Below are 60,948 nucleotides of genomic sequence, written 5' to 3'. Positions count from 1 at the left end.
CATAATTTCATTTCTTCCTATTACACCAAAAAATCTACCCACTGCCACTTATAGCAATGTCATTCAAATACAAATAATTTTTTTGTCATTTACCCTTCATAGACTGAGCTACTAGCATATCATAAATCATAAATAATGCATAATTTAGTCTAATTTATTTGTATTGTGGTGCCTAAATGTTAATGTCTGATTTCATTGTGTGTAATATTTTTCATATTATGTGATCCCACATCTGCAGGCTCTTACTGCTTAATATTGGGAAGTGTTGACTCATATGGACATCTCATTGTTTCCATATTGGGTACTGATGGTAAAGGTACCATTGTTTTTTGTTCTTTTTTATATTTTTTCTATTGAATTGTTTAATTTCTATTTAAATCTTGAGATTGCCAATATTCATTTCCACCATCTTTTTCTTTTCTTTTTCAGTTCGAGTAAACATTAATTATTGGTCTTTCCAAATCAATAATCTATTGTATAATCAATATTCAAGTCAATAAATTTATCTAATTTTTCTTATACATTTTCACCTTAGGATTTTGGAGTTGGAGAAGGTGGGTGGGCAGGGCTTTGCTTTAGTCCAAGTCAATGGTCAACAGTACATGTTTAATCAGTCAAAGCTATTTTCATAGTCCAATCTTTTACTTGTTTATATAACGCGCTACATAGTATAGTAAAAAACATTAACTTTGTTACATTTAATGGTTGAATATTAAACTTGATAAATACTTTATATTTTAATGGAACCCGGAACACCACATGGATCAAATATCATATCTCAAGTGCGGTCCCACATTCTTTGAATGGAGAAAAGGGTAATTTCGTCTTTACAACTAACATTCCATGTTTGATTCTTCTAATAATTATATTAGCATATTAATTTTTTGACTATTATTTGATCAGGTCACAAGAGTTATCGGAGCAGGGGTTCATTAGTCTTAAAGAATTATGAAAGGAAAGATGCAACTCTACTTAGTTGGAATTTGATGTTTATCATCTTTGTGTATATCTTTTTAGTTTGTATAACATTACATTGCAGAAGGTGTCCCTTAATAGCAATGTAGTATTAGGTTTTATAGTTAGGGAAAACCTCTTAATAACAATGTACAATTAGATCTCCTTAATCTCAATGTATTACAATTTTTTGACATGATGTTATTGGATGAAATTGATTGTTTTGGTATATATTTGTTTACATATTTTTGTATTATGCGTAAATGAATATCATAAAGACGCGTCATAAAAGCATATCGAAAATGGTTACTGAAGTTTATGACACGCAAATGCGTGTCATCTTCACTTATGACAGGGGCTTCCTTGATACGCATTGCGTGTCATAAACACGCGCGTCGTAAGGTTATGACACGCAAATGCGCGTCGTCTTCCTTTATGACAGGGCCTTCCCTGATACGCATTGCGTGTCATAACTATGCGTCATAAATGTGTGTCATAAATGCACGACGCGCAAAAGCGTGTCGCCTCTTGTTATGACAGGGCCTTCCTTGACACGCATTTGCGCGTCGTAAAAGGCTGTTTTTCTAGTAGTGGGCCAAATATTTACCTCTTCTCTCTCTCTCTCTCTCTCTCTATATATATATATATATATATATATATATATATATATATATATATATATATATATATCAAATGATTCTCGTGTAGTATCTCAAAGCTCCGATTCTTCATAAAAACATGGTAGCTTCCTGCGTCCTACATCACCAAGTCGTGTAATTCCATGAGATAAACATTGGAAAACTATATTTTAAATAGAATTTAAATCAATCACAACAGACATCCATATATATTTTAAGGGTTTTGTCTACCTCTTTAAAATTGAACTCTGATATGAAAAAGTGAACAATCGTAAAAGAAGCTACCAACTCTAGCAAAAGCACCCTTGAAACAGAGAAAACCACAAACATAGAAGTAGAAGAAGGGGAAAGTGAGAGGGGGGGAATGGGAAACAGGGAGTGGAGACAGATGGAAATGTCGTTTTCCAAGACCTTTGTTCATAGAAACAAGATCATTTGATTATAATAACTCAAATGAGAACATCGAGAGCATGAACTACGAATCGCTAATACTCTACAGTATATGGGTGGGTATTGGGTTTGCTAGATGTTGCTGTCCTAAGGTTGCCATAATATCCGGATAAAAGAGTATAAATCATGTTGGATCGTAAATGCCTTTCGTGTGAGTTCATCATTCCAGTATTCTGAGGAATCTGTTGCAACTTTTGTTGTTTGCAGCGGATCATCTTCACTTATTCTAGGAACAAGCTCAGCAGCAAACGAAGTCCAATCATCCTTTATGGAAAATGAAATAATATTGTATGATGAATTCAATGATGTGGTCTGCCTCAATGAACTAAACGAAACATATCCCACATATTATGTGGACACACCATCATAATATTCAGGCTCCGCTGTTTCATTAGACTCCTTAAAAATATGAAATACAGAATCTTTTTCATATACCTCATGCATGAAGATTATATTTATATCTGGATGCTTTCTGATGGTAACAATGCGTATTAAGAACCCACAAAAGTCATTATACCAATCATCTGGAAGATGCAATGTAAAGGTGTGCCCACTGTCATCGGTATCATGGGGATGACATGGTGTAAATGAGAACCCCCTAGAGAACCTACCTACAAACCCCTTCGGAATCTGATGATGAAGAGCAACAGTGATAAAGTGATCTTCAATAGCATTTCCCTGCCATGGAAAATATATTCAGTTATGATTCTTATGTTTAGGCTCTTTATAATAAAGATTTGAAATTTAAACGGTACGAACAGCCAAACCTGCAGCACCGAGTCAAGTAATATATCACCACCACCAAGTTTGTCACACCAAAGAAGTGAGAGTTTCCACAACCATTTACAGTTTGAAATATCTCCAAAGCTTTCAAGTGACCAACAACCATCTGCTAAGACAACAGCTATACTTGATGGGAGCTCTGACAGTTCTACAAGTTCTATGCAGCTTGACACATTGAGCCATTTGAGCCGAGGAAGTCGAAAAACACTAAAATTTAATCGTGAGAACTTATTTCCTTTCAGATTGAGTTCTTGCAAATTGGGCAACTCCCAAACATCAGAACCTGTTGCTTCATCTGCCAAACCACACCAACTGAGATCCAACTTTCTTAAGACAAGCTGTTGCAAGTTGTGAGAAAGCCATAACCCTATGAGAGGTAAACAAGGATCATGTAAACAACCTTCTTCCACATCAATCAGGTCCACTCCTGGTATATTACCTTGTGTGTTATCCAAATCAAAGTGTCGTGAATGGTCTATGTTCTGTTGGATCTCTGAGAACTTCAAAAGTTGAGGGCACCATAATAATGAAAGGATCTTGAGGTTCTTTAGTTGGGTAATGGGTGGTAACACCTTAAGACCATAACAATATTCTATAGATAAGAAAACAAGTTTTTCCAAGCATCCAATCGATGCATGAATCTCTTCTAAATTCAGACAAAATTCAAGAATCAATCTTTAAAGATTCGGAAGTCCATCAAAATCTGGTGTCATGATTAGCTTTGATAAACAAGAAAGTTTCATTATCTTCAAATTTGGCAGCAACTGTTATATACACGTCAAAAATGTACAATGGTGTTAAACCTTTTATACAAAAATCAGGATATATCATATATATAAATAGTAAATACCAAGGACTACTGGATTACAACAACTAAGTTGCTTACTGACACCAACAACATGTTACATAACTATGTGTTCTTATCCATATAACTACTTAAAATTCTCTCTCTAGATTAGTCAGGTCTATAATTCATCATCAACATTGTTTTCATTTGATAACTAGATAAACAATAAGAATTACCTTACTACCCTCCCAAAGTTGTCTTTGAAGGTTGTAACCCAATAACAGACAACGAAGCTTCCTTAATGAAAAGTTAGTAGGCAATGGACTCGCAATATCACCTTTCCAATCAATCCACCTAAGGTTCTTCATCTTTGCAACAATCTGAGGAAGGTGACGTAATCCATCAGCCTAATTGTTTTCAATTCTTATTGCTTCAATTGGACCAAGTTCCTGTGATAGAGGAACAAGATGGTATATATATATATATATATATATATATATATATATATATATATAGAGAGAGAGAGAGAGAGAGAGTCAGGTTCTTTTGAGAAACAAAAGATTTGTAAGAACTTGCGAACTCATAATCAACTCATCATTTTTCCACACTAAAAACACCAATCTTCTCCGAACAGTGCGTCTAAGCCATATATATATATATATATATATATATATATATATATATATATATATATATATATATATATATATATATATATATAGAGAGAGAGAGAGAGAGAGAGAGAGAGCCAGGTTCTTTTGAGAAACAAAAGATTTGTAAGAACTTGCGAACTCATAATCAACTCATTATTTTTCCACACTAAAAACACCAATCTTCTCCGAACAGTGCGTCTAAGCCATATCTAGGCTCAAAAAAAGATTTGACGATTTTTTTTGTATGACTGCTGATGAGCACAATTAGCAGTCTGTACAACTGTTGATTGTGCATACATGCAAATTTCGAAAATAAATAAAATAAATTGTCATTTTTTTAGCCTAGATATGTCTTAGAAGCACCATTTGGAGAAGATTGGTGTTTTTGGTGTTGAAAAATGATGAGTTGATTATGAGTTCACAAGCTTACACATTTTTTTAGTTCTTACAATAACTCAACTCTATATATATATATATATATATATATATATATATATATATATATATATATATATATATATATATATATATATATATATATAGAGAGAGAGAGAGAGAGAGGTAAGTTATATTGAGAACACATAAAAGGTTGAGAACACGAGAACAGTCCATTTTTGTTAATTTTTCAAAATTATGTCCTTAAAGTGTAAAAGGTTAAAATACGTTTATTCCCTTAATTTATGCAATATTAAATTAGGGTATTTCTTATTTATGCAATATTAAATTAGGGTATCTGTTACTTTTAATTAGACTGATAACACATATCCCAATTAATGGTACCTACCTTCTTCATCCCCAAAATATCCGTCTTACCTCCTTCATCCGTATTATTCCCTTCTACTTTCATAAGTTACAGTACAGTTTCAAGGACATAATTTTCTTTGATTCTCCGATGATTTGCAAGAATCTTTAAGTTGGAATTGGGGGATCCATCTACATCAGTTTACTTCACATTACCTATCAATAATCCCGTGTTTTTTGCGATTCGATGATATGCGACACGATGTGAAGCTTGAACATTGGGATTCTTCAAGATTACTTGCGTATTGTCGTTGAAGATCGTCGATATAAAAGTTTATGGAGGTCGAATTTGAAGGAGTGTATGCAGTCGGGAATCGCACAAGAGGTAAGTTCCTTTCACGTTCAATGTTTACATTTTCTTTTTCTTTTTTAATCATGTAGCTCAATTTTGTATACTTTCTATACAATTTTTTATATGAGTTTGCAATGTATGCTTTTGATTTTGTCAAACGGTTCATGGAAGATTATGACCTATTTTCTCCTCTATATGTTCACTGTTAGCCTTTTTTTTTAATCAAATTAATCGATTTGCAAAAGCATGAATGATGTTACTGGCATGAAATTGTTGTTAAATTCAACTACAACTCATCAATTCAGATGAGTTTAGAATGCAGATGGTTTGATTAGGTAAATATTGCCACGGGTCTTATTAGCCCTTATCCCACACTTATGTGTTACCTGCTAAAGTGCTTGAATTATATTGATTAACCATAGATTCCATTTACATGTAGGTTATTTTTGTTTTATTAAAATGTTTCAATTTGCATTATGTTAATTTGTGTAGTTAACAGTAAGATTAGCCTTATGTCTTTGTTATCATGTATGCTATTATTTGCCCTAATATCATGCTTATGTGTTACATGTTAAATCGTTTTCCCTACATTTATTCACCCTAGATTCCATATAATTCTATGTTATTTCTGTTTTATTCATATGTGTCAATTTGCATTATGTTTGTTGGGGTAGTTAACAGTAAGATTAGACTTATAATTTTGTTATCATGTATGAACTACAATAGGACGCATGAAGAGTGAGCGTATCAAAAACACATACTCACTAATGAAATACAAGAATGATCCCTCAAACCCAATAATAATAGATATCGATGTAGATGCATCTGATTCTATCAGGATTACCCCCATACCAACCATTGCTAAAGCTGGAGTTATGACTCAAAGGTCAAAATCCAAACCTGTTTCAACTGTCAAACCAATTCACAAAGAAGGTTTTTTTTTAAAATTAGTTATCACACTAAAAAGCGTATTCTTCATGTTTTTTGATTATGCCTCACTATCAATACAAGGTCAACATTCCAGACGTAGTGTTTCTGTTCAAGTGCTTTATGAAAATCGTTCAAAGCAGAAATTTGATCCAGATTCCAATTCCCATTCACCCGTGCATGGTTACACAAAATCAGGTAGCTCATTAACTCTGTCTTTTTTAAATTGCTAGTATAATTCATTCATCTTATTTACTGTTGTTTGACTGTTGTATTGTATTTTCCACCAAAAAAGACACAGATATTAGAAAAATGTTGTTTACGTCTAAAGAGAAATAGCAGCCATCACATGATGAATCAGATTTTGAAGACCCAAACCCATTCATCAACCAAAATAAGAGGAAATCATCTCCACTTGTAACATACAAAGTTGTGCAACATCAGGAAAAGAAAGCTAGAGCAGATGTGGCCAACCCTCAAGCATTTAAGGCAAAAGTTAAAGTCAAGAAACTGGAGAACAGAAAATCAAAGAAGGGAGTTCCTGTGGGTATTCCAACACAACCAAGGCGAATACATATTCGTACGTCACCAAAAATATTATTCTCCACAATGCACGGTCTGACGAATGGACAGAAGGAGTATTTATCATCCATTGGATTTGGTCCCCTTTTAAATATAAAAGTAGATGGGTCGGCATCACGAATTGGGTACTATGCGGTCAACAACTTTGACCCTGAACGCATGGTACTGAATGTCGAGCGGGGTGAGATACCAATCACTAGGCAATTGATACATGACATGTTGGGTCTCCCTCTGGGAAATATCAATATCAATTCACTAAAGTTCAGACCCGCTGAAGACAAAACTGTTGATTTGTGGTCTGCACAGTTCAAGTCAGAAAATGATATTAGGCCCAAAGGCGTACAAACGGCGATTTAGAGATTAAAAGATGTTGGGTTATTGTTTAAAGTCAATTTTTTGGTTCTCATTTGTAACACCCTTGGACAATCCAAGAGCATGGGCACATGTGATGTATCAATGCTTTCAAGGGTTTCAGAGGATTTAGATTTAAGCGACATAGATTGGTGTTCATACGTGTTAGAGTGTTTGAAAAATACAAAACATGCATGGAATTCTATGAGCGATACATCTTACTATGTTGGACATATTGTCCTATTGACGGTACCTATCCTACAACCTAACTTACTACATTAATTCTACTTATTTATTATTGTCTTAGTCATTTATGATTACAATATTACATCCTTAATGACTTATTGACAACTCCTTGATCACTAACGATTTAATCATCTTTTTTTTAACATATAAGCTTATATACCTGGAGCATGTTTCATGTGATGCGGTTACGATTGATTGTGGAAGACCTGCTATATGTTTCTGCGATGTGGAGACCATGCACTTACATGAGGAGTATGAAATCAGAAATGGTGGAATTGGTTCTGGTGAACTTCAGGATCCTTACATACCACACGATGACAATGCCGAAAATGTCAACTCGGCGAATGGATCAGTTGAGGTTAGAAAATTTCCGCATCATTTTTTCATATTTACCACATATTACTAATCACTCATAATGTTTTCAGGAATACCTTTCCACCATTGAAAGTATGTTCAACAAGCTAGTTGAGGATAATCATTTGTTGCACTCAAAACTTGTAGACGCAATCGAAAGGCATCCTCCGGTTTGTGATTTCTACGAATGGCAAGTTAAGCTCAGAATTTTCCTTAATGAAGAATCCATGAAATATGGAGGTGGCAGTTCTACTCATGCAGACAGTGTCGGGCCTTTATCCCAATGGTGGTTAGACAACGCAGAACAAATTACCAGGTCCTGTCAAATGGCAGAAAATTCTGTTAAATCGTTCCACAATTCACCCTTTCCAAACTGGAGCATCGGGATGACACAGGAGTTTGCTGATATCATTAGCAATTCACCACTGAAAGATATCATGAAAACTCCAAAAGACCAATGTCCAAGTCCTCTTCCATTATCAATTGTTCCTATTCACAGTGATTACGGTGTTGTCCGTGCAAGAGAGTTAAGGCCAAGAAATAAGCCCCTTAAACTACGTTCCCCGTTCATTGTACGGGCAGTTGACATAACTAAACGTATATCACGTGCTCAGAAGGACCTATCTAAATGGGTTTTCTCAACACAAGGTCATCCAAGGTATATACAAATTTATACATAACGGATAGAACAAATTTTTTTTTTTACAAAGATTATTTAAGTTTTCACATGTTATTCTATGCAGTGACGAACTTTTCCGGACTTGTGCTGGTGTAGCTGCTGAACGCTTTCACATGGAAAGCTTTTTCCCCAAATGTGAACTTTTTGGACACGTACTAGATTGCTGGAGCCATCTGTTAAATTTCGATGAAGACTTGCGTTCCAATTTATTTCCTCATAGACTATTCGCCACTACCACGTTAACGGTACAATATTAATAATCATTAGCATTCATTAACAATGTCATAATATAATCTTCTAAGTTTTGCACATACATGACTTCCACATTCTCACATTACACCTTCAATTTCATCTTCATATTACACTACTCACAAACATTGTTAACTACCGCTGTAATTACATCATTTATTTTATTCACAGAGTTTGTATCTCGAAAATACTGTGTTGACAGAGGAAGATCGTCTGAAATTTTTTTATGAAAATTTGAGCCTATCCATTGACGATTTTGATGCAACACTCCGCGATGTGCAATTAGTATGCTTATATACCCACATTTCATATAAGCAGATTGTTTTTTATTATTTATTAGATCTTGATGTAAGCTTTAGTGAGTGCATTCACAATACCAACACTTAATTATTTTAAATCATATTCTTGGTATTTGTTTCAGCTATTCCTGCCAGTCGTCCGTGATTTTCATATTTTCCTTGTCGTACTCGACTTTCAACAACCAGCCTTTTGGATCATTGACAACATCAAAAGAGATGACGACACCCAACACACATATGGTCTTCTACCAGATATCATTGTAATATACTAATACAGATTGCCATTTTTTATATATATAAATCAATTATTTTTAACATACAATCCTATATCATTTCGAGCATTCATACATGACTCAATACTTGCGGTCTGTTCACCATCCAAACGCTAAAGCCTTTTCACATGTCCCACGACAAATACCCCAACTAACTTGGTCAACAGTAAACAATACCACTGACTGTGGTATTTTTACTATGCGTCACATGGAGACGTTCATGGGTGGAAACATTAGAGATTTCAAAACTGGATTCAAGTCAGAGTCGCTTGCACAGGACAATCAATTATCTAGACTACGGGTCATCTATCTTTGCAAAATATTAAATTCAGACTACAACCTGCTGAAGGATTCAATCCTTCATCAGGTAGCAGAATTCCAAAAGCTGACTGCATCTAATCGAAATCAACTATTGAAGGATGTTGCAACCAGGATACATGCCAGGCTGATCGAATTTGGTTAAAGAATGTTGGGTTAATAAGACTTTTTTGTTTACCTTCTGGAAAGAATAATATGCTATTTACTTTTACTCTATTATGTAGATGGCTCAATGCAGCAAACATGTCACTATTTTGTTTTTTGATTATGTACCTCCCTATTGTCTACATATTATATTAAAATGTAGTTTCTAAATCTTACATGAATGTCTCTTGTGGTTATTGTTAATCGAAACTGTTAATCTTACATGAATGTCTCTTATGGTTATTGTTAATCTTACATGAATGTCTCTTGTGGTTATTGTTAATCGAAATTGTTATTAATTTATATAATTTTACTTAATTACTAACAACCCCACTTAATTTTGTAATTATCAATCATAAATGATGTGCCTACCCAATTTACACATCAATACACATGTACCCTGCATAGCCTTTTCCTTTTTCATTTTACTCCAATAAACCATACAGACCTCCACCATTCTACAAACTAACATACAAAAAACAAAACAAATCTTACAAGCATCAAAACATATGATCATACATGATAGACGTACATAATCAACACACCCATCACCATCTACGTAAATACCATGGCTGTATACAATCATCACAAACATCATCATCATCATACTATCTCGAATACATTGCATCAAAAAATTATCTGATACAAAAAACAAAATCAACAAACAAAACAAAATGATGTTATTCAATTTAAAAAAACCCAAATGCAAATGTGCAAACATAAGTCAACAAATTATTAATGATAAACAAAACCATCAGTACACTAACAAATATTCTAACTACAATTGGATTTCTCACGCGCAATTCTTACTTTGCAAGTCCTCCAATTATGATTCACATATAAGTTGCATCCTGTGCACTTTCGTGAACCACTTTTTGAAGATGCAGCTGCCCTTTCCGCTGCACTAACCATCTGTTTCTTAGTCCCACTCCCTTTGTTATGTATCACTGGTGAGATATTAACTTCAATTTGTTCTGGAATACTAACCCCAAATAGCCTAAACACAACTTCATCACTATCATCAAAAGCAATAGTATTAACCGGATCTTGCTCAAACACCCTCCTCATCGCACGTGTTGTCTTCACAAAATCTTTTAATTTTTCCTTATCATTCTGAAGACGCTCCAGACAGTACTCCATGTTACTATATGCTTCGGTTAACAATTTAAAAGTTTCATCTTCCATTTCAGCAAGCCCATTCTTACTGACCCACAAATGGCTAGAAATAATATCCCTTCTCCACCTCCGTAGAATATATTGCTCGGGTATCTCCTCAATGTGATTATTCTTCAGAACTGCAAACACATGTCGACACAAAATACCCATTCGCTTGAAGAGTTCGCATGTATAATTTATTTCCTTTTCTGGCAACTTCAGTTCCACCTACATCAAAATTTTAATTCATACTTTAGACACATTTTTTTAAAAAACATATTTATTTGTTTAGATTCGTATAAACATTACTGATGCTTTTACAATCATTTGAATTTTAGGAACTAACCTTACACTTTGTTTGAAGGGTCCAGTTAATGGTTTGGTCTAGGCTTTCATTGTATTAGTTCAGTATGAGTCGTTAATGCATTTTTTGGGTTGTTTATGTGTTTACGGTCAGGAAGTGTGTTTACGGCCGTAAACACGTTTACGGCCGTAAACCCAGTTTGCGGTCCAGTCTTGTATATATAGTAGAGGTGTAGGTCTATGTGTCGGTTGTTGATGCCATAGTGTTTATAGATCATTCCATCGAGTTGTACCTGACGTTTTTCTGAATACAAACATGTGCAAGCTCGATTTCTTTTCTTCTTCTTCTTCTATTGTGATTGTTTGTTGCTTGATCATTGGTAAAGATCCTTTTCGGGACCTTACAATTGGTATCAGAGCAAGAACCGGTGTCAAAGCTTCATTCAATCGAGATTTGGGCTGCTTAACTTGACATTCTTATCATTTGAGATTGGTTTTAGTGTTTTCGTGGTTAAAGGAACTGAATCTACTGCAAAAAACCATGTTTTTGAAGACCTTCTGGGAGTTTACTGCCAACCGTAAACCATGTTTACGGTTGTAAACTCAAGAACTTGAACAACCGTAAACTGTGAATCTTCAACAACCGTAAACTAAGCTTCAATAACCGTAAACGCTTAAACCGTAAACATACAAACCGTAAACACATCAACCGTAAACCTAGTTTACGGTCGTAAACACCTCAACCGTAAACCCAGTTTACGGTCGTAAACAGCTCAACCGTAAACCAAGTTTACGGTCGTAAACTCTTCAACCGTAAACACAGTTTACGGTTGTAATCTTATCATCATCAACCGTAAACTCTTTTGTGACTTTAATTTGCTTTAATTTCAAATGGAATCTCAAAGTCAAAATCATTTTCATGAACTTGATACTGTCATGGGCACTACTACGCGTATTCCAAGATTAATGTCTGCTGATGGTTTTCCTGAGTGGAAGTACAGAATTGAAAAATATATTAAAATGAAGGATTTCAAAGTCTGGAGAAGCATTCTTAGAGGCCCTGTTAGAATCACTATGACAGTTGGAGGCCAAGTGATTGACAAGACTGTTGAAAACTACACAGATGAGGAATTTGAGAAAGTTGAAGAGCAGGAAAGGGCTTTAGCCACTCTAACCATAGCATTATCTCCTGATATTGCTCAAGGTTTCCAAGAGTATACTTCAGCTAAGGATTTGTGGGAAGCCCTAATTGAGGTATATGAGGGCAATGAAGATATGAAGGAGAGTCGCCAGGACATGTTGAGACAAAAGTTCAACATGTTCAACTACATTCCAGGAGAGACTCTTGAGGCTCAGCTGCAGCGGTTCACAACTCTCACCACTGACATGAACATATCTGGGAAGTGATATTATCAAGTGATAACAGGCAATCTGAGTCTGCGTAATGTACCCAAAATTGAATTGTCTATGCTCTGGGTTTGATGCGTTGGTAGGCACGAAAGATTCTAAATGGACATGCCTAGGCAGAGTTGAACTTAAGGAATTCATAGACTTGACAAATATTGACCTAGTTAGATCCGTTTAGCCTGACAATACGACGCTTGGATAGGTTGAGCAGGGAGATATATATGGGAATATACTGGTCACATTAAAGAACCTGTACTTGGAACCGTGGATTAACTTTTCCTCGATGTGCGGATTTTGTCCTTAATTCCGGTATTGATGGGGTGACTGGTGAATTCCGATAAATTAGGTCTGTAGAAAATTGTTTTCTCTCTATCTGTATGTTAGTCATATGTTGCTTCCTTTGCGTGATCGAGAGATCCGACCTGGACTGTAACATATGCAGCTCTATTTCTCTGCATCCTCTATCTATGCAATTCTTTCTATCTGTTAGCCATATACTGTCTCCTTTGTGTGACTCACAATCCGACCTGGTACACAGTATATGCATCATTCTTTTTCTCAATCCCTCTAAAATTTCAGTTAGTCATACGTTTCACTCTCTGCGTGATTGGAAGAGATCCGACCTGGGTGTATAGCATATGCATTCTAAATCTATCTTCTCTCTCAATAATTGTCTGCTCACCCGATGTAAGGAGTATTCTGGAAGTCCTTGATTACTGGAGCATATCAGGAAGTGGGAACCATGTTCTAGTACATTTAAAATTGAACACTTACAGATTGTCTATAGATCTCGCTGCTCAATTTAGGTGGACAACAATATCCCTGGTCGTCGTCAGCTGAATGGTCCTTAAGAAATATTATCTAGGAACTTAGGATCACTCTGTCTTGTAACTAATGGTTTGTCCTAATTCTGTCACAATTTTTCGTGTTTAAGTGGACCACAATATCGGCGATCGACCAGACAAAGACGTGAAGATAAAAGGTACCGACAAGTGGATTAAGGATGTCTAACAACTTTGATCCCAGTATCACAAGATAATTTTCAGTGAATTTTGAGATAAATTTTGTCTGTGTTTATTCTTATTTTATTTTTATTTTTATTTTTATTTTTATTTTATTTTATTTTTATAATTGTCAAAATTTTAATTTTTAAATCTTTTAATTCTTAAATTTTAGAAATTAGTTTATTTTATTTTTAGTTTAATTTTAATTTTACTTTTATTTTAATATCCTCAAAAGGTTTTATGTTTGAAAATTTAATCGGGATTTGGACTGTGCCTTACACTGCGTGGGAGACAGGTAAAAGTCAAGGGAGGTATAAAAGGAGGAGTTTACTGCTGTAAACCCTTTCCACCTCCCATTTCTCCCTTTACAGCCGCAAACTCTCTCTACTCTCTCTCATCCTCGAAAAATTTTTGTGAGATTCTGCAAAATCAGTTTGTCCACATCGAAGGTATGTTAAAACCGACTGAGGATATGTGTTTTGTTCATCGATTCGACTAAAACTGGAGGATTAATCTAGGTTTTACTGATCGTCGGCGTTTACGGTTTGGGGAGGGTTTACGGTTTGAGCTTACGACCGTAAACAGTCTGGGATTACGGTCTGGATGGTTACGACCATAAACTCCTTTTGAGTTTACGACCGTAAACTCAGTTTACGGTCAGGTGACCACTGCAATGGGTTTACGGCCGTAAACCCAGTTTGGACCGTAAACTCAAGTTTGACCAATATTGACCGTAAACTCAATCTGTACCGTAAACTCAATTTTGACCATGTTTGACCGTAAACTCAAATTTTTGATCAAAATATTTTTAAGGCCAAAATAAAATTGATTAATTAAGAAAACTTAAGGATTTAATTGTTTAAATACTTTGTTTTCTTACTTGGCCTGGTTTAGTGCAGATCAATGGCAAGTCTTAAGTTTGCTGACATGCATAACCTGGCAATTGTGTTGGATAACCCTCCTACTGCTCATGGAGATTTCAGGTCAATGATATACAGACTGAGAGAATGCTGTCTGGCCTTTGCCATCACTGTGAATCCAGTCATCTATCAGAAAAATGTGAAGGAGTTCTGGCAGACTGCTAAGATGAAATCAGACAAATGAGCAGTTTCCATTGAGGCTATTGTGAAAGGATGCAAGATCAAGATCACTGAGCAGTTCATCAGAGAAACATTGTTGATCAATGATCAACCCGATTTTCCTACTGAAATTGGGATTGATGATGTACAAAAGATTCTCAAGAAGATGGGGTATGAAGGCATCTACCCTCCCACGGTGAAAAAGCTTCTACCACCCTACTGGAGATTCTTGGCACATGTGTTCGTGAGCTGTATCTCGGGCAGGAGATCAGGTGCTGATGAAATCTCGCTCAGGAACACAGGGGCAATTGTTTCACTGGCTGCTGGCATCAAATTCAACTTCTCAAAGTTCATATTGGATGAGTTCTTGGTAAACATCAACGCTATAAGCCGGGAGACCAGAGATGCATTCTTGTTGTACCCTAGGTTTATTCAGATGTTTATTGACGCTCAATTTCCTGAGATGGTCAAAGAAGGAGACAAGCTGGATATAAAGTCACTAGGCCCACACATGATTGGTCTCATTAACCAGAATCGAAAGGGCAAAGTCGTCTTCCAAGGATTACATCCTCTTGTGAAATTCGGAAAATTTGCTGAGATAAATGAATCTTCCGAATCTCATGGAATGTCTGACAAGGTGTCATCTGAGCCTACCTCCTCCGAGAGAGTCATTTTGGAAGATGATGTTATCACTGTGTCCGATCGTGCTGAAGAAGAAGAAACTCCTGCTATTCATGCTCAAGTAGCTGAAGAACATGAGCTGACATCTGTTCACATTCAAAGTAATTATGATGAGGAGTCTCCAAGGGGTAGAACAGAATCCGAGTTGTATGAAGACCTTGATCTTACCGGTTTCAATGACGATGAGATCCCTATCAACTTCGGTAGTAATGAAGATTTCATGACCGGTGTAAACCTCAACACGCTGCTTGACAATATCAATGAAGTTGCTCATCCAGCAACGGAGATAAGGGAAAATGAAGACGTTCTCGAAGCCACGCCTCCTCCTACCAATCCAACGGTGGAAATAGCAATTCATATGGTGACAGTGTCAGGGATTCCTCCCCTTGATGTTGTTTTACCTACATCTGAGCCATTGGAAAGTGATCACCCAACTACACAAGCCTCTCAACCTCCAACAAAAAGACGAAGCCTTGACCCTAGACAGGGAATTCCTGATTCGGGTGTACCTCAAAGTTTTACAACTCCACCAACAACAACTCCTGTTATCGTTTCATCTGAACCTGTCAGTGAAGGTCCTAGTACCTTCTTTGAAGCTGGTGGCTCTTCTTTCCCCACAGATTTCTCTCCTCCTAGGCCAGAGCATGATGCTGCTTCTTTGAGGCTAGCAAGGCATTTGGCCGAAAAACAATTCACAACGCCTCCCTCACGTGGCAAAGGAATTTCTATTGGGGGTGGCAGCTCAGGAGAAGAGAATCCTTCAATACTTGGACTTCAGAAGGAGATTGATGCTCTGAATCAGAAAAATATTGATTTGGATCAGAAAAATATAGAGTTGGATATCAAGGTTGCGGACCTGCAGACAGAAAAGTCGCCGAACTTATGGAAGATAAAGCTCTGAAGTCGAAGCAAATTACTGATCTTCAGACGCATTTCGGCTTGTTGACCGCCAGCTACTACGATCTTAAGAAGAAGCTGGAAGAAGATTTTGGCGATAAATTCAAGTCATCTGTTGATGAGCCAAAGATCTATCTTCCTGATCAAGATACTCTCATAGTTCCACAACCTACTAGGACGACCACCGAGGTTAACCGTTTTGAAAAGGAACCGGCTCAGGCTCCGAGTATAATGGCATTGAAACGCGCTAAGTTGGCCAAGTCAGCTGAAAAGGGTCAATTTCTATTCAAAAGGAGCGCAGATCATCATGCCCCTTGGGATCAACCAAAGATCACATTTACGGAGATGGGAGAACATCATTTCAGAGACGTTTATGGTGACAGGTCAGGAATCGTTTCGTGGGGATTCCATGACACCATGAATATGTGGATGGTTAGAAGAAAGAGCGGCAATACTGAAATGTACAAAGATGCTCACGATTTTCATTCTTTTACTAAGGTCGATCTTATTGAGCTGTCAAATGCTCCCTTCTCAAATCCATCAAACAATCCCAGGGCGACTCAGTTCAAAACATTTTTAGAAGATCAAGTGGCCAAGGGCTTCCCTTCAATGAAGACTGTCGAGTCAATCGTCAAGATTTACCCTAGCGTCATTGATCCCAAAACAAGTCAGCCACTTCGGTCAGTGATGTGGCCCGCTACTGCTCAAGTTAAGCAGATTCCCGTCCTTCAAAATTATCCAGATGGTTCTCTCGCATCCATGCAATATTGGGTGTTTAATGAATCCACAGCTGCTGTTGTCATCAAGCTTAAAGAAGATTGTATCCTCTTGTATGACAAGAGGGATTTGCTTCAATTTGGTAAGTGGGACATACATCAGCTCTCCATTCATCAGATCAAGGTGGCCGAAGACATTTTTGAGCCCGTTGCAAAGGAGTACACTTCGATGGTTGCTGAGATTATCGAGAAAGAGATGTGGAACGGAGCCATGGGAAAATCTGATGTGCTGGTGGTCGACAAAAGCTGAGTCCAAGCTAGCACCAAACCAAGGGGGAGATTGAAGGGTCCAGTTAATGGTTTGGTCTAGGCTTTCATTGTATTAGTTCAGTATGAGTCATTAATGCATTTTTTGGGTTGTTTATGTGTTTACGGCCAGGAAGTGTGTTTACGGCCGTAAACCCAGTTTGCGGTCCAGTCTTGTATATATAGTGGAGGTGTAGGTCTATGTGTGGGTTGTTGATGCCATAGTGTTTACAGATCATTCCATCGAGTTGTACCTGACGTTTTTCTGAATACAAACGTGTGCAAGCTCGATTTCTTTTCTTCTTCTTCTTCTATTGTGATTGTTTGTTGCTTGATCATTGGTAAAGATCCTTTTCGGGACCTTACATTGTTTTCACTTGTCTTCTTTTGTCCAAATGTGTAATCATTACTACCTGCCACCCGTTCATATTTTCTACACTATCAATTGAACAATTCCATGCTCCTTTGTATATCTCCTTTCGAACTTCTGCAAAAACTGTATTTGTATACACTTTCGCTGCATGTTGCTCTAATCCTGTGCCCATCCCAAATTTATGCCTGGTTCTCTTAGTTTCATTATCAAGACGACGTTGTGTGTTACGTTGTTTTCCAATTGCCGTGTCATAGTTCACCATGAAATACAAAAGGAAATTCCCATGATGCGAGTACTTATTAAAGAATGAATTCGCACTTTCAGACCTGGAAGTTGTTTTCATCAGTCCATGCATTGGCATGTCCTTAAAATAAGTGGGTATCCATGAAGTCCTCCTACGATACATGTTTTTAAACCATCGTTTATCTTGCAGATTGTGATTCTTCATCAATGACTTCCACGATGTTTCAAACTCAATGGGATCCATATATATATATTCCATACTAGTTTGTTGAAGCGTTTTCTGAAATCCGTGTTTTTCAAAACATCCCCGCTAACCTGATACACATCCATTTTAAACTTCAAATTACACATATATTTTAACAAATAAATGTACTTTCCTCAACAAAATTCAAATCTCATTACATATTCACCTGATGTAATTCAATTACCCATACAACATACCTTCGCCTGTAGTTTTTTCGTTATATGCCATAAGCATAGTCTATGCTTGGCGTTTGGGAATACAGCCTCAACTGCCTGCAGAATCGCTGGATCCTGGTCTGTTAACACCAATGTTGGTTCTTTTCCATGAGCTTTTAAAAAAGCTTCAAGCAACCAACAATAAGACTCTATTTTCTCATTACTAAGTAGGCCAGCACCAACAGCACCAACAGTAACAGATCTTTTGTGATTATCAATAGCTGTAAAAGGGACAAATACCATTCCATACCTAAATAATAATATTTGTCATCATTAATGACATTGTACAAACAAATTAATCCAGAATACACATCAACCCAAATAAAACGCAGCATAACACTTACTTATTTGTTCGAAAGGTAGCGTCAAAAGATATCACATCTCCAAACTCCTTGTAGAATACCTTATCTGTTTCATCAGCCCATAACATAGCATTTAACACGCTATCGACACATTTATACTCAAAAGAATAATCTGGATAAAATGTTTTCCTCTCATTCATTTTATTCACTACCAATTGCGCATCCTTGTTGTCTATAATGTTACCCAATTGTTTCCTAAAATTTTTGTAATCACTCTCTTCCGGACCAACACACTCATATCCACCTTTTAACGCAGCACGAAGTTTATACGCCTTTGTTGCACCCACGTTTGCTGTTGCTGCGCGTATAATAAACTCCTTGTCTTCATAATTTAATTTCCTAGCTTTTTTTGAATGTCTGCGCTCTTCTGTGGTATAAAGAGGGTGGTTGTGCAGCTCTTGAAACTCTCTAATTTGAAACTCATTTGTTCCAACACTAACACGTTCAAACTTTATCAATGCTCTACAATCCGTTACAATAAAGTTTGAATTCCTATGTTTCCTTCCACCATTATTTGTATCCATTGTATCCACGCTTCTATCTGGTATTTTCCCAGCGCGATTGCAAACAACATACTTTATCTTTATTGATTTGTCATGCCGAAACCTTGTAGTTGTGTTCAACCGAACATCAAACCCAGCATGTTCTGCATATTTTCTATACATATTGATTGCATCTGTTAGTGATTCGAATGTAACCTCATCATCAGGCATAAATTCTTTCGCGACACTAGGTTTCCACAGCTTATTAGATCCACCAGGTGAATATAGAATGCTATGGTTGACACTTTCATTTTCATCAGATTCCGTACCTGATCCAAACAGTTCCAACCAACTTATATTTATAAAAAATAATACTTTTTTTAAACACTAACCAGATTTCATTACCATCACAATCATCAAGACTTTGACCTGATTCATTGTCACTCTCATTTTCATCATATGTATCTTCGTAGCCACCTTCAACTTCTTGTGTAGCGTTATCTGTTCCACCACAACAAAATATATCAAATATTGACCTTATAACACTACCATTTTGTTATATTATTTATTAAACATTAACAACCACTGTTGAATATCAAATTCCATGACATAAAAAATTTGTGTTGCATAATAAATAGCTGCAAACATTAATGATGGTCTCAACATATACTCTTCAATGATTTCAATACAAGTACGAATACACAACAAATGGAATTCAAATCAATTAAATTGTATATTGAAACACTAACACTTATAGATACCCCAGTACAATCACAAATACGTTAAATCATTTGTGACTGCAACCATATTCAACAATGTTTCAACATAATCCCACATAATTCCATAAACAACAATTGTGTTCAATGATGATTGAAACAATAACATTTATAAATACCCCATCTTCCATCCCAAATACACTAAATCATTTATGATTTCACAGCTATTCATAACTGTTTCAACCTAAAACCACATACTCCCTTAAAATAAGCAATGATTCACATATAACCACGAATATGCAACTTAATGGAATAAAAAGTCTAAAATTGAAATAAACATAACTGTTTTGCCTGATAAACAAGACTATGCAACATATTTGAATAGGATTGTACCCACAAATGATTTAATGTAGTTGTGATGGAAAAGGGGTATCTACAAATGATGTTGTTTCATTCATGATTGAAAATAGTTGATTTGATTTGAACTCAATTTGTGTATATTTGAGGTTGCATTGAGATCAATGAATAATTCATTTTTGATTACAACTACATTAAATCATTTGTGACTACAACAACATTTATAGATACCCACAATTCCATAACAACTATATTAAATCATTAGTGATTACACACCTATTGAAATATGTTTCAACGTAAAACAACATAATTCCATAACTCAAGCAATGATTCATATATAATCAAGATTACACAAATTAATGGAATAACAAGTATATACTTGTCACTGGTAAATTATATATGTACGTACAACACCATATAATCATCATTGAATAAGGGTCTAAGTGTTAATCAACCTATTCAGCTATGATTATCATATTACAGCATCTAATTCCCATACAACATCTAACTCAATCGATACTGCTTTTACTGGTACTATACATATACTTCACATCTGTATAATTCATCAGCATAAATCAATTCCATCGAATTGAACAGCTCTATTTCGTTTTAGCAGAAACTAACAGTCATTTTTCGTTTCACAATATGATTACATTCAAATACTAATTTCTGAAATCAAGCACATGTACCTTCACCTTCATCAACAATATCGATCAGTGAATTGAAGTAACTTTCATAGCCATAACAATCCCCACATCCGGTGTGCTTCATCGCAGCCGAATTCAATCAACGAATCGTAATTTGATTCCAGATGACGACAACAGTATTGATGTAATATTTTGCAGATTTTGATTACACGTTTGATGCCGGCATTATGGATTGCAGCAATAACGAATATGGTTTCAATAACTTTTATCCAATTAACGTTCTTCCTTCCTTCTGGCTTCAATCATGGAAAAAGTCTGTTACGTGTTATTAAATACGTTTATGTTATGTTTATGTTGCCTAATTACTGTTCACGTAAGTATACACTTTCCTATTTTTGACCCTTATGAAACGATTGGCCCACATTTGTTCTCGCGTTTCTTAACCTTTTAGTGTTCTCAATATAACTCATCCCTATATATATATATATATATATATATATATATATATATATATATATATATATATATATATATATGGGAAAAGTGTATACTCTTAAGGATTTATAAGCTTAGATACCCAAACCCACTATAATCCGTCATTTTGTTTGATATATTCATTATAATGTTCTTAAACTTCAACCCATAAGTTGATTTGCTTTCAAGATTTTCGAATTTTCTCTATTATCTTCCTCTTACATCACATCTTTTTGCCGAACACCCACTAGGCTATATATATTATGGTTGAAAATGAAAATTATGTAAGAGAAAAATAAATATGAAATTTATAAAAATCTTGGAAGTAAATCAAGTTAGAAGTTGAATTATAAGAACATTGAACAATTACAATATATATATATATATATATATATATATATATATATATATATATATATATATATATGATACTAAAAGACGTAGTATTGTGAGTTTGGGTACCTAATACCCTTAAGGGTATATTCACTTATATATATATATATATATATATATATATATATATATATATATATATATATATATATCATGAGAAGCTAGCTTTAACATTACCGTTGTTGCGTCCATAACACATAGGTTTACAACATCTTCCTCCTTCCAAACTCTACTATATTTTTCTGGATTACCAGGGTGTTCCCCTCTAACAATGTGGTGTGCCATTTCTTGCACCAGATCATGCATATCAAACATTCCATTCGAAATAGTTATGAGAGTCTTCTGCACCAACACCTTTACTCCTATAACGGGATGAAAACCACAAGCATCAAGCATCTCCATAGCCCTATCTTTCTTCTCCCACCTAAAAAAACATGCAATATCTAGGAACAACTTTTGCTCAACCCCTGTAAGTCCATAATAGCTGATTTTTAGCTTTTCCAGAATCTTATCATGTGGGATTTCTTTCAATCTAACCAAAGCACTCCTCCACTCATTTATGTCTTTGTCACATAGAAAACAACCAAGAACCTTAAGTGGTAATGGGAGCCCATCAGCATACCGAACCACCTCTTTTGAAAGAACTCCATAATCGTCCATAGGTATCTTATCCCGGGGTGCATGCTTGCAAAAAAGCTGAATAGCCTCATCATCACTTAACAAACTAATATTTTGTATAACGTCTACCCTGTGAGCAATTAATAAATGCTCATCTCTTATCGTAATTATTATCCGGCTTCCTTCACCGAACCAATAGTGTGATCCAGCGAACGCTTCCAGTTGGTCAAGTTGATCAACATCATCAAGAACAATCAAGACCTTTCTACAGCCTAACCTAACTTTTATCATGTACTTTCCTTCCTCTACCCTCCCTAGCACGACACTTTGTTTCAAAATACCCGAAAGTATGTCTTCTTGCAATCTTTTCAAACCATACTTGCTTGATTCCTCTCGAACATTTTCAACAAAGCGGCAACCATCAAACTCCCTAGAGATTTCATCATAAATAGAAGATGCGAGTGTAGTTTTGCCACCACCCCCAACACCCCATATTCCGATCATGAGCACACCACCTGACCCAATTTGTAACTTTGATGTCAAATATTTCACGCGAGCCTCTATTCCAACTAGGTTTCCATTCACCCTTGAAATTAGTGGATGCAACATCTTAGAAATTTTGCTGACAATTTCTTTGATAAACTCTGATTCATGCCTATACATTTGATATACAAGGATGATTAAAACATGCTCACAAAAGAGGTGATTTGTTTCATGCTCTTTAAACTAGGGAAAAAAAGTCCTAATTACCCTTTATATTTCACATGCAAATAGAACTTGTAAAGTTAGTATCACAAGTTGTTGGAAACAATTTTCTTGGGCAACATCAATTAGCTTCTACTCGCAAAAAGTAAAGCAAGATGGATTTGCCCTTCTAACTTGAAGTGAGGCATTAATTAAGGACATGATTAGAATTAGAACTCAATGAAGTATATCATATCTTATTTTGAGCTTATCCATAATACTATAGATCATATAAACTTCGTGTAATGCTACATAACTCTGGTTGCCATCACATGTACAAGAGATATCTTTTAACTTACCAAAATGATCATGTGATCTAGTCAAAGCCTCTGTTTATCGGCAACATCATCAAGAATAATTAAGACATTTATATATATAAAAAGCTTTTAAGGTACAAGTATAAATGTCTTGTAGACCACACATGTCTTTAGCATAAAATGTGTAAAACTATTGAAGAAAATTACCTGTTGACAATGTCCCACCCAGAAATGTTACTTGCATCCAGAAGTGCTTTTCTCCAAGATTCAACCTTGGTCTTGTGCTCCAGCTCATGTTTGAGAAATGCTTCTCTGTACTTCCGTTTTTGTTTTCTCAATTCAGAGGGCTTCATGCCATAAAATATGGGTATAACGATTTGGCATCGCTGATCCTTGCATTCCATGATATGTACAAGTTCATCTAAGCACCATGAAGAATCTGCATAGTTTTCAGAGAATATGATGACAGCAACTTGAGATTCTTCTATAGCCTTTACAAGGGATGGACCAATCAATTCCCCTCGAGGAAGTGTTTCATTGTCCTTGTAAGTGTAGATCCCTTGTTGTTGAAGAGCAGAGTAGAGATGATCCACAAAAGTCTTGCGAGTGTCTTCTCCTCTAAAGCTAAGAAAGACATCATATTTCCATGATTGAGAAGAAAAAGCTAGAGCAGAAGGAGAAGATGGTGATGAAGATGCCATGGATGTGTTAGGATAGAGTGTATGTAACTTAAGCACCACAATGAAGTGAAATGGAGTAAATAAATATAAAGAGATGATGAGACTGGGCTGCAGTAATAGGCGGCAGCAAGGGGAGGAGATGTGGTATATTCTTTTTCCCAAAATGATCAAAGAAGTAGCAAAAATAATGTTTTACAAGAAGTACTATAAACATGTTACTCTAATGAAATTCTACAAAATCATTGGACCTGGCGAAGAATTTGTTACCTACATAATAAACTAAATAATTACCAGCTACCAGCCCAGTTATATTTCATATTTTTGAAGTTTACATACTGGATTCTTTTATATCTTTTCTTTTTTATTAGTTGGTTGACTTTTTAAAAAAAAGTGCAGCTATCAACAGAACTGTATTCAATATTTTTAAACTTTAGACATTGGATTGTCTTTATAAAAAGTTAACTTTTTAGAGAATATACAACTATAAGTTGAGTTTTTTTTTTTCCATTTTTTAAGTTTAGATGCTGGATTTCTTTTCTCTTTATTTTTAAAGAATGGTAGACTTTTTAAAGATAATATAGCTATCAGCTGAGTTGTATTTACATATCTTTGAAGTTTAGACATTGAATTCTTCTTATCTTTTTTAATTGATTAGTTCTAATTTTAAAGAAAATACAGTTATAGCTGAGCTGAATTCCGTATTTTTGATGTTTAGACAGCGGATTCTTTTTATCATTTTTTTATTGGTTGGTTGACATTTTCTACATGAAATAGAAATACATTTATTTTCAAATATATGTGCCATCACTTTGTCAAGGAACATAAACAAACATATAAATTATATAAATTATGATTTTCCATCTTTTGTAATTAAAAAGCTCAAATAATTGTCACTAATTTACATTTTCCTGTGAAAACTTGTTTTGACATGTTCAACGCCTAACTTTGTGATTTTTAATTTTATATTTTCATTTTTCTGTAAACAGTTTTCGAACTAAATTACAAGTACTCACAATATAATTCAAAGACATAGATGTGATTAGATTTAGATATATGAAACATACAGCCTGGATTCTTTTACTTAGCTTGAGAATCAATAATTAACTCAAAGGGCAAGGAAGAAAGAACTAAAAAAAAAAAAAAAAAACTTGTACTTGTAACCAAACTTCCTGAGCATAGGCACGATATCTGGTTTCTTCTAGTTATCCCATTATGTGCGAATAAAGATTTTAGCTCTATATTTTCAAGAAGAAGTGCATAAGATGCATGCTTTGAATATCATGCTTGAAACAAAGACTAGTATACATTTTATTTAATGTTAGTCTCACAATTGGGTACCCCAAGGAAAACCCAACCAGTCTAAGAATCTCTAAAAGAGTATAGCTTTACTAAACTAAAATCAAATTTACAGACCAAAATATTATGTATCCAGCATATTGTTGGAAATACAAAAAAATATAAATAATCATCTCCCAAAAATTTCAACCACAATCACTTGTAATTTTATAAATATCCAAGCTATATTTTACATAAACCCTAGAATATATATATATATATATATATATATATATATATATATATATATATATATATATATATAGAGAGAGAGAGAGAGAGCTAGGTTCAAATGTTTCTAGCAACTATTGTGTGCATGAATGCACCAATAGGAAATTAGGAAAAAATAAATCATTAAATAAATCATTTAAGGGTATTATAGTAATCTTTGCATAGTTAATTATGATAGATCAACAACAATTCCTTATATCACGCAAGAAGCAATGATAAATATAGAACATTAGCCCTAAATCGATTTCACCGCTTCCCACCACCCCTGTAGATCGATTTCACCATTTCTCTCTGTCTTCTCTATTTGTTCCATATTCAAGCCCGAAATCGATTGACGAAACGAATGATATGTGTATGGCTGTTACAATTGTAGAAAGAAAAGAAAGAGAAGGAATGCAGAGATTGAATATGGAACAAATAGACTAACTGATCAATTTTCTTCATCGACCCTTTTCATCCGTCATCATCGTCATCATCATCATGTGTTGTCGCTTCTCCTTCTCCTTCTCCACCGTCGGGAAATCAATTTTAAAACCCTATCAGTAAGACCAACCACTTCACCAGTTTGTCATCGTCAATCAAGGAATCCCTACCCCTTTTAATGTTTGTTGTTATGAATATGAAAGACACATGCATTTGTGTTTGATAGCCGCAAGAAAAAAATCAACAACATTTCCCACTTATTCGAACCAATTACCAGGTGAGTATGGTGTGTGATTTATGATTCTTGAATATTTAATTGATTTTTAATTGGTTCGACTAACTGTTCTTGTGTATTAGTGGACGAATTTGATTTATAATCCATTTGAATAAATATCCCTAAGTTTGTAATGGTTGTTTTTAATTTAATTGACTTGGTTTTTTAGATTTTTGGGTTGTAAACAAGATTTGGTTTCGTTTGACAGGAATTGATGGCTTATTCAGGTGCAAGACAATTGAGGAGTACAATATTGCTGCTTTTGTAAGCATTAGCACTTTTCCCTTTTTGCCCTTTTCCCCTTTCTGTAAATCTAATTGTTTATTTCATGATTGCTTTTGTATGTGATTAATTTAGATGAATTCGATTAGTATGTTAGTGTGTTTGGTGTACTATATCTTATTGCATGTAAGGTGTTTGTGAAAATGTCTAAAAGAGAACTTGATATAATATATACAATTTGTTTGATCGGTGGGTTTGGATGTGCATTATATCATGATTGATTTTGTATATGATTGATTTTAGGTGAATTTGATTAGTGTGTTTAGTGTGTTAGTGTGTTTGGTTGTACTTTATCTTATTACATGCTAGGTGTATTCTAGCAGAATGTATTCTGCTACTTATATTTCACTTGACAAGATCTGATGTGTATATACATGCTTGTATGTCTTCAATAGGTTTTTGATGGACATAACCAAAGAACAAAACATAAACAATAGAATGAGAAAACACAATATTCTTTTAGAATGAGGTTAGTAACACTCATCAATTTGATGCCTATTATTCTGACAAAATTAGATTTCAATCTCCTTATTTTGTCAAGATAGGAAAAGTAAAAACATTTTGTGATGTATTTTTTGTCATATGGAAGAAAATAATATGATTTAAGTGTATTCTGTGATGTATTCTGTCAAAATTTATTTGTATAAATTCATTATGTCAGAATGTCTTTAAGAATGTTTGTTGACAAGTATATTTCCTTAACCGGTAATAATGAGTAATGCATGTTGTTCTTTTAGAATGCCTTCAAGAACGAATCAAATATTAATCATACCAGAGAAAGACTTGGAATGAAGTTAAAAAAAACAAGTATTGTGGCGATTAAAGCTATAACTAGCAGAATGTATTCTATGTATTCTGTTAGAATGTATTTTATGTATTCTGCCAGAATGTATTATATGGATTCTATCATGTTATACGTATTCTGCCATAATATATAAAGTGAGAGGAATTGCAAGTAACATGCTTTTAACCATTCTTTGTTTTTTTTTTTTTTTTTTGTATTTGTTATAGGAATGGATGGAATAACGGGTTGAAGGCATGATAGGAATAACTTGAATAATGAATAAAAGATTGATCACACTCACAATTTAAGAGTGTTGTTAGTTTTTAAGAATTTTATTCATTTTTGTTGATATTCTTTTTAGAATATGTATAATTATACTAAAATGTATAAGACTATTAGCCTGTTAGAATATGTAAGAATTTGAATTTAAGTTTGAATGTATAATAATATATTAGAATGTTGTTATTCTTCAACCAGGGTTCAAGAATTATGTTATTCTTCAATAATATTCTAACAGAATAAAATTCTGAAAGAACATCATTCTAACAAAAAAACATTCTGACAGAATAAAATCGGTTATGGTTACAAATTACATTAGAAATAAAATTGAATTAATATAAAAAAATCCAGATTTTTAAAATTAGAAGAATAAATTATCCCAAAAATCCGAAAATTTCCTTATTTAAATATAGTTGATTGTCCAAAATACTTTTATGCTGAAATTTGTGTGATTATATGGTACATGTTATCCCATTGTAATATCATAGACTCTCAGATCATGACCATTGATTATATTCCATCCGATGGTCCAGATCTATGCACTATGACACACAATAGATGTAAAAAACAAAATAACCTAGCCCTATATATATATATATATATATATATATATATATATATATATATATACACTAGTCATTTACCTGCGCCAAGCGACGGGTACAAATAGTTGTTTTAGCAATTAGTTTTTAAACGCAATTAGTTCTTTTGCGCAAATAGTTTACTACACCAAATTATTCAGTGTGTTAAAAACTCGATTCAAGACAATTTTAAAACACTTATATCCAACTCACCTGCACAATACGGTGGACGGTGGAACCGCGGGTGGGGGGGGGGGGGGGGGGGGGGGGGGGGGGGGGTTGGGGTTTACATAGTTACGTTTCAATAATAAGTTCCCTTTCATTGTTTATTTGTATTTTGGAAGTAGGTTGCTTTTATAACTAAGTTTTCGACTAACTCAAGCTTGACATTTTATATATAGTTTTATATTTTTGATACTATTTTTATTTTAACCATACTAATAAATGAAATCTAATCAATATTATTAATATATTATAAAAACTAATAAAAATTTATGTGAAAAATGTGAATTTTACATAAATAACTATAGTTGTTATGATGTATATGGTTTTAAATTTTCAATATATAATTTTTTTGTATAATATACAAATAACATGACAAAATAGATTCAACTTAAAAGACCATTTCATATTTGAACTAAAATATTGATATATAATTTGAATGAGTTTATATCAATTAAGAAGTTGATGCATATCCATATCCAAACACATCTTTCTTTTCATGTCTAAAACTACCAACTCTCACATTCAAATGAAAAGGCTCTCTTTTTCTCCATTGAACGAAAATTCACTCTTTCTCTTTATGAACTCATAATACATCATAATTGTCTTTTTCATGGCAGTAGCCATTTTGTCCACTTTCTTATCTCCCCTTACATTATATACTCCATGGGAAAGTCCTTTCTATGAGAACCAAAAGAAACATCAGGTTGTGAATGTTTATTTCGTAATTAAAAAACTATGAACTGTTTTTCGCATTAAAAAAATTAATAGATATAACAAATAAAAGGGACTATGAGTTGCCAATAATGTCACCATTTTATGTTCAAGAAATAAAAAATCAAAAAACAAATGCATACGTTAATTTACCAAATGAACCTTATCTACCTCCTATCCTTTTTACAGCTTAGTCGCATCTACTTCTACATGTGACGATAAAATGTCATTTTCAACCTCGACTTCATCTTCCCATCGATTGCTACCAGAAAGCACCACCTGGTAACTCCAATCGTATCTTGCTTTCAGCTCCATCAACCAAAACACCATAAAGCAATGACTTGCTAATAGTGATGTTTCTTGTGTTTAATGGTGAAAGTCCGGAAATGATATGAAAACAGAGATCAAACAAAAACCCAATAAATCAATTTCCCAGAAAAGTGTGTTTGATGGTGGTTGAAGAATGACGACTCTTGGTCATGGCAGAGACGTAACGGTAAAGGAGAGGGTGAGGAACAACGACCAGGTTTCTTTTGGGTCCAGGATTGTGATGATTGGACGTTGGTGTCTGGGATATATAGGGACAGGTCTGATATTAAGGACAAGGTGATGGTGATCGACAAATTTCAGATTCAAATGATGGATTCGACGCCAGAAGGCGGAGCCGGTAATGGTACCAAATTAGAAAAACAAAACCCAAAATAGGGAGGAACAGAAGAGAGTGTTGTTGTTCGCTTCTAGCCACAGATAGTGTGTTGGAGGCGGAGGTGGTAGTCGATGATGGTGGTGTAGGTGATAGTCCATGATGGTGGCGAGCATGGTACCTGCGGTAGTGGATTTCTTACTGTTGAATATTTGAGATATTGAAACTGATTTGGCATATTTGGTTATTTAGGGAAGCCTTTTTAGGGTTAATCATTTTATGATTCCCTACGGTGCCTTTACAGTAGAAGTTCTTAATCGAGCTCTTCTAAGGCATTGGTTTTATATTAGGCATTTATTTTATATTTATGGTAGATATTTATTGTTCCCTATAAATAATCATTAGGTTTACTTTTGGTGTAAGCTTTTTACCAGATTAGGGTTTTTCTCTGTACGTTCATCTCATAATCAATACATGAAAAACCTCTATCAGACTTCTTGCATATTGTGGTGATTGATTCTTGATTGTTCTTGATATTCCGCATTCGTCATCCCAGATTTATTCCTAACAAGTGGTATCAGAGCAGGTTCTTGTAGATCTCAGCGATTTTTGCAAGAATCGATCTTGTTTATGGTAATATTTTATCATGAATCTCACCTTGTTCTTCAAGTTTTGTAAGTTTTCTGAAAAGAAAAAGTCTAATATCTCGTTTTTATTGAAAAATCTTGTTCAGATCTGTTATCTTCTACTCAATATTTCATTTGATTTGTTCTTGAATCGTGTTCTGGAAGAAATTTAGAAGAAAATTTTCGTGTTTACTTGAAATTTTCGTGTTCAGATCCACTTTTTCTTTCTAAAATCCATCTCAGGTCTGTTTTCTCTCACAAGAAACCTTCTCAGATCTGTTTTCTCTCTCTAGAATCTTTATCAGATCTACTTTCTCTCTCTACAAGTTCTGTCATTTGTTAAAGATCTAATGGATAAAACGAATTTATTGTTTGACTCCATTTTAGAACTTGGATTAAAGGTTACTAAACCAATCTATGGTGTTAACAAAGTGACCATGTTTCAAATCAGTGGTCGATCTAGGTTGAATGATATTCCTGAGTTGTATAATCTTCTTGTTGATAAGAAAATATCTAGATACTCATATGTTAATTACCGTGAGTTAAGAGAGATTGAGAGAATAGTAGAACAATTTCGTATTATATATGAACATTTAGATCTGGAACATAAACAAATGTTGAAGATAAAAAGGGCTGAAAAAGAAAAAGAAGTTCATGTTGTTCTTCAAGTTTCTGAAGAAAAAGTGACTCCAGATGTTCTTGTTGAGGGGGAGTCAAGTGGTTCATGTGTTTCAGATGAGTTACAATCCGAATTTAGTTGTTCTGAAGATGAATCTCAAAGAAAATCTTTGGAAATCATGAAAGTAAAGGAGTTTTGTTCTATTGGAACAACAACAGATGATTTATTGTGTTCTAATGATATCTTTGAAGGATTGGTTCCCTACAGAAAGCCAATAATTCAAGATGTTCATATTTATCAAACTCCTAAGGATTGTGTTCAAAAGTCTTCAAATGTTCAGATTCAGAAAGAATAAAAAGTTGTTCAGATCCGAAATTTATATCTCTGAAGCCTAGAAATAAGAAAAGGAAGAAGAAGAGAAAGAACAAGAGTAAATGAAGAAAGTTTGGATGCCCAGGGTACAAGTTGAAAAAGCTGAAGTCAATAATGTTCAAAGAAAATTTCATTCAGGTGAATATGTTAAGAGTTGGAGAAAAGAGAAAATAGTGTTCGGTTGGTTTAATGAAGTTTTTGGAAATTTTTGTTTTCCAACTAAGAAGCAGATATTATTTTCAGAGAATGATAGATTTTCTTCAAATAAGTGGGTATGCAAGAAACCAACTTCAAAGTTGAACCTTAAATGGGTACCAAAAGTCTCATAAAAGTTTTGTCATTTACTAAAAAAAAAAAAAAAAAAAAAAAAAAAAAAAAAAAAACGATAAATGGACAAAAGTCTTGGTGAAATCTTGTGAAGATTCAGTGAAAAGGGAGAAATTTTATTGAAGAAATCAATTTCCATTGACTTTTATTTGTTGGAAATGACAAAAGGTGAAAAGGTTAAAATGATAAGGTGAAAAATGACAGTTTCAGCAAAAAGTAGACTGAATTTGTCTGTGTCCTGCAAAAGGAGGGTCAGATTCGGCACTTTGAAGGAATAAAGCGTTACTTTTGCACCTAAGACAAAAAGGATTACTTTCGAAATGTTGGGCCAAAACCGTTTCTTAGTTGATACTCTGGGAACCAGTTTTGTAACTTAGATATAAAACTTCAATTTGGCAATTGAACGCAACTGTTGTCGCTATCTTTCGTTGGTGAATAAAACGAACATTCGCTACTTCAATATCACCATTGTATCTGCCAATTATGTTCGGCAGTTCAGTGTTCGTTCAGGGCAATTCGTCGAAAAGCGAATCTCCTCAACAAACGAACTTCATCAACCAAAAGCGAACCTCAACATGAAAGTCAATGAAGCGAAAGTCTCATTCTTTGCAGTGGAATTGTCAAACAAGAAGTGAAAAGTAAAGAAGCGCACTTGGAACCGAAATAGACCGAACGAGACCGAACGTTCGGTCTATTTCGCTTTGGGTGTGTAATTAACGGATTCGGAGCGAACTTAAGGCCTTTCGGTCCATGTCAATTTGAAATCGGAGCCATAAGGAGCGAACCTACAATTCGCTTTCGGTCCTTGATTAGCTTTCGGAGCGAGAAGGAACGAATCTTTCACAGTCGACATTGAAGAATTCACTTTTGTTACTGAAAATTGAAATTGCATAAATGAAGGCGAAACTGCAATCGGAAATCTTGAAATCAACATTTTGGGTGTTGTTACCTATTTTCTTGGTCATGAACAACCCCAGCAAAAGCGAAACTGCAATCATTCATAAGCAAAAATCGGAGCTGAAATTGGAATCGGTATTGGAAAAACTGCAATCGGGATTAGAAGAAGCTTTGATCGGAATTTTTTTTGTTGGATTCAAAATCGTCGTTATCAGAAAGTGAAAACCGAAATTAAAATCGGAATTGATAATTTAGAAATCGGAAGTCTCGTTTTCAGAAACTGGATCGGAGGATTGTAAATGGATATTTAATTTTGACTTTCAAAGTCAAAAGATGTGTCGCTGTTCAATGAAGAAGATGACACATTTTACATTCTTGGTCCCCTCAACTTCAACGCTTTAACAATTCCAGTCCTCAAATGTTTACAGACTTTTCAGTTTCTACCTCTCGTTGGAAGATGCCACTTATTTCAACGCTACATTGAAGAAAATGGATTATATTTTCAATATTTGCCCCCCCCCCCCCCCCCCTCTGACTTTCAGCACTTCACCAGATTACTTTTGGTGTAAGCTTTTTACCAGATTAGAGTTTTTTCTCTGTACGTTCATCTCATAATCAATACATGAAAAACCTTTATCAGATTTCTTGCATATTGTGGTGATTGATTCTTGATTGTTCTTGATATTCCGCATTCGTCATCTCGGATTTATTCCTAACACTCACTGTGCATATCAAATATTAATGAAAACGGGAAATGATATCAGGGAAAGAGGCGAAGACCGCTGATATAAGAGAAGATAAACCATAAATGAATTTCTTTTTGTCGTGCCGAAATATAAGGCTTCAAAGAAGACTCAACAAGATCAAAGGACTTAGTCAAAATTACTGCAATGGCAGGATCAAATATCTAGGAATGTTGGTTTAATTTTGACTGATTCATTTGACCAGATAAGATTTAAGGCATAAACTTATTGTAAATATTGCAATAATATTTGTACCTCTTAAAATTGAGCATTTAGGGTTAAATGTTTATTAAGGTATATATATATATATATATATATATATATATATATATATATATATATATATAGGGTTAAAGATATGTGAGAACTTGCAAACTAATAATCAACTTATCATTTTTCAACACTAAAAACACCAATCTTCTCAAAATGGTACGTCTAAGCCACATCTAGGCTCAAAAAAAAAATTTTGACAATTTTTTTTTTCGAAATTTGCATGTATGCACAATTAACAGTTGTAAGACTGCTGATAAACATAATCAGCAGTCATATGGACTGCGGATGTGCACAATAAGCAGCCATATGGACTGTTGATGAGCAATCAGCAGTCCATATGACTACTAATTGTGCTCATCAGCAGTCCATATGACTGCTAATTGTGTTCATCAGCAGCGGCCATACAAAAAAACTAAAAACATCCGTCAGAACTTTTTTTTTTTAGTCTAGATATGGCTTAGACACAATATTTGGAGAAGATTGGTGTTTTAGGTGTTGAAAAGTGATGAGCTAATTATGAGTTCGTAAGTTCTCACATATCTTTTGGTTCGCACACTAACTCAACCCTATATATATATATATATATATATATATATATATATATATATATATATATATATATATGGGGATAGGGAATATACATTACAGCCCCACCTAAGCTTAGGTACTAAACTTCTAAAATATGTCGTTTTAACATGCTAAATATACCCGATTTGGTTTCACTTGGTAAATATATCATCCTCCATAACATTTCTTTCTTTCATTATCGTTTTACCATCTCTGTTTTCTTTCCTCAATTATCGTTTATTATTTCACCCAAGTGAACATTACTAAACCTTAAACTTAAACCCTAAACCCTAAACCCTAAATTTAAACCATAAACCCTAAACCTAAACTCTAAACCCTAAATCTAAACCCTAAACCTTAAATCTAAACCCTAAACCCTAAACCCTAAACCTAAACCCTAAACCCTAAACCTAAACCTAAACCTAAACCCTAAACCCTAAATCTAAACCATAAACCCTAAACCTAAACCCTACTGTGTCGATCTTGAATTTACATCTTGAAGTATTAATCGTGAATCCATTAACCGTAATCTTTATATAGTAAAACAATGTATTTTCAAGAGGTTTAGTACCTAAGCTTAGGTGGGGCTGTAATGTATATTCCCTTTTCCCTATATATATATATATATATATATATATATATATATATATATATATATATATATATATATACTCATTTTTAAAAGATGTGCCATTACTTTGTCAAGAAACATAAACGAATATATAAATTATGATCTTCGATCTTTTCTAATCATAGGGCTCAAATAATTCTCTTATTTACATTTTTTGTGAATAATTATTTTGACATGTTCAAGTTCAACACCTAACTTTGAGACTTCTTATATATTCATTTTATGCAAACAGTTGTTAAATTTAATAAAGAAATGCAGTAACCAAAATTACTATCAACTTAACCAAAATTACTGTTAGCTCAGCTATCAGCTAAGTTGTATTACCTGTTTTATAACTAACAACCTCAGATTCTTTCTATCTTCTCTTTTTTATTATTTGGTTGACTTTTTAGAAAAATAAGAATATGAAACTCATTTTTAGAATATGTGCCGTTATTTTGTTAAGAAACATAAACAAATATCACATATAGTGGATGCATCTCATAATCTTATACAGGTTTATATTTCATATGCATGTCTACCAAAAAGCTAAATAGCCTCCAGCAGTAATGATCCTTTTTCATCTCTGATATAGTGATCTAGTCAAAGCCTCTTTTGTTAATCATAGTGATAATGAGTAATGACTAATAAAATATTTGTATAAAAAACTTCCAAGCTACAAGTATAAATGTCTTGTAGAGCACACATATTTATTGTGATAAAAAGTGTAAAAAAAAAAAAAAATTACCTACTGGCAATGTGTTTGGCTCCAATCTATAAAGGTTACTTTGTTGTACTCTTCTCCGTATTTCCATATTCATTTACTCATTGCAAAGGAATCTACATCATAAAATATGAGCACAAAGATTTTCCCTCTTGTATCCTTTAACTTTATAACATATGCAACTTCATCTGAACACATGAAGAATTTGCATAGTTTTCAGAATATAGAACCATGGCAGTATCTGACTCTTAGATAGCCTTCCAAAGGGATGGACCTATCAATTCTTCCATTAGAAGTGTTTCATCATCCTTGTAAGTGTAGATCCCTTGTTGTGAAAGAGCTCAGTAGATAATCCACAAAAATCTTGCGAGTATCTTCTCCTCTAAAGCTATGGAAAACATCCTACATTCACAATTAAGAATAAAAGCTTGTGGTAGAAGTAGAAGTTGATGATGATGAAGATGTCATTGGTTAAATGTTGACTTGTTGAGATAAGAGGTGTGTGGTGTGGTTTGAGCACTTTAATAGATTGAACTTTATATTGGTAGATGTAAGTTTCCAAAAAATTTCAATTTACCAAAGGTTCAAAAACATCCTATCACTCGACATTTTCACTAAACCCTAAACCGTAAACCATATTCTACAATGCAGACAAGATTCCCTTATCTCCTTTTTCAAGCTATCCTAGCAATATAAAGCAGCTTCTAGGAATTAGATGTAGCACAAATTTATGCTAAACCTCAAGGACAAAGAGTTTCAAACTCCAAACTGCCACTAATTATTCTTATCTTTCACATGACTAATTGAACGCTTAACTTTGTTAAACAACAACATATAGTGGCCTTGTGGGTAGTTATTGTATCTTGATTTAAAACCTTTTGCATTGTCAACAGGATGGGCTCTAGCCTAACTGTATATAATTTTTGCCTCATAACTTTTATTTCAGATTTGGGGGGCTGGGCGTCAACATATATATATATATATATATATATATATATATATATAAGATTAACGTAAATATTCATGAGTGAGTTATGATTGATTATCCAATTAAAATAACAAAAATAAAAGGGGTATACCTGACACTAAGGTGTTGTTTATTTTGGAAGTGGTTAAATATCTTTTGTCTTTTTCCATGTTTGCGGAAGAAGACGTATACCCACCAGAAGGGAAAAGTGCTCAAAAAGTACTTTTGTAGAAAAACAAACGAGGCCTAAAACTCCAAGGGGCCATCCAAGTAATACAGCAATATATTAAGAACCAAACCTCTTAAAATGTGTTTGATTATTCTTGAGTGAGTTAGATGTGGTGTTTCCTTCTTTGACTTCTGCATCATGGCTAAGATGGATGTGTCAAAGATAGCATTTTTTTTTGTCTTTACCAAAAACAAATATGCAATCTTGGACACACCATTTTAGCCATCTACGCTGCTGAAATGTGTTGAAGATGTATTGCTCATGCCATCAATCAACATAGTGGTTTTGAACTTAGGTAGGCATTCACATCCTTCATTATGAGTTTAATATAATGGGAGTGGCTTCAACTTTTGTGCATGCTCATTGAGTAGGTGCTTGTAGCACAAATGTGGTTTTAAACCTAAAAGGAAGAAAGAATATAAGTATTATGTTACAGATGATCAATTCGTATTATATATACTAGACATCACATCTCATGTAATAAACAACAATTTCGTATTTTTCACATGTACAAATGAACACAGCTTTAAACGTTAAATTGAGTGGTTCCTGCTTCCCAGTTGAAATATTAAAAACTTTAATAGTTGGACACATGTCTTGCCACTACTAATTTGTCAACAGAAAGCAAGATTTAGAATAAATAATAGTTTATTACTTTATTAGAAAAAGGACTAAAGGAGAACTCAGATTTGGGAACTATAGATAAGGTTTTTGACCACGATTAGGTTCATTTGACTTTTAAGTTGTAAAATTGTCATTTGATCGACCATCAAACCAATCTAAATACCCAATTGTGAAATGGAAGGAATGCTAGTTATAAATGAATAAAGCATAATACATGTTTCAGCTCATCCTGCTATGCTTATTCCTGTTTTATCCTGTGATGCATGCTTCAAATTATTCCATTACCCTAGACATAATCCATGAAAGAGCATTGATTACTTAGTAATGTGTAATCCAATAATATAAAGAATATTTAACTATAAGTTTCATTAAAATCATTGGATATGACAATAATGAATAAGAAAAACAGAACACATTGCAGATATAAGGTATCTCAACATGTGAACTGTTGTTTCACCTTGAGAACCACAAAGACCACATGCTAGATCAATTAAACCCTCACTAATCAAGCTAATAACTAAATAGATATAGAAGTGATCACCGGAGAAAACACTTAATGTTCAAAGTAACTTCATCTTCTAGATACTTCACCACAATCTACCATCTAGTCCCCAATTTGAAAGATCCCCAATTTTTAGGTATCATCCTCCTATCCACCATGGCAAAGCTACTAACATGTGGACAAGCAATTAATTTGGGTAGGGTTACAATTACAATAAAGTAGATATTGGAGCGAAGTGCCAAACTAGTGGTCAATGCTTAAAATTTTAGCATACGGAAACTGAAGAGTACCACAGATATAGTACTTATTGGAACCAATATCATCTGCAAGTTATCTGTGTGTCTAAAAATAGATGGAAGCATCCATTTTGGAGAACAGATTACCATATTTCAGTTCTACGTTATGTAGTTTTTTTCATACTAAAATAACTCCAAAATAAGAAAATATGGATAGGAGAACTCTTCTTGAAGAATTTATCGAACATTTTGTACTCATAGAGTCATAGGAATGAGAGATGGAACAAGTATATATACCTACTACTAAAAGACACGCAAATGTATACGTAAACCCACCCAAAATCTATGTATAACCTAAACCGAGTGTTAAAATCGAACGTCTATCTAGGAAAATTGAAAAATTAAAACCAGATTTTAACCACATTGAAATCAAAACAAACCTAAATTACCCAAACCGAACTCTAATATATCAATGATGTTTATACTTGTGACGAGAAAGGAACAATTTCTTACCGGATTAAAGAGACTCGGTTTGTACAGCAAGGGAATTGTTTATCTCGATCGGAGTGAGCAGCTGGTTGGGTGGTTAGGAGGAAGTGCTCTGTTACTGTAGCCGGTCACATTGGAGAGCTCAGCGCTCTGCATAAATCGTTCTTTGTTAATATATCACTTTTTTTTTTTATTAGAAAATACATATATAAAAATCAGATAAAATTTCAAAATTAGTCCTTATGGTTTACAAAAAGTCTCATTTTAAGGACAAATTTAAAAAACGTCACCGAACTGGCCACTAGTCTTTGTGGTTTTAAAAGCTTGCAAGGTTAGGGGTCGTTTGATAGTTGCTAACTGGGTTAGAACTGACTAAGTTAGAAACTGACTGGGTTAGAAGTTCTGTCCGAGTAAATTTCTGATTCAAACTTGTTGTTTGATTTTATATCTGACTGACTAGCAAAATGACTATATTACCCTCAAACTATATTTTTTTTATAATGGACACTTGTATACTTCTTAACACCTGTACACTTCACACATTCTGTGGTTTTCAACATACAATTAACCATAAAGAAAATGAGATTTGATCAAACCATCTGCATAAAAGAAATTTGATTACATCAAACCATAAAAGAAAATTGATCAATCCATCAGCATAAAAGAAATTTGATCAAACCATGGGTCATGGGTGTATTATAAAATCATAAACCCAAAATCAAAAGAAATTTCACATACAGTCAAAATTAAATTCATGTCAATTTGATTTAACAAGTTAAAAAAATTATATTAAAGAGAGCTGCCATAAGATCTCAAAAACATGATCAAACCATCATAATTTTACAAACAACAACAAAAAAATCTGAACAATCAACAGCAACAACCACATCAAACGAGCACAACAAGCAGCAACAAATCGAGAATTTCAAAAACTGAAGTCATTAACTCAAAACAGTGGACAACCATCGGCACATATGTAAGCAATTGATTTGTCAAATTATCGTAATCACATCACATAGAAGAAAATCGGATTTCAATTAAATCAGTCGGCGACCAATTTAAGCTCCAATCGTATCAGTTTACGATCCCAATTTGACAAATTCGTGTTCCAGAGTCGATCAATTCTCGATCCCAATTGAATTAGATACAAAATCGGTATCGACGACAAATTTCATATTGCAGGTCGCGTATGCAGTTTGTCATCCTGGTGACTATGGGAGAGACTCTGCGATTGATTGCAGGGAACCTGCGTTCTTGAACTTTTGACATAGTACGAAGGAAGCAACGCGAAGGGCATAAATGAGAAAGACGCAGGATGGACTCGGTCAGCAATCTTTCAATCATGGATCGAGTAAGGAGCTAGGTCAGTGATTGGTGACCGAGTCGGAATTTTCGGGCTTTAGCAAACGGGCGGACCCGGGCCGAGTCAGCCGAAATTGCTGACCGGACCCAGTCAGTTTATTATCAAACGGAGCCTTAGTCTTTTTGACTAACTTTGTTAAAAAATGGTTAAATATTTATGAAATGACTAGTTTACCCTTCTTTATTTCTTTTATAAATGTTTTATTTCTTTAATCCCCTTTAATAAATAAAAGAATTTCTTCAAACCCCTTTAAGTCTTGTAATAAATTGAAAAAACAATATAATTAAAAGACCAAACTTTTTATTCACTCAATAAAAAAAATAAGTTTAAGAAAACGTAATCTCCACCCCCTTTGTTCCGATTGTCTCCCCTCACCGGTCAAAACTACCCCCACCCTTTTCTTTGCTTATCCATTATAGTGATCCTTACCGCCGGTTACTTCTCTTTTTCGCAGATTTAGAGGGTGTTTGAGATTTCAATTTAAAGTTAAAAATGACTTTTACCCAAAAAGACTTATTTGACTTATGAATGTAGGAAAATGAGTTTTTAAATAAGTGTTTGGATTAGCTTTTATAGTTGCAAAAGTCAATAAGTAAAAAAGTGTTTGGCTTAATTTTGTTTTTTATCTACTTTCAGAGCCGGCCCTGAGGGTGTGCAAGATGTGCCACCGCACAGGGCCCCGAAAAAAATAGGACCCGATTTTAGCCAAATTATATACTAAATATGTTAATATATAGATATTTACGCAAATTATTTCCAAAAGAGCATTTGGTTCGACTGGGCAGTAGCGCCGCGTTTAATTGATCCAGGTTCGATTCCTGCTTTAAGCATCATTCTTTATTTTTGTATTAATTGATGTTCCTCTGCGCACTTTTCTTTCTTTTTATATTAATTCACGTTTTTGTAATTAATAGCCATGGTTTAATTCTGGTTATCCAATTCCAACCTTGAACTTGTTTTTATTGACCAGTTCTTTTTTCTTTTACCTCTTCAAAGTGTTTACTATTAATTGGAATTTTATTCTTCTTTCCCACTTTTCTTTATTAATGATTTTTTATTCCTCATTTCTATATAGCTTTTTTTTTAATTAACCAGCTTTTTCTTTCTTTTTAAATCGTCTACACCCACCTTAATTGATCATTTTTTGTCAATCAGTTATATTATTTTTTTCCTAGTTCACTCTCATCTAGTTTAATTGATTAGTATTATTTAAATTTGTATATATACATAAAAAAATATATTGAAGGCCATTTTATTTTTCGTTTTCTTCTAGTTCACTCTCATCCATATTAATGGATTAGAACATCTTAGTAGTATTAACAACTTTTTATCTACACATAAAAAATTATATTAAGGGTCTATTTTTATTTTTTGCACAGAGCCTTCGAAATCAAAGGACCGGCCCTGTCTACTTTGTAAACCTAATAAGTCATAAGTTGTGTCAAGAAGTTAGAAATTATGACTTCTTAAAATCTTATTTCCAAAGACTAAAAAAAATTAAAAGACCTTTTTTATACTCAAACATTTTTTTAACTTATTAACTTTTCGATAAGTCAATAAGTTAAGAGAAATTAAATAGCATCCTACATCTTTTTCCTACTTATATTTCTATCCATATAAAATGATGACAAGTGTCATATTTTGATAAATTTAATAATATTTAATGACATTTGTCATCATTTCATATGGGTAGGAAGATAGTTAAGAAGAAAAGTATGAGGATATTTAATTTCTCATAAGTTAAAAAGTCATTTTTAGATGAACAGTCAAACACCCTTTTACCTGAATTTCAAAATCCACACTATTATCATTATCTCCATCCTAACCATAGCCACCACACCCCGTTCTTCCTACCTTATCAACCTCTTTCAACTATTGTACCTCTACCCTTATTCCCTGTTCATTTAAACCATATCTTCAGATATCCAAGACATTCACATGTCAATTATGATCTTGACGACTTGAATTAGCTCAAAACTTCTCACAAATTTGCTACAACTTTTTCTTCCGGTTGTTAGTTTCCTATCCATGCGATGCCATAAGAATGAAGAACGGTTCTTATTTGGCCATCGTCCTATGGGATATCTAATCGATTGTTTTCTTCTGTTATTTGTTTTTAATCCAAATTTGTATCAAGATTTTTTACTTAATTCAATTTGGAAATTGTTTTGAATGGATTGATCTCGATTACTATGTTTGCAAAGGTAAAGTTTAATTCGTTGCAATCGGGTTTGTTTTGAATGGATTGATTTTATTATACAAAACCCCTTCAATCAATTTTATTTTTAATGTCTTCTTGCAATTGGGTTTTGTTGCGAACGCTTTTGCTCAAGAACGTCTCTGATCCAAAAAGAACCATAGAAGATGATTAGCCAGTGTTTCTAGACATTCAATAGTTTGGTAGGTGATTTTGTTGTTGGTTAATTTCCGAGTTTTTTTGGTTTGTGCTTAGCAAATCCTTCTACTATATTCTTCAGAAACACGAACTTTGGTTTGAATTTATGCCTTTATGGGTTGCTTCAGTTTGAGTTTGTTAAGTGCTTTTCTTGTTAGTAAATCTAGCACTTCGATATATGATGCTAGGAAAGTTATTAGAAGAAGATGGGAGGTGATAAGGGCGATGATCGAAGGAGATGCAGGAGGTGTCTGTGGAAGAGGAATATGAGAAAACTATATTGACCTGGTAAGGACGAAAGGTGGGACTTAATGGGAGGAAGTGAAAAGCGAGGTGGGTGTAGTTGACGGGAGAAAGAAAGTAAGGCGTAGGATTATTGGGAATTTCCTATTATTTATCAAAGGGGTTTAAAGAAATAAAAAACCATTCATAAAAGAACTAAAGAAAGGTAAATTAGTCATTTTATAAGTATTTAACCTCTTTTTTTAAGAGTGTTAGTCAAAAGGACCAATCATGCAAGGTTTTTAAACCACAGGGAGGGACAATGGTTTGATGTTTTTTATAGTTGTCCTCAAATTATGATATTTTATAAACTATAGGGACCAATTATGAAATTTTGTCTAAAAATTAAATATTAATTTTAATAGATTACATCATTAAAAAGAGCTAATTAATATCTTTGACAAACTTCTTCTTATCATAAAATTTCATATTAGTATCATTATATTTTTTGGTTTTATAAAAATATTTTGTTTTTATTTTATGATTTAACATAAAATATATTTTAATAAACTAATAAATAAAAACGATAGAACCAATCTGTAAACCTTTAAAATGTCTGAAAAAGTGTCCAACATGAGGAAAATGTGGCAATGCTCATGAAGAAATGTAGAGATTTATCTATTGGTGATTTAACATATGACAAATGGTGATATGTCAATCCCATGAAGAAAATATGGCAATCCTATATGAGGAAATAGTCTAAAAATGTGTCCCACATGAGAAAAGTTGTAACATCCTGTGTTTCCTGTCATTTCTTATTTCGGGACCGTGGGCCGGAAGTCGATCGTGTAAAGGCTTTGGGCCTTAAGGATGTGATGTTTAGACCTTTTGGGAGGAGGCAATGATGGTTGCGAGATCTTAACCTTTGAATTTTGTTTTGGGCCAAAGGGTAGAAAATGGAAACTCATAGGCCGGTATCTTGCATGAAATATGGATTTTTGTTCGAGAAGTTTTTAATCCAAGATATCTAGATAATGTTGTGGGGCTCTTCAATACCTTTTCGTGGATATAAAGATCGTCGAAAACAAAGTTTGTACAAAGAAGTTATGACTGTTAGAAGTTAGGAGGGTTTTGGGTTTAGCCTAGTACGTTGGGCGTACAGGGTGTACGTTGGGCGTACTAGGCAAGGATGATTGTGGAGATTCAACCTCGTACGTTGGGCGTACACGATCAGAACCCTAATTTCGGGGTTTTGAGCCCTATTTAAGCTCTTTAACTTTCCTAAACCCTTTCTATTCTTAGCCTCCATCTCTCCAACGTCCTCCCTTGAAATCCTAACCCTATTTTGAGCATTGTGGGCAAAAGAAGGTGTTTTTAAGTGCTTTGGAATGTTCTTGGTGCATCTTGGAGAAGAAAGAGCTCATTGGAGAAATGGAATAACATATTATCATAACCTCACTATAATCAACAAACCTTTTGTTTGCTTGCAAGTATGCTTCAATCATAGCCACCTAAAACCAATCAAGAGATAATTGTTTGGAGATGAGAACTTTTTTTTTTAATATTCAAAGATAACTTACAGTTTCATCACTTCTTACTGTCAATTTAAGGTACTGCAATGCGACATGATCTACAGGGAAGAAGCCCATTGTTGCACCAAAACCCTCACCTACACAAAGATACAAGTTCAAAAACATGACCTAAAAATGATGTGAAATATCATATTAAATAACAGAGACATTACCAAATAACTCAACAAATTTACCAACAACACTGTGCTTTCTCAACATTTGGGTCATGTTAACACCAAATCAGTAGTTGTGACACTGTTTTGCAACTTTTTAGACAACTTGAAGCCAACAACACCGGGCAAAACCATGCCATAGGCTGTTAACAAATCAATAACCACATAAATTAGATAGTAATCAAAATACTAAATGAGTTGGATCATCATTGAAGTGGTATACTTGTCCAAACATAGTTGCTTTAGCTTCAATTCCAACTACTCGCAATCCACCAATCATGCCATCAGTGTTGAAGACAACCCGGCCAAGATACTCCAAATTCATCTGCAATGTGGTTTGAATGTGTTAATCTTTACCTGGTGAGAAATACTAGAAAAACATTTAAGAGGTAATTGTCATATTGTACAATGTGGTCTGAATGTGTAACGCTTTACTTGGCGAACAATAGTAGAACCAGGGGGGACAACATGCATGTTGTCAAAATCATGTGATCCCCATTTCCGAGAGGAAAAACGTTCATCATTGCATTGAAATTCAAGGTCCATTTTGCTTGAAAAACATTTGCACTTCTTGAAACATCAATTTGAACTGTCGACCATAAGGTCTACTAGCACCTGGGAAATATCAAGATTTGAAAGAATGAAAAACAATTGATGCTTTAAAAAATATGCCAAGTGGATAGTTAGAATATTACTTACCAATGGGTTGATCTACTTGGAGTCACCACCCAGTTTGTTCATAACATTTCACATACAAGCAAAGTCAACTACAGTTGGACCTCCAATAAAATCCTAAGACAATATCATGGAGTAGTAGAAAATGAACAAAGGAATGCGAAGTTGTATACTTGTATTAAGCCAATATACCTTGATATTAAAGAAGACCAAGCAACTAAATCTGGTTAAGGAATTTCGTCGAGCAACTTGTGTGCACTCCAGAAAACCTGACACTTTGAATACAAATTGACTAAATGATTCCTATGTTTTGGGTCATTCTCCAATCCGATTTTGATCAGGAAGGTCTCATAACATGATTTAATCGAAAGAATTTAAGAAAAAAAAAATACGTCAAGAGAACAATCGATTGTGGTAACAATTGCAGCTATCATATACGAACCAATGATAATAGGCATCTGTTTGTACCAATCCTCCACCGCTTGCACCATTTTTTTAACCCTGATTTCTTCAAGAAAACACTAAACCAATTAGCCAAGTTTCAACAGCTTCTAATGGGAGATGATATTTCCACTTGTATAATTTATCAATCCACTTAAAATAAAATTAATTTGACCTTTTTACCCTTATTTAAAATTTACCAAAATATGGAGATTGATAAGAATACCAAACGACGTAATCAATGCAATTCTTATTTCCAAACGAGAGTTGATTCTCCTTCCTAGTTGCCATTCAAGAACTGTCGTTGCTTCTTTACCGGTTTCCGGTCGTCGGTCTTCGCTGCTTCTTCTCCCTTTGTCGATTGTCAGTACTGAAGAAGTTAGATCCCTAAAGAACATAGCATAATCACAGGTGTTGATTATATTGCTTATTTATCTTTATTATGTCACAACTAGCAGATTAGGGTTAAGATTTCTATCCATGTACAAGAAAATTTCCTTTGTGTAACCTTGCATCATTTCAATTAGTGAAATTAAAACATCAATGCTATTAGGTTGATACGTTCATACATTGTCATTCAAGTCGAACAACCTTATATAATCCCGAAACTCAATCCAATAAGCCAATTCCACTCAACTTTGGGCCTTAGCCCAAACTTCCTCGGTCCAAAACCTTTAATGGACAAAGATTATGTCATTGGGCCCTATTGGGCCAATAATTACTATATTTGGTCTTGTTGGACTAAAAACCACTATTGGGTCCCTTATTGGGCCAAAAGTTCTTAATTGATTTTCATGGGGCCGAAAACCCATATGTGGGCCCTATTTAGGCCGAAAACCCCTTAATTGGGCCAAAAACTTTTCCTAAGACATTAAATGGGCCGAGAACCCCATTGGGCCAAGCCAATAACCGAACACTCTAATTTGGGCTCCCAATTGGGCCGAAGAAGCTCCTTGATTCGATTGGGCTTTAAAAAAAAGAAAAGAGAATGCTTGCAAAAGATGACACCTCAATATTGCACCACAAATAACAAATTAATTACCATCATGCATCTAGGAAATTTCTATTAACCAACATGTTTCAAAGATTAATCTCTCCTCTCTCCTCTCTCCTCCCTTTAATCGACCGATCTTCCTTTGGTCCATCTACTTCATAAAAATGCAATCTTGATGAGTATTCTAACCTCATGCATGAATCAAGACCCTTGGAAAGGTCTTAATGGGTTGTTGGGAGCATATGAAGCATGAAAAGGCATAAAGTTGCCAACTTTATGCCTTAAGACGTCTTAATGGACTTAGATCTGAAGTTTGATGTTGAAATCCCGAGTATTAAGCACTTAATAAAAAAGTAGCTTAACAGAGGAAGTACGCTGGGCGTACATGTAGGTACATGCAGCGTACACCACCTTCAGTCAGTACGCTTAGCGTACATAGGAGTACGCCCCGCGTACTCATCAGTTTTGGGCTCGTAGTGTTTTGGGCCTCGAGTTGGGCAAAGCAGTGAATTTTGGGTCTTTGGGCCTTAGTGGGCCATCAGGAGTCAGATGTTTTGGGCCAGGAAAATATTTAGACTTAGGGTAAGGCCCATTAGAGGGATTGGGCCCAATTGAGCAAATTCGGCCATTGGTAGACCACTAGTGGGCTTGGAGAGCCTACTTATTCTGGGTTTTGTTTTGGGGTTCGGGCCTTAGTTTGGATCATACTGGGCTAGGGGTAGAATAGTCATTTTACCCCCATGCATGGATTAAGGATCATGGTATGGGACCCCATTTGCTAATTGGGTATGTTGATCGGTATTGATGGTTCAGGAAGTGGACAAGGCAGCAGCTAAGGGTTTCTTCAGGGAGCTTCTGCATTTGAGGTGAGTTTTATCACCATACCAATGGGTCTAAGGCACTAAGGCCGACCCATTTTATGATAGTTGGTATACTTGCTGTGTAGAGGTGTGTGGCATTGTTATGCATTGATATGTGGTAGAGATAGCTTTTACAGCTAGTGGTAGAGATAGCCTTCAGGGCTAATGGTAGAGATAGCCTTCAGGGCTAGTGGTAGAGATAGCCTTCATGGCTAATGGTAGAGATAGCCTTTATGGCTAAGGGTAGAGATAGCCTTTGTGGCTAATGGTAGAGATAGCTTTATAGCTAATTGATATGTGTCATGTGGTAGAGGTAGCTTTTATAGCTAATTGATATGCATTATGTGGTAGAGGTAGCTTTATAGCTAATTGATATATGTTATGTGGTAGAGGTAGCTTTTATAGCTAGTATGTTATGTGGCGTGGGTGTGGGGTATGATATGGGGAACTCACTAAGCTTCGTGCTTACAGGTTTGTTTATGGTTTCAGGTACTTCAGATCCCAAGGGCAAGGGCAAGGCGTGATGGCGCGACGTGCACTCTCTCACAGGCATTTTATGGGACACTCTGATATTTGGAATAAAAGTTGTATTTGACTTATGTTTTGAAAACAATTATAACTGGGTTTCTTAATATATGGAAATATGTTTGACTACTCTAAAAATGAAAATTTTACTCTGAAAATTGGGTCGTTACAAGTTGGTATCAGAGCCTTGGTTTGAGGGATTCGGGCACACCCTCGAGTGTGTCAGGACTCAAACTAAGGAAATGGTAAAATTGTTTTCAAAAGTAACATAAAAGGGTTTTTCAAAAGGAAATGAAAAGATGAGAGTGCAACGCGCGCGATCAGCTGAGCCAAGTAAGTAGTTACCCAATGTGCTAGTCATGTTATATTGATATTCGAGCTTTGATGATCGTATGGAACTTGCTATGTGTATGCTTTTAAAATTATATACGGTCAGGAGCTTATAGCCTTAAAATGATTGATTTGGCCTTATTTCCTGTTCCTTGTTTGGTTGTGGTCCTAGCGTAGAATCTTTTATTCGAAAGTCTATTTGATCCTTTTCTGTGTATAATTTGCATGCATAAAGGCAACCTGTTATGATTGGTCTAATTGATATGAGTAGAGCAAATCTTAGGACAACCTGAGATTGATGTATGCGGTAGTCGTGGGATATGGTTTGCTTATGGGACGAATTGGAGCTATCAGGTAGAGCAGTGGGGAAGGGTACATGTAGGTGTGGAAGGTAGTATTAGGCCCGTACTACTGGAAGCACAGGACCTGTACCCGAACCAATGTTAGATCCGACAACTTCAAGGAGGACCGGTGTGGGAAGATCCCTTATATGGAAATCCTGATCGTTGTGATTTATGACATTTCAGTTCAGCATGGTGATGACACGATTTGGAGCAGGGGGATCAGGATCGGGATCTGGATCCGGGGCAGGGTCAGGCGACACTACTGATATGATTGATGAAAGGTTGCACGAGCTTATCGCAACTGAGGTTACCAAGGGCATCCTTGACGCTACCCCAGTCATTTTTGGGACGGTCAAGGAGAGCATGCTGGAGATTATGGAGGAGAGATTCAGGGCATTCAGGGCTGAGATTGCTGCGGGTCAGGTTGGGGCCCGAACTCCCTCGTTCCAGGAGTTCAAGGCGTGTGGGGCGCCAGAGTTTTTCGGGGCCAGGCACCCCATTGTTAGCCGATGCTGGGTGGCGGATATCGAGAACGCCCAGCATAAGAGTTCTTGCCCGGATGCGGCAAAGGTGGGATTTGCTTCTTGTATGCTGAGAGACAGGGCCCGAGATTGGTGGGGCAAGGTTACGAGTCAGGTGGGAGCAGCCGGTGTGGCTGAAATGACCTTGGCCGAGTTTGTTCGGCGATTCGACTTGGAGTTTGCACCATCTATTGAGGTGCAACGACTTGTGAGGGAGTTTCACGACTTACAGAAGACCACCGAGACTGTGGCGGAGATCACCGCCAAGTTTCGAGAGCGAGCATTGTTGATTCCGCAGTATGCCACCGATGAGGAGATGCAGAGGACGAGATATCATTCCATGCTGAGGGATTGTCACACCCCCAAACCGGAACGACGGAAACGTTCGGGGGCGGAGGACGTCATGCTCAGTATCATAACCATAGTGAAGAAAGTAAACACAACCATCATAAATATAATTTAAAAGGTTACATCGTTGCAAAAATACATGTTTCCAAATAAATTACATATGATGTCAAAATAGTTCAAAAGAAATTTGCGTCTTAGCGTCTTGCCTTCAAAAATCTTGTGTTTACCTGTATTACTGAATACCTGAGAATACAAGTTGTTTTGAAAGAGTATCAACATTAAAGCTGGTGAGTTCATAAGCAATTTATGAATGAAAAATGGATGTTGTTCCTTAAAGTTTGTTATAAGTTTGTTTCCAGAAAATCCAATATTTCCTAAAATGTTTGTTGTAGTCTTAACTAAACCAAGACTTAGTATATGTAAGTAAATCGTCATACTTATTCGTGGTTTTATATTTAAATAAAACTGCTTTTTGTGAAATCCTTAAATTCCCGTGAACTGTGTGTTTTGTTAATTCCCCATGTGAGTTGTTATAACCATGCTAAGACTCGAAGACCTCGTACTCGAAGTTCTTCAAGTGTCAGAATGTTATGGCACTTGTCACCCCAGACCTGCCGGTCTAGCTGTTGCAAGCAGCTTAGGTGCGGGTTTGTCAGACCCAATATAGATCTATACACAACTATCACGCTCTCCCTACAAGAGATTCTAGCTATAACTATATGACTTTTCTGTTGTACTTAAGAGTACCTGAAGGTGAATGTCTCACAAATTTATTCATTAACATGTTCACGTAGTTTGTAATGAAATACCCGTTTTGTAAATCGATTGTGTTACTATTTCTTTGTTAAACGAAGTGTCCAAACTATACCTATTATAGTTTATTAAGAGTGTTTTATGTTTTAAATGAAACCTTGTTATGCATGGCTTTGTATTTCAATAAAATGACATTGAAAATACTAAGTATAAAATCTTACACACCTTGCTCAGCATGTTACAATGTGTGAATAACTCTTAAACTTGTTTTGACAGTTTTGCCTTTAACTGTCACTGTTTTAAAATATTTATAAAAAAATCATCGTAAGACGAAAACTGAATCCGTAAACTCGGAGAGTTTGGAAAAAGAGTCTAATGTGTTCATAAATTTTCCTATAATTTTTGGTGGTCTCAAACCAGTGTGAAAATGTTCATCTTCACAACCTGGTCCGATTTCGTTGCTGCAGTGCTAGACAGTTTTGTAAAAATCACCATAAATTGTAGAAAAATCGTATGGAGATGTGCAAGTAGTCATTTTAAAGGTATAAACCAGAACTATTTTCATATTAAACAGTTTTGAAAAATATTAAGTTTAAGTTGGGTAAAATAGTTCGTGAACAGGTCACAACTTTTCTGTTGTAAGCTGTCAAGTTAAGTTTCAAATATGTTTTGGTGTTTTAACTTGTATTCCCCCCTGAAAACTAAAGAAAACTGGAAAATGTATGGGTATGAACTCACCTTGAGTGATTTCTTGAAGAGTGGAAGGTCGAAGACGAGGAGTATCAAGTCAAGAACACTTGATGAACACGTGAAAGCTTGGATGATCCTAAAAACGATTCTTTGGTGTTAAAATGTGTGTAGATGATTCAAGGATGTTATGGAAACATGGAATAACACTTGAGTTTAGATGGAATACTTACCAAAAGTGAATTAGTAGCTCAAGAACACTAGCACAAAGTGGTGGGAAGTAGAGAGAAAAGAGCTTTCTTGAGGTGGTTTGAGAAGTGTGTAAGTGAAGGATTGATCAAAGTGAACAAAGAAATCCTCCAGGGATTTCTTTATATAGATGTTGCTGGAGCAAGTGGCAAGGTTGAAATGATGTTTACCTTGGTTTGTGTGATGTGGATAAGGTTGGGCTAATGAAAGGATGACACATGGAGGCAAGTGGGCACACTTGACCCACTTGTAGGGTAGAATACTCCTCTTAATATAAAATAATGATTTTTAATTAATAAATCCTTGAGAAATAAATAAAATATGAGTTTTGGGGGTTTAAAATGGTAAAAATATGAATTTGGTGAAAAAATCCTGTCAAAAACGGGCTTAGGAAGCGAAAGTAGTCGAGAACCGGGCATTATGGACCGAACCTGCGAGGTTCGGCTCTTAGAAGGTGAGAACCGAGAGTGGGAGAAGGAAGGGACCGAAGATGCGAAGGTTCTGGCCCAAAGGTGACAGAAGCGAAGGTGGGTCTCAGACCCGAAAGGAGGGTTTCGGTCCTGCTGACTTCGGTTCGGATGTTCGGTTCTGACAGGTTCGCTTCTGACAAGTTCGGTTCTGAGAGGCTTCGGCTCTAAGAGGTTCCCTCTAAGAGGGTTCGGTTCCTAAGAAGGGTTTCGGCCCTATTTAGCTAATTTTCAAGTTAACTTCCCGTTTCAAGCGATTTTTGGCCAAGTTAAGGGTCGGGATGACCCGGTTGACTATAAAAAGTTGGGAGAGATTTGGGAGAGATTTAATTTTAGCCATTATTATTGTATCACCTCGCAATGCAAGGTTCGTGAACCTCGTTATGCTTTGTTTATGATTGTTTTAAGTCCCCGAAAGGGTCCTTAGTCATGTTTTGATGCGTTTAACTCCCTTTTTAAGGTTTTACATTATTAAACACATAAATTCTCCGAGACACTTGGATTCTTGACATACAAATGCACAATTTTATACATAAAATAACTTTTATCATAGAAGTACAAGTTAAGTTTGACCGGTTTGACTTTGGCTTTGACTTGTTGACTTTGACTTGACTTGTTGACTTTGACTTTAATCTGACGGTTGTCACAGGGATGATATACGGGAGTTTGTGAGCTTTACAGGGTGCAAAACCCTGAATGAGATGGTAGAGAAGGCCCGGGAACGGGAGATGCAGTTGGACTTCCGCACTAAGCGGAAGCCAGAGCAGACGCAGGTAGCGGGGGGTCAGGCTAAGAAGCCTAAAACCTCAGACACTTCCAGCAGGGGTCAGTATGGTCAGGGCCGGTGTGCCAAGTGCAGTAGGTTGCACGGTGGAGCTTGTCGTATCTCAGGCACGGGATGCTATGCATGTGGCCAGCAGGGTCACTTGAGCAGGGACTGCCCCCACAAAGGGCTTGATTTGTTTTCACTGCAACCAGACCGACCATAAGCGTGTCAACTGTCCAAGGTTGCAAGGAGGAGGAGGGGCGATGGCGGCACCCGCACCCGCCACGATGAGGATTACCGATGGCTGCCCTGCCAAGGTGGATACTCCAGCGGTGAAGAGTCGCGCATTTCAGTTGACCACTGAGGAGGCTCAGGCAGCGCCATACACTATGGTTGATACTTGTCTATTATTCCCTATTTATTATTCGTATGGCTTATGTGAACATTATGCTTGTATGAGGACCTTTACGGTCAATGGTATGTCGGTACATGTTTTGATTTGATTCGGGTGCTATCCGATCGTTCGTGCCTCTTGCGCTTAGCAAGAAGTTCCGGAATGCTCCGGGAACCTTGGTTTCCCGCTCGAGGTAGAGATTATAGATGACCGCACGACGAGTGTCGCGAGAGTGATATTAGTTGGAGCGGCTAGAGTCATTGGCATTGTTGGGACCCGAGAAGTGCTAGCTGGTTTTCAGGAGTCATGTTGTTCGGAAGAGGGTTTAGAGAGTCCTTCATTTCTCGTGTGTCGAGAGGACCTAGATGAATCTAAGTGGGGGAGAATCTTTCAGATATCCAGGATGGAAGCGAGTGTGATACGAGGATGTGTTTCATACCCCCATTGAGGGAGGAAAGGCGGCCTTAGGTGCCGACTGAGCATAGGATAGCAAGGGATGGGAGTTCGGGAAACTCCCCAACATTTGGATCGTGTCTTCTTAATGCCATATAGCAGAATCTGGAGGAGGGAACCAGGTAGAGTTCTAGTCAGTGTTTGATTTCAGCTGGGAGGATAGACTGCGTGGGCGCTCAATGCTGAGATGCGTTCGGATTGATAGATGAGCGATAAGGCTATGGTCAAGGATCATGTTTGTGCAGGGAGTGTTCTAAGTCTACGGGTGTAACCGTAGCATTCACGAATTCATTCAGATGACTTAGACCAGTTCGTAAGGTCATGGGGAATACACAGCTTGGGTGGAATCAGGACTGGAGATGATTATTCGATTGGATACCGGCAGGGGAGCCGGGTGGTTACGAGAATTCAGAATGGAATTGGTAGAGGCTATTCAGGCAAGGGTTGAGAACTTGAGTTTCAAGATCTTGTGGATAATCAGTACGTGTCGCAGAAGAGCTACGGTCGGGTGGTCCTAATATTTGATCTCTTGAGAACCTGGTGGTGGGACCGGGTGTAAGATTGGTAATCGCGGGGATCGGCTAAGGGTGTCTAATTACCGGTCAGGTAAGGGTAATCGGATGTTATGATGCATAATGGATCTCAAGGTAGTGGTGGAGTATCGACCCGTTTCGGAGAGGACTCCGAATCGGGGTTCGCACAGAATCAGTTCAGGATTTTGATTTCGTGACGTGGGATATGGGAGCATAAGGATGCCAAGGGCGTCAAAGGCAGTATACCAGGGTAATGAATGGGTTGGGTTCGATAGTAGCTCAAGCTATCGCGATGTACCCCGAATGGTTCTATCAGTGATGGGACCACAACGTGTTGAAACCAGGAAAAGGCGGGTCAAAGGAGGTCGGGTATGATGTAAGGCTATAGTTGTTCTAGTAGCATTCATCTTTGGGTCAGGTTCAGTGGCTACAGATTGTCAGCCTGTCATGATCGGAGGGATCGAGGATTGAAGGAGTTGAGAGAAGAGATATTTCCAGGGCAGTTGTTGGCGGACGAGGTGTCCTTTAGAGGTCATGTGGGACTTCTGAGCGTGTGGCTCTAGATCAGCAGTCAGGAAGGTGTCTGGTGTTTCAGATAGTTGGTAGGCGAGTCGGGACCAGGACGATCCTGACCGTTCTTCAGGAAAGCAGCCATGTGGCAGCAAAAGGAGTAGGAGCGACTTCAGTGATTTGGAGTTTGTGCTTGGAATTACGGGTTATTCGGTAGTCGCAGTTGGTCAGTGACTTATGTTCTTTAAGAAGCCTCAAGGTACTACGAGTGAGAAGAATTATATCTAGGCAGGTCTCTTGTGGGATTAGTTCAAGGATGATTCGAGGTGGGCAGTCTGTCAGGGAGACAGACCGTCTCGAGGCTTTAGGTTTCAGATGGAGCAGATGTGATCAGGTTGCAAGGAAATCGTTCATCTTCGGATTTTAAAACCCTGCGAGGGTTGGTTTTGATTGTCTCGGGAAGATTGGGGTATTTCCAGATTATGGCCATGGTGCTCAGGTAGTCTGGTGTGTCGGGGATAGTAATACATGACTTCGAGGACGGAGTCTAGTTTAAGTGGGGGAGAGTTGTAACACCCTTTTTGAAAGTACTCGGTTGGGGTCTTGGAAGCCAAAGGGTAGGGGCGATTCGGTCTTTTATGGGTCTCGGGTTTTATCTGGAAGGTTTTAGGCTGGGAGGTGTCAATGGGAGCGTAGGGCTTCCCGCCACCTTTTCGTGGATATAAAGTTCGTCGGAAACGGACTTAGAATGAAGGAGTTATGACACTTCGAAGTTATTGTCAATTTTAGCCCCTAATGGAAATTAGTAACAAGAAGATCCCATGCATGCAAGGTGGCCAGCACAATAGTATGCCCAACGTAGATGGATTAAATGGTCGCGGGTGATTGGAGATGTACGCCCAGCATACGCCCAGAGTCACTAAACCCTAATTTTTAGAGTGTGACGCTATATAAAGAACATTACACCCTCTAGGGTCAGCCTCCTTCTCATCCTTGAACCCCTCCTCGAAACCCTAACCCTAATTGTGAGAGTGTGAGCTTGAAAGGTCATCTTGGAGTGCATTTTAGTGTTCTTGAAGAAGAGAGATCATCTTGGAGTCTCATTAATCAGAAAAGAGCATTTGGTTCCAGACTCTCCAGCTCATTTGCAAGTCTAAGAAGGTATAAAGTTTCTACCTTATTATCTTATAGCTTGAGATCTAGGTTAGGGCTTGTTTGGTGTTTCTGATGAGCTTATGGGCTATCTCTTGGGAGTTGAGCAACTCCAGAGCTTAGGAAGAGTAGATCTGAGGTCCTTTGGTCCATCTACTTCATAAAAATGCAATCTTGATGAGTATTCTAACCTCATGCATGAATCAAGACCCTTGGAAAGGTCTTAATGGGTTGTTGGGAGCATATTAAGCATGCAAAGGCATAAAGTTGCCAACTTTATGCCTTAAGACGTCTTAATGGACTTAGATCTGAAGTTTAATGTTGAAATCCCGAGTATTAAGCACTTAATGAAAAAGTAGCTTAACAGAGGAAGTACATTGGGCGTACATGCAGGTACGCGCAGCGTACACCACCTTCAGTCAGTACGCTTAGCGTACATAGGAGTACGCCCCGCGTAGTCATCAGTTTTGGGGTCGTAGTGTTTTGGGCCTCAAGTTGGGCCAAGTAGTGAATTTTGGGTCTTTGGGCCTTAGTGGGCCATCAGGATTCAGATGTTTTGGGCCAAGAAAATGTTTGGACTTAGGGTAAGGCCCATTAGAGGGATTGGGCCCAATTGAGCAAATTGGGCCATTGGTAGACCACTAGTGGGCTTAGAGAGCCTACTTAGTGTGGGTTTTGTTTTGGGGTCCGGGCCTTAGTTTGGATCATACTGGGCCAAGGGTAGAATAGTCATTTTACCCCCATGCATGGATTAAGGATCATGGTATGGGACCCCATTTGCTAATTAGGTATGTTGATCGGTATTGATGGTTCAGGAAGTGGACAAGGCAACAGCTAAGGATTTCTCCAGGGAGCTTCTGCATTTGAGGTGAGTTTTATCACCATACCAATGGGTCTAAGGCACCAAGGCCGACCCATTTTATGATATTTGGTATACTTGCTGTGTAAAGGTGTGTGACATTGTTATGCATTGATATGTGGTAGAGATAGCTTTTACAGCTAGTGGTAGAGATAGCCTTCAGGGCTAATGATAGAGATAGCTTTCAGGGCTAGCGGTAGAGATAGCCTTCAGGGCTAATGGTAGAGATAACCTTTATGTCTAAGGGTAGAGATAGCCTTTGTGGCTAATGGTAGAGATAGCTTTATAGCTAATTGATATGTGTCATGTGGTAGAGGTAGCTTTTATAGCTAATTGATATGCATTATGTGGTAGAGGTAGCTTCATAGCTAATTGATATGTGTTATGTGGTAGATGTAGCTTTTATAGCTAGTATGTTATGTGGCTTGGGTGTGGGGTATGCTCTGGGGAACTCACTAAGCTTCGTGCTTACATGTTTGTTTATGGGCAAGGCGTGCTGGCGCGGCGTGCACTCTCTCACATGCATTTTATGGGACACTCTGATATTTGGAATAAAAGTTGTATTTGACTTATGTTTTGAAAACAATTATAACTGGCTTTCTTAATGTATGGAAATATGTTTGACTACTCTAAAAATGAAAATTTTACTCTGAAAATTGGGTCGTTACATCTCAAGTGATTGGAACCAAGTCATCCTTGTGTAGTTTCACATTTGGTAATAAGTTGAAAATAAACATGTTGCTAAGGGAAAATGTTTTCTATTAGCATGTGTTAAAAATCACCAAAAATATGTCCAAGAAAACGTTAAAACAGTTTTTGGTTATGAAAGCTTGAAAAATGATAAATATGAGAATTTACACTCAAAATGGTAAATTTTTGAATATATAATTTTTACCACTAACATTTGTGAAAATGGGTTATCTATGATAATTGTAGTAAAGATGGGTAACCTCTGGACAAACTCATTTTTCCACAAAAATTTGTATAAATACTTAAAATACAATAGAATATAAGTTTTATGTGTGATGTGGAAAAATCAAGATATGTAAAAATTATTATTATTATGGTTTAAAACCGAAGGTAATATGTTATTTTTACACATATTGTAGGTTAACAAGATATTAGAAATTATTTATAACTATCGTTATAAATAATTTAATATAACCGGTAAGCAAAGCATAGTTTTTACGACAGGAATATGCGCGTGTCATAACATGACTATCAAAAAGCTTTTAATAATACAAGTGTTAAATTGTATGTCATAAAGCTGTAAAACGCGAGTCATAAAACCGCAGCCATAAATTTACCGTAAGAACATCGTATACATTATTCTGTAAATTCGCGTAAATTTTGTTGAGGCTCTTGTGAGACACTCATTCACCGTACCTACCTAGCGTACACCGTAAGCCCTTTAGTTATAACAAGAGTCTCCTGGAGGGAGAGCGAGGTAATTGTGTATAGATCTATACGGGGTTGACACCCCCACACCTTAGCTGTTCGCTACAGCTAGACAGGCCAGTCTAGGGTGACAAGTATCTTTAGAAACCGACGTCTGAAGAACGTCAAGACAGGCGCGTTAGTCATATTAGTATGGTTGTAACGACTCACATTGAGAATAACTACATTATTTGAATTTACTAAGGAAATGCACTCTACTAGTTTTATAAAATACACAACTATGTTTCGGCTATTTTGTAAACTAATTTAACAACTCCGGAATTAGGGTTTTTAGGACCACAACACTTTTATATACAGAAAATATAGGATTTTCCTGGGATCATACTCTTTTCAAATACAAACAATAAAGGAAAACCAATAATATGCATGCAAATATACACGATTTTTGAACGAGACTCACAAACTACTTTTATAGAAAATATTGGATTTTCTGGAGTTTTACAACTTATTATAAACAAAGATGTTACAAAGTTTTCTTACAAATATGCTTATGAACTCACCAACATTCTATGTTGACACTTTTCAAGACTTGTATTCTCAGGGACACGGTGAACATGTACTTGGCCCTTGGATTTGGATATTTTGCTATCTTTTTGAGACATCATACTTAATGTTATTTTTGTGTAATTGAAGATAAAGTACAATTTGTAAACCATGAATGTTGGTATATTGTAATGCATGATGTTTGGTAACTTTGGTTGCTATGTATCATTTATGTTCAACTGCTATGATATTACACTATGACGTCATCCGCCCCAGGACGCTTCTGCCGTCCCGGTTCGGGGGTGTGACATATTATATTACAAGTCTTATGTGTATATTAGATACTTGGTTATAATCCGTGGATACCACGAGTAGAAAGACAAAAATATTTTTAATTAAAATTTTAAGGTAATTATTAACCAATGATGATAAAAAATTAAATAATTTTTAAATATAGTTGTTTTCTCTTTTAAACATAAGATATAGCAACATTCTTCGTTATAAACAAAATAAAGATAAAAATTATTGCTTTCCGTTAATACAAGATCGCACACAAACCAAAAATTAAAACTTTCTTGTTTCATAATAATATAAAATATCTAAATAGATGACAAAATAATATAAGAAAATAAAAGTCAAAGTATTTGATTGAAATGAAATAGCTCCATCACACCACATCAAAGTTAAAAAGAAATAGTAGTCATGTAATCTAAAGAGAATCATATCATAAAGTATTATTTCCTTTTTAATGTCAAGAATAATGTTTTTTACACACAACCTTATATAAATGGTGCAGAAGATATCTATCTATGAAATCCATTGGAGTCAAAAAGCAAATAATTAATTAAATAAATATAAATCAGCTACCTCATAAGATGAAGCTTAATTTATATATGGTCCACCTTATGTACTCCTTTTACCTACATCAACATAAAATAATATGGTGAAGCTTTTACCTTACTTCCAACTTTCAACATAAAAACATTAAATTTTACAAATTTACTCCATGTGCTATAAGCCTATAATATCCTTTGTCCGACACGCGAGAAGTGACTAAATAATCAAGAATTTACTTGTAAATAGCAACGATTTCCTATGAGGACCATTTTACCCTTAGCTTAATAAAAGAAGCAAATGACAATATACCATTTTCTTGATCAAAGAAGTGAATGCATATTTTACCAATCTACCTCTTCTATAAATGAAACCTAAAAATGACATGTGTCAGTTTTTTAGAATGTCTCTTTGACACATGATATTTTTCTATGATTTTTATTATTTCCTTTTTTTGGTAACAAATCAAATCCAATTCAAATTTTGAAAATACAAAATCATATCCTAATAATATTATTATACATTATTATGTTTATTTTGCTTAACAAATTAATTCATAATTACTTATAATCGACAATATATTTGGTTTTCTTTTTTACATTTATTATTTTTTTATCTATATAAAAATTTTAAATATACCGACCGTGGTTTCCACGGCTTATAACCTAGTTTCTTAATAAAAGAAGCAAATTACCATTTTATTCTTTTCTTAATGGAAGAAGTAAATGACCATTTTACCTATTTCATCCACAGTGTTCACAAAGAGAAGGTACTTCATTGAGGTGAAGTCACAGTTGTGTCCAAATGATGAAACTGAATCAACAGCATAATCAACACATTATAAAATCAAAATAGTAGAAATTGTTTTGCTTTGTGTTAGTTCTTCTCACATGTGTCCATTTATACTTGTAACATGTGTCCGTGAATACTTTATTATATAATTTACCAAAGAAATTACAAAATCAAGGGTGTCTAAGAACGACATTGTTTCGTCATTTATTATCCACATAAAAGGTTATCATAGGTTATAATATGTTGCATGTTTGACATAAAAACCCCACCAAAAAGCAAAATTAACACACATTCATTTTCCTAACATCCAAAAGGACTTCCAAATTACCATAAAACAATTAGACTACTGGATCAAACCAACATATATAATGTTTTCTCTCCACTATACATACACTTCCAAAAATTTAATGTATTATAATGTAAATAAAGGCTTGAAAAATTAAGCATACTAAAATGAATAAAGTCATTGATACACTGGTAAAATTATACAAAAAAAAAAAAAAATTGAAGGCAAGAAAGAGGTTTTACCTTAACAAAGAAGGTTAATTTGACGAATATCAGTCCCTCGTCATTAGACAAACAATAGATGGTGGAAAGATTGATAGAAACTTTAATTCAAAAAAAATAAAAATTCCAACAACAAATTGTTGAATTAAATATGTTAGTAGCTAAAATTCCTTAAAAAGACTCAATATAACTCCTAACAATAAACCTAGATGTAGAATATACCGTGAGGAGAGGTGGCTCCGGTGAAATCGATGCCTTTTTTATCACCAACTTTTTTTCATAAAACTCTGAAGTTTGAGTCAATTTAAGGGCATAATCATCAATCACCTACACAACATTGACCATGTCAACATTATCTTTAGGATTATCCACAAAAAAAAAAGTATGTTAAAAAAACAGATTTACTATATGTTTCTTTCAACCTTGCCAAAAAGAATACCACCAACATCAGACATGACATATCAGTATGCTCTTATGAATATGATAACATAATAGTAGATGCATACCAATGAAGTTTTGGAGTTTGATATTAGCATCTGCCCTAAATAATTGATTGATACTCATGATGATTACAACAAACATTT

The 60,948-nt window shown here is 35.5% G+C and overlaps 2 protein-coding genes and 2 long non-coding RNA genes across 8 annotated transcripts; all 4 read right to left on the bottom strand.

Annotated features, from left to right (window-relative positions):
- Positions 1-10,446: 10,446 nt before the first annotated feature.
- On the bottom strand, positions 10,447-11,808 carry LOC145128473 (uncharacterized). Its single transcript, XR_013716928.1, has 2 exons — positions 11,531-11,808; positions 10,447-11,162 (listed from the first exon to the last, which is right to left on the bottom strand). It is a non-coding gene; the product is annotated as an uncharacterized LOC145128473 (long non-coding RNA).
- Positions 11,809-18,742: 6,934 nt separating this feature from the next.
- Positions 18,743-20,131, bottom strand: LOC145130563 (protein FAR1-RELATED SEQUENCE 5-like). The gene is made up of 3 exons (XM_079065341.1): positions 20,028-20,131; positions 19,652-19,791; positions 18,743-19,575 (listed from the first exon to the last, which is right to left on the bottom strand). Exons 1-3 carry the CDS (start codon positions 20,129-20,131, stop codon positions 18,743-18,745), a joined length of 1,077 nt encoding a protein of 358 aa, XP_078921467.1.
- Positions 19,705-24,377, bottom strand: LOC145128470 (disease resistance protein RUN1-like). 4 transcript variants are annotated; one of them, XM_079063258.1, is made up of 4 exons: positions 23,660-24,377; positions 22,011-23,106; positions 21,009-21,262; positions 19,705-19,747 (listed from the first exon to the last, which is right to left on the bottom strand). In XM_079063258.1, the coding sequence occupies exons 1-3, from the start codon at positions 24,151-24,153 to the stop codon at positions 21,053-21,055; spliced, it is 1,800 nt and encodes a 599-aa protein (XP_078919384.1). In that variant the 5' UTR covers positions 24,154-24,377; the 3' UTR covers positions 19,705-19,747; positions 21,009-21,052. The 4 variants fall into 4 exon arrangements, with proteins under 4 accessions (XP_078919384.1, XP_078919383.1, XP_078919385.1 ...); XM_079063257.1 differs by lacking the exon at positions 19,705-19,747 and having other exon boundaries at positions 20,704-21,262; XM_079063259.1 differs by lacking the exon at positions 19,705-19,747 and having other exon boundaries at positions 21,133-21,281.
- Positions 24,378-29,205: 4,828 nt separating this feature from the next.
- On the bottom strand, positions 29,206-38,873 carry LOC145128471 (uncharacterized). 2 transcript variants are annotated; one of them, XR_013716926.1, is made up of 4 exons: positions 38,730-38,873; positions 36,738-37,254; positions 35,683-36,060; positions 29,206-29,224 (listed from the first exon to the last, which is right to left on the bottom strand). It is a non-coding gene; the product is annotated as an uncharacterized LOC145128471 (long non-coding RNA). The 2 variants fall into 2 exon arrangements; XR_013716925.1 differs by lacking the exon at positions 29,206-29,224 and having other exon boundaries at positions 35,576-36,060.
- Between the last annotated feature and the right edge of the window lie 22,075 nt (positions 38,874-60,948).

The sequence above is a fragment of the Lactuca virosa genome, chromosome 8, assembly GCF_052849685.1.
Source record: "Lactuca virosa cultivar CGN04683 chromosome 8, Lactuca_virosa_CGN04683_v6, whole genome shotgun sequence".
Lineage (NCBI taxonomy): Eukaryota > Viridiplantae > Streptophyta > Magnoliopsida > Asterales > Asteraceae > Lactuca > Lactuca virosa.
Note: the sequence above shows the minus strand (reverse complement) of the source record. Positions and strands in the feature narration are given on the sequence as shown.

Coding starts and splice junctions, on each gene's coding strand:
- LOC145130563 (XM_079065341.1), bottom strand. CDS start 20,131: ATGTTATTGTTTCAATCATCATTGAACACAATTGTTGTTTATGGAATT. Junction 19,792..20,027: donor GCAGTCACAAATGATTTAAC/GTATTTGTGATT, acceptor ACAAAATGGTAG/TGTTATAAGGTCAATATTTG. Junction 19,576..19,651: donor AAGTCTTGATGATTGTGATG/GTAATGAAATCT, acceptor TGTTTGGATCAG/GTACGGAATCTGATGAAAAT.
- LOC145128470 (XM_079063258.1), bottom strand. CDS start 24,153: ATGGCATCTTCATCACCATCTTCTCCTTCTGCTCTAGCTTTTTCTTCT. Junction 23,107..23,659: donor GGGTGGGACATTGTCAACAG/GTAATTTTCTTC, acceptor TCAAATGTATAG/GCATGAATCAGAGTTTATCA. Junction 21,263..22,010: donor GTGTTATGGACGCAACAACG/GTAATGTTAAAG, acceptor CCATGATTGAAG/CCAGAAGGAAGGAAGAACGT.